At 38.3% G+C, this 72,089-nt stretch overlaps 1 protein-coding gene across 1 annotated transcript; it reads right to left on the minus strand.

Annotated features, from left to right (window-relative positions):
• Positions 1–24,944: 24,944 nt before the first annotated feature.
• Positions 24,945–44,101, minus strand: ANXA1 (annexin A1). Its single transcript, XM_047831013.1, has 13 exons — positions 43,894–44,101; positions 36,797–36,876; positions 36,595–36,703; positions 35,973–36,067; positions 34,777–34,890; positions 34,260–34,350; positions 32,300–32,379; positions 31,788–31,844; positions 30,111–30,204; positions 29,148–29,243; positions 28,004–28,062; positions 26,437–26,559; positions 24,945–25,289 (listed from the first exon to the last, which is right to left on the minus strand). Exons 2-13 carry the CDS (start codon positions 36,860–36,862, stop codon positions 25,236–25,238), a joined length of 1,038 nt encoding a protein of 345 aa, XP_047686969.1. The 5' UTR covers positions 36,863–36,876; positions 43,894–44,101; the 3' UTR covers positions 24,945–25,235.
• Between the last annotated feature and the right edge of the window lie 27,988 nt (positions 44,102–72,089).

The following is a 72,089-nucleotide window of genomic DNA, read 5'->3' on the forward strand; positions in this document are numbered from 1 at the left end:
CTTTTAGCTGTTTAATGAGACATCAGATCATCGGCAGTAGCCTCAGTTTCACCTACCGCATCTTGCCTTCTGGTCACAGTGAGCCAGCCCTGTACAAATGACCCACTGACAGAAATCCTGGACTATCCAATTTTTCTCTTTAGTTAAAAACAAACATCCAGGGGGTAGGGAGAAGGTAGACTAAAAAGAAGGAAAGTGGAGAAGACATTGAGTTTTAAAACAGAGCTCTTATCGTGCTGGGTAATTGCTTTTCATAGTTTTTTTTTTTAAAGCAGAAATTATAGATCCATAATATGCTAATGAACATTCACACTCACAGCATGCGCTGTAATGACTCTGGTGGAGAAGCGGGAAGCTTCCATTCGGCTCTGAACAGGCTGCCAAATGAGATCATACCTAGTTTCCAGCAATCATAGATTAAACAATATCTGTAGCTTACTCTAAAATACACACACGCACGCACACACACGTGTGTGCACACACCACGACCACCACTACAAAATAATGATAAAATAGAAATATAATCAGAGAGGGAAAGGAATCTTCAGAGAAAATAGTGAAGGCAAGCCAAAAAATTAAACATTTTTAAAGGTTAAACAAAACACAGTAAATTAGGGATCTGATGGAAACTTCGTTCTCATATGAACTTACTGCCAATCACAATTCTTAGAAATGCCAGAATGTAAGAGACGTAACATCTACGAAGAAAAGCTGTAGTGTCATTAAACCCAGGGCAATCACCTTAACGGTTTGGCTAGATGTATACAGCTTCTCTCTTCAATATGGATGGGCTGGAATGTGGGAATGTTTTACATACGTGTGAGTAGACCACTCAGTACAGCCCCTGCCACCCATGCCTCCATCATAACATCGTTGCCAACATTTGAGATCTGAGCACATCAGACTTCAATGATTTACTAATTGTCTCCCCACATCATTTTGCCAACTGATGGGAGAAAACCCAGTGCCAGGAAGTAGCCAGTTATTTTTACCATGCCTCTGTCTCTGGTGAGTGACTGCATATGACATAGCCATGATCTTTGAAAAGCTGTCACCTTCCTTCCTCCGTTTTCTCTAAGAACTAAAGTAGATTTAGCTCCTTGTCATAATTTGAGTCTATATTGTTAGTGCTTCCTCAAGAAGAAGTCTGTTCTATTCTCCGCTTCCTTCTGAGGACCTCCATGCAATGTTGAGACAATACTGTCTCAGTCCCAAATATATACATCTTGTTTGTTCCCCCGATTTAAGGCAATTTTATGTCTAAGTATGTATGGCTATACAAGTGAATGTGCAGATGTGTCTTCATTTGGGTTCTTCCGGAAGCCAACCTGAAATAAGTATTTGAGAGTAATTAGGCTATTTGGAACATCATCCTAAGAAACAGTAGTGGGGGGGGGGGCAGTGATAAGTTGTGTTAATTCTCCTGTACTTTCATACTGCTCTACAAGAAGGTAGACCTAGCTCCAGGTATCATTAAAGCCATTGGGCAAAGACAAGCAGAATGTGGCATTTAGAAGTCAGAGCTCCATGCATCACATGGTAAAACCCTAGGGAATATAATGGGACACCAGCATCATTTGCAAGAGGATTGATACAACCCAAATGCGGTAATAGTAGAATCCACATTATCAGGATGCTGGTAGAATGAAATGTATATGTATACGTAAACCACGTAGGGTCTATGCATGATAAGTATTCAATAGGCATTATTGTGTTATACCCATAATCAATAAGATGATTGTGATATGTATTTTTTTGTCGTATATACATTTTTGTTCCCTTAGTAATCACTCACCTATGAGATTTTTTTATGTATTCCTTGTCTGTTCCAGAAGTTATTTTAAATTCTTACAATAATACATAAAATGGAAAAAGTTAAAATTTAGAAAACGGACATTCGGAATTATAGAAGGGATCAATGAAGACTTAAAACAACTATCACAATTACCTGCACATTTTTGTGACTGGCTAGACATTTGTTTATATGCTGTTTAAAAGACAACATAAAAACAGCAACACTGAAAGCCAAAACCGGCTTCTTATTCAATCTGAGTGAAAATGCCAAGGGAATAGCTGGGAACTTTTTCTCGTCAAGGGGCCTGGGTATTTGAAGGTCCAAGGACAACACAAGGAAAATCTGGGTTGCATTTTCCATAAAACTTCTTTTCTGTTACCAGGAATATAGAACCCTTAAACATATTATATGTTTGCCATTTATACAGACATGTAGTATATACATATGGGAGATTACTCCTGCTTCCAAAATCCTAAATAACTTCAGTCTGCAGAAGGTAGACCTGTTCTTGCAGACTCCTACAGCCCATATTCTCAGACTTTCTGGGTTCATGACACCCTCACTATTTAGTAATACTTCTGTGGGCACCAAGGCCAGAATTAATACTTCACAATTCCATTTATTACGTGGTTAGATCCAAGAATTTGGAAAAGTAGTTATGCTCTAGCAATATAGTAACCATTGAAAATACAGTTGACCCTTCAACAACACAGGAGTTGGGGGCACTGACCCCCTCACAATCGAAACGCTGTGTATAACTTTTGACTCCCCCAAAACCTAACTACTAGTAGCCTGCTATTGACCATAAGCCTTACCAATAACATAAACAGTCTATTAACATGTATTTTGCATTGTATATGTATAATATGCTGTATTTTTACAATACAGTAAGCTAGATAAAAGAAAATGTTACCAAGAAAATCATAAGGAAGGAAAAGTACATTTTTAGTAGTGGGCTGTCTTTATGGGAAAAAAATCTAGGCATAAGTGGGCCTGCACAGTTAAAACTGTGTTGTTTGAGTTAAGGGTCAACTGTAATAATAATAATAATAATAATACAAATTTAAAGAAGAAATCATAGTTCATTTATTTCTTAAGCAATACTGATAATGGGGTATGTTTTCTGTTGGGCTCTGCCTGCTAACCCTTCTTCCGACTTCCAACACTTGCGTTCCTTCAACTGAAAATAATCTCTGGCCTCAGAGTACATGTTTCTCACGTGCAATGACAGGTGAGACATGTGAGGGAATGAACAGCTCCCAAGAGCACTCCCAACCAAGCAGCAAGAGTCACTACAAAAATATTCCCGATTGCCTTGGCCATTAGGGGCACAACTCTGAGGCGTCTGTGTTAGCTTATCTCCCAAAGCTCCTCACTGGGATTAAGCTCCAGTTACCCACAGTGGGAGTTTGCTTGATGATGTTCCCTTTGATTGGCTGCCTTCCCTTCTCTAACTTTCCTACTTCCTCCTTCTAATGTTGCCTGGAATAGCCTCCTGAGCAATACGCTAGTGTACTTGAACCCTTATCTCTAGGTCTTCTCCTTGAGAAAAATCAAGCTAAGACAAGTGAATTGATGATCCATCAGCCTTACACCATGTACTAGCTATTCTTTCCTTGTAAAGTTTCTTGCTTCTGTCCTTTGTTCTTTATCCCAGATGCTAACTTGGAGTGATATTTATGATAGGCACAGAGCTAATTGGTATATTCTTATGGTGCCTAATCACACTACAATTCATTCAGTGGAAATGCATCAAGCCTCTAGGTTTTACACACCGTGTTTAGTGCTGGAAATACCAATATAAATCAATATAAATAAGACATACAATTTTTGCTTTCAAAAGTTCAGAGTCTCAAGAGTAGAAAGACTTATGAACTGGGACTATTAACATATGGTAAATGCTTGAAAGCCCTCAATAAATAGTTCCCATATACCTGAACGTAAAGGCACCTTTCTTGCCTCCATAACCTTCTTTATTTTTTTCATTGTGTTCTTTATCTCTTTATACAATATTGTCAGAAAAGAGCAAGAACAGTGGGTGTAGGTCATAAGTCACATGTTAGGACAACTCCCCTTTGTCGTCTCTGCAGTAAAAGTAGGAACTATTTGGTCCATTTGTTTAGAATAATGCATTGTAAGACCAAGATTGTGAGTCAGACCTTGAGCAGACATATGGGAAAGCATGAAAGAATTAACACAAATCCATCACCATTGCTAAGGAAACAGTTTAAAATTATTACTTATGGCAGGATAATAGCATCATGTTTATTAGTAAAAGAGACTGATGAAAAGAATCATGTGGAAATCTTCCCCTTTACCCAACTCATCAATAACAAAGGTCCCTTGGGAAAGTCCTCTTCAGCAATCAAGGATCAGGAAAATGCTACCTAGGTCCATATGTATTAAACTGAGTAGTCCCTTCCCAGATTAGCCATGACCTTTCATATGGAACTAAGTGAAATAACTAGATAGATAGATAAATGGGTAGACACACATAGAGGTATATATTGAAGGATATAATGAGTTCATAATTCCTTGCCTACCATCAACAACAGTAACAAAACATGAATAAAATTACTTGAAAATAATTAGGCATTGTTTCCAATTTAACTATATTTTCATCAAAGGTTTCGAGTCAGTATCATTAGGAGAGTAGAAAGAAAATAATTCTACTGTCACACATGATGTCATAAAGTGATGTATAATGCGACCATTGATCACTGCTAGCAGTCACAATTTGAACACCTCAACTCTCAGGAGCTAGGTGAAAGCCAGCAGTCACAGTGGCTGCGCCAGTATGATGGCTTGAAGAGAATGCTGTATTTCCCTTGAACAATTTAATACTCTGTTGGTCAGATATAGCCCGCAATTTGTGCCCCTGGAATTAAGCGTCGAAGGAAAGGAGACTTAAAATTCAACTGACAGCTTCCTCAAATGAACCACTGATAAAGAGATATTGTGTTTATATGGTTATGATTGCCATGTTGCTATGAGAGACCTCTCTCAATGAGTGACATGAAAAACAGAAACTTCTTCATTGCCCTCCCATTTCATTCACCTTTACACAGCAAGAAAGTTGAGTTACATACACACACGTGTGTGCATATCATGCACGTGCGCACGCGTGCACGCACACACACACACACACACACACACACACACAAACAGGCAAGAATATTATAAACCCCTGTACAAATTCAGCCACAGTAACTACCTCCCTGAAAATGTTCAAAGTCAGCCACTGGTTAAACACAGGGAATTAATAAGTTACAATGAAATTTGTAGTACAATATATTCAACTCCTATGCGTCATTGCCACGGACAAAAGAGCAGGAATCATTTCAGAAAAGTACACTTTACTTTTGTTCATTATTATTTCTAATGACCTTTTGGAAAACAGTGACAAAGTAACTGTCCCTGTCACCCCTTTGTTAGACTCAATGTACAGAACTCAAACACTACATGTTTTCCGTTTTGTGGTATTTTCTGGTTGTATTTCTAAACGGAAAGAAACTTAGTGTTTTGTATGTTTGTATAATTTAAGGGATTTTAAATGTGCTTGGGAAGCAGAGGGAAATAAATAATCGGTTTAGCAAAACTCCCCTATTTTGAACTAACTAAAAGGGAAGCTGCCTGAATTAATGACTATGTTGAAGTCAATGCCATCTTTTTCCCTCCTGAGTATGTTCAGTACCTCACGCTAGGCTAATAAAATGTTGCCTAGAAGCAGTCATTAGAGAAACCACTTTACTAAATAAGAATGTAAATAAGAATGAGTCACAATTTGTAGTGTATCAATTGTTTTAAGGGAATATTCCAAAGAACGATTTACATAAACCAATTAAAGCCAGCCCCAACAAACTTGTTTACATGATAAAATCAAGCCAAGGGCCCCTAGAACTAGAGAGCTAATAGTCCAAAAGGTTGCAGTCATTTACATAGCAAGCCTGATACAAATGTTTCGTGACACTGCACATCCACAATTCTGATACGTGCCCATTTTAGTTATTTGGACAAAGAAGAGAAGTGCTGGTAATTCTCCATCCACAGATACACACACACCCATCTTTTGTTGATGGTTAGCACAGAAGAAATAAGAACCTCATGCACATTTTGCTCATGCTATCTGGGGCCTGCAAAAATACCATAAAGGGTGAAAAGTAGAACGTCTTAAAAAAAAAGAAAGAAAGGAAAAGAAAAGAAAAGAAAAGAAAAGAAAAGAAAAGAAAAGAAAAGAAGAAAAAAACGAAATCAACATACTGATGACAAATAAATGGCCCCTCTAGAACAAAACAAAGCAAAATGTAAACAACAAAAATAGTCTTTTTATCTCTCAGGGAATCATTTCAAATACATATTTGTTTTTAAGATGCAAAACTCATGCTATCAGAGACCAAACAAACAAAACACTGTTGCAGTGATGGTTATGGTCAAACGCTGATAAATCGATTCAAGGTAGAGTAGAAATGAGAAGAGAATTAAGACAGCACCTTTAAAAACATGATTCTCTTAATCAAACTAGGAGACCAGACAGCAGGCAAATGCCAAGGAATAAGGGTCTGATGTCTGCCCTTTCCAGGACATTTGCGTTAAAGAGCAATGTAATTTTTAACATGTGGGAGATAACAGTGCCTCGCCAAAGAAAACAGTGCATTTAAAGTAGGTAATGAAGAATTTTCCTTGACAGGCAGAGAGGGCAAACACTGTTACTGGACTGACTCAGGATAATTTGCCACCAATTGTCTAAAAGATAATTTTTAAAAAATCATACAAAAAATAATCGTTTTTCGTTTCAGTTTCAGTCAGCCTCTAATCACAGTTATCAATAAGGAAAAGACATGACTTATCTTTGTTATCGAAAGAAACACTTAAATTTCCTCCGCTGGCCTCTTCATCATTTTAATTTGAATTTCAGAGGATCTTATACAGCATCCAAGCCAACATTAAAGATGCAAGAGGTGAAATGATTTGCTCAGCCTTCTAAATATTTGGAGACCAGACTTCAACTAGAACGGGCCCTCCTGATTGTATCTCTAAGAGATCTGAGCGGAGTGAGTGTTTCTTGGTGCAGAGACAGAGTAACAGCCAACAAAGACATAGCAGCTCACATTTCCATTTTTTTTTTCTCTCATCAGTGTCACAGAATCATCAACGATTAAGTGTCCTGGTACAAACTGCATTATGATAATCAGCCACCCAACACAATGGGTCTTTTACTAAGATGGGCAGAGTCTCAAGAAAGTGGATTCAAAAACTTTCAGTATAGTTAGTCCTCGGCTTCTCTGCTGGGATAGTAAAGGGAAGTCAGGCTTTATTAATGTCAACTCTGATAAAATTGCTGGGGACATGGGGACTTCAGTTGTGGAGAGGTGGACTGAGTCTACCAATTCTTTTTAAACCAACGTTTAACAAAGCTTTCTGAAAATATTACATATGGCGTGTATCAACTTATGACATGTGGCCAATAACAACAGATGTAAATTTAGCTTGGGAAATTCGATATGAAAGGCATACTAACTCATTAATAATTTGTATTACTGAACTCTAGAGACAGTACACACTAATTAGGCATGACATAGTCAGTGGACAGTTTTGACCACCAGTGCTGTCACGATCAGGGGTACATTGTAGGAATTTACAGGAGCAGGGGAGATGAAACTTGGTATTGAAAAGAGCCTTCTTGTATACACGTCAACATTACATAGGAATAAAGACAATGGCAGCCAGGAAGAGCTGCAATACGGGTGGGATTGCAATACGGGGAGTTGCAATTCACTGGAAAGGCATGTCAACAGTGGATAAATAACATTGTTTAAGGAGTGAAAATGTCACCTATTAGAATTGGTTATCGTAAGTGGGCAACAGCCCAGCAGTGGATAACACGAAGGAGGTGATAGAAGTAACAATTATAGTCCTTTCATCAAGAAACTTACATACGGGGCGCCTGGGTGGCGCAGTCGGTTAAGCGTCCGACTTCAGCCAGGTCACGATCTCGCGGTCCGTGAGTTCGAGCCCCGCGTCAGGCTCTGGGCTGATGGCTCAGAGCCTGGAGCCTGTTTCCGATTCTGTGTCTCCCTCTCTCTCTCTCTGCCCCTCCCCCGTTCATGCTCTGTCTCTCTCTGTCCCAAAAATAAATAAAAAACGTTGAAAAAAAATTAAAAAAAAAAAAAAAGAAACTTACATTCGACCTGAGACATCTCCAAACAGGAGTCCATAAGAATATACACAGATATAGTTAACAAAAATAATGTCCTGAAGATCATTGTCATTATCGTTTTAAAAAGAAATTGATCAGTAATAAGAGAGGAGTCAAGAAAGGCTATAAGAGGAATTACAATAAGAGCTTGGTCGATTGAATTTCACAGTGCAAAAGGACAGGAGTGCATCTAAGTCGCGAGGTAAAAGGAATAGGTAGGAATGATCACTCTTTCAGAGGCATTTTGAATAATTAGATTGGACCGAAGCACTGGGTGCTGGACTGTGAACTTCTTGATGGCCACACTGAAAATGACATTATACATTAGAACAGGGTTGCCCAACAGATCTTTCTGTGATGAGGGAACTGCCTTATATTTGTGCTGTCCAGTATTGTAGGCACGTGTGGCTATGGGGCATTTGAAATGTGGCTAGTGCAACTGAGAAACTGAATTTTAATTGTATTTGATTCTAATTAATTAAAATGTAAATTTAAGTAGCCACACGAGGCTAGTGGTGTCAGTGTTGAACAGCACAGCTCTAGGGAGTAGGGAATCACTGTAGGTTTTAAGCAGGGAATGACAAGATAAAAACCATATTTTAGGCAAGTTAATTTGGCAGCAGTTTTTAGGAGAGTTAGGTGCAAAATGAGTAGTTCTCTTGAGATTGTACTGAATTTGTAAATCGATCTAGAAGAATTGACATCTTTAAAAATATGAGTCTTCTAATCATGAACATGCTGTATTGCTACCTTCACTTAGCTTTTCCCATTTTTAACACATCTGAACAGGTTTTATAAGCTTATAGGAACATAGTTCATAAAAACAAAATTATGGAAACAACATTAGGGGGCTAATGTTCATCAACAATATAATGTGTAAGTAACGTCAATGGCGTATTCTATTACAAGGAAAAGGAAAGAGCTATTGCTAATGAGACATAATGAATATATTAGGTAAATGAAGTAAGACACAAATGATACACTTAGTATGACTCCATTCAGAAAAGGTGCTATAATAGGCAAAACACAATTGTATTATTTCTGTGAAGAGTAAATCATACAGAAAAACAAAGAAAAGATTCATTATGAAAGGCAGGATAATGATTTCTTCTACATGGACGAGATGTAGAAGCCACATGGGCTGTTACTAGGACTATTATTAACCGGGTTACTACTCAGTCTTGGGTGGTTTGTGTTGAAAGACAGTTTCATTGCATATATTCAGAGATGACTAAAAGCGTAGTAGCCGTACAGGTAAAATTATGATTTAAAACAAAAACAAGCATTGCTCAAAAGTCTTGCTGGTACTGTCCACAAAACCTCTACGCTATAGACGCCCATCAGTTTTCTTTAACATTATTTCCTGCAGTGGTGTCAAAGGTCATGCATGTTCTGTTTACACACTGAAAATCATAGGGTTGAAGAAAACTTGCTACTTACTGGTTGTAATTTGTCCTGCTTGACAGTCTTTCATTATCTTATTTCACACTTGTGTAATTTCATATTGATGACAAATCTACTCTTATTGGCTAGTACTAAAATTTCCAATATTGATAAGAGTCTGAAATTAGGTGAGCTTGCTAAGGCAAACATAATGATCATCGCAGAACACCAGGCTACTGATTAATAAAAGGGACTTCTCACCTCTCTGTTCCAAAAATAATAACAATGACAATAAGACTTCAAAATAAGCATACATATTTAACAAAAATAAAAAAAAAACAGAAGAATGGGAATGCGAGTCAGTGTCCAGTATTTTACAAATTTATAAAGAATGTCATCCATGTGAAACTAACATTGGCATATGCCAGCTGGATGGTTTAGGAAATAGTATAGCAAATAAAAGAAGAAGATTTTTAAAGTTATAAAATTTGATACAGTAATCCCAGGGGCAGATAGCAGATTTAAAAGAGAAATCTTGCCTCCATTCTCTGAAGTTTTCCTACATTTCTTACTTAGTTACTCCCTGATTCCTTGAAGTGCTTTTCAGTGTAAGAGGGGTGTGGAGAATTTGGAGGGCGGGGGGGGGGGAAGTGACAGGATAGGGAGGGGACAGGTGGAGCATCTTGGGAGAGAGGAGAGGATCCTGAAGAGATGGAAAGAGAGTTATTAGACCCAACTATGGAAAGAAAATTAAAATATTTTGAAATTCAGAGACCTCAGCAAAGGAAACCATGGGGGGCCTCTCAGGACCTGAAAAGGGAATGTCGCTCGTACCAAAACTGCAGTGAGAGCCCACGAAATAATTCCTCCTAAATGCTGACAGATAGGCACGCGGGTAGTACGTGGCATTGCTTTGTTCTAGATTCTGAATCTGAGTTCATGGTCAACAGAAGTGTCTTTCTCTTCTGTCAGTAACAGCACACATCTACAACATTTAACTCCCTTCTGTTGATATGGCTATGAATGTGTTACACACATCTTTGTACAGTCAAACATAAACCCCAAAACCAAAAAAAACCTTACCTTTATTTCAAATGATGTTTTCACAAGAATCCACATTGTCTCATGATTAACTTCTCTACCACCATTAAGAAAGTGAAGGTATACCTATAAGGACTTCATTGTGTAAAGTTTAGGCACTAGCGTGGTATGGATACAACCCTTTTGAAAGCTTCTCCTTTTCTCCCCCTCCTCTGCTAATGGATTTAACATCCTTAAATTGCAAAAGACGGGACAGAAAGGTGATGTTTTGACAAAATGAGCTTTGTTATTTGGAAGCAGCCCCCAAGGCAGAAGCTCTGAATTGGGGGCCTGATGTGGGTTTCTCCATAATGCAGATAAAACTTCATGATATATTTAAATCCTTTTCCGCAAACATTTCCCTGATTTGTTGCCAAGCTGTCACTGAATTTAGTAATCCAGACAGATTACCATAGGGGTTCTATTTTTAGGGTCCTTCTGTTACTGTGGAGTTGCAGCTGATCGGATTACAGCTATATCCTACCCATGTAAAATGCATTGATGCTTCAGGAGGAACCTGCACTTCACTCCCATAATTACAATGTCAGACTCATCACTGGGTATTTCTCTCTGAGTTTATTTCGTAGCTCCGTTGTGGCCAATCCATTATTAACTCATGAGATGGCATGTTGTCTCTTAGTTTTGCTCTGTGTCTTTCAATAGTAGCCCAGGTGCGTGTGTGTGTGTGTGTGTGTGTGTGTGTGTGTGTGTCTGTTTTGGGGGGGAAGGTGGGTGATGGAAAATGCATGCTGTGGGTCACAGAAGACATATATAATTTCTGATTCTGAAGGCAGAAAAATAGCAACCCACACATTACTCTCCTATAAATGACAATATCTCCATCTAGTGGTGAAAATGAGCATAAAAATCATATTATCTTCACTGCCAGATGAGGGAAGAGGCATTTGCAAATTTGTCTCAAAACATAATTTGCATTTTACCTACAGAATATAAACATTTTCCTAAGAAGAATACATGTTCACATAACCAAATTGGACCCTTTTCCTGCAGCCTCTGCAAGGGAAAAATAATCCCTCTACTTCAGAGAAAGTTTGGACTTCCGAAAAGACTGTCCCTCAAAGTTCAGTTGTGCAAGATTTGTCAATAAGCTCTTTCATGTTTTTTTTTTATGAGGCGTTGGAAGGGTGACAGCTATAAAGTGTGGTGAAATAACAAGTTGAATTAATTTCATTTGGATTTTTGTATTTGGTCTAAGAAGTAAATTTCCCAACACATTTCTCATCTCCCACAAAATTACCTTTCATTAATTTCATAGTAGTTACACCCCAGTGAACTAGTATATATTATACCCACATAAGCAGGTAAATTGCATGTTTTACTTGAAGGAATGAAACCTAAAGAAGAATATTAAGGTTTTCCTATTTCATAAATTATTGCAATCTTGATCAAAGAGTTCTTGCAATATAAAGCCAATTAATGAAGGCCACCTTTTACAAATGCCACTGATTACATTATTGTTATTTGTTAATGAAAACTCGGGGTTGTTTTTAATTAATCGCCCAACTCATATCAAGTTATTTAACTTGTAGTAAATTTATGTACATAAATGTAAAATATAGACCATCAAGCAGAGAACCAAGATGGCCATGAAGACGGACACCGAACTTGCAGCAGAGCCCCACCAGGTGGCAGCACTCATGTGGGCATGTTCTAAATCCTGGCCCTAGGACTTAAGAGCACTCAAATTTCCACTTTTTTGGTGGGCTACAAGAATTTAGTCTCTTCAGAAGGACTGAGTCCGGTAACCCACTGCAAGAGAGTCGGACCTTCCAAGTCAGAATCCCAATTGACTAACGTAAAATTGATGAAGTTCCTTTCCTCAGACTGTAATGTCGGAATATACAGAGGGAGATCATAGAGAGATATGGAAATAAATACAGATGTGTGGGCATATACACATATCTATTTCCTAGTTCTGTATACTGAGCAGCCCTAACTTCAATCACACTACAGTAGCTATGCACACCTAGTGACCAGATCCTGGTTCCTAAAATTATTTTGCCTTAAAGGAGCTAGGGCTCTTTGGAGACATGAATGGTTCCAGGGATTATATAGGGAAGTAATATGACTAGAAAATGTGGAGGTTCTCAGAGAAAAGTGGGGACACGTCACGGTGACATAAAGGCCAGCCCAAAGAGGCTCCCACCATTTAACTTCAAATGATATGCACATGAAAATAAATTATGATATCAATGAATTATAAGATGTCAAAGTTGGAAATGCCAAAGATACACTGGGGAACTACTCCAGAATAAGGAAGATTAAAGAGACATGACAACTAAATACATGTGGTCCTGGATTAAGCCTTGGACCACATATTTTTGGGGGGTGGTCGTGGTGGCAGGTAGCCCTACAAGATATTATTGGGACAATTGCAAAACATAAAGTAGGGCTACAGATTAGATAGGAAAATTGTATTGATGTTCATTTGCTGATTTTGAGAATCACATTCCGATTTTGTAACAAACTATTTTTTTTTCCAAGAAACAACTGCTAATATGTTTAGTGGTAAAGGCTGAAAGTTACCTTCAAATCCATTAGAAAAAAAGTGTGTGTGTGTGTGTGTGTGTGTGTGTGTGTGTTAATGTTTAGAAAAAAAGACAGGACAGAAAAGAGGTACAGTGTTAAAACTGAGGAATCTGAGTGAAGGGAATATGAAAATTCTTTGTACTATTTTTACAAATTTTCTATAAGTCTGAACTTTTTCAAAATAAAAAAAATTAGAACTTTAGTGTCTAGAAAATAATATTATCGCCATTCCTGGCACACATAATTTTAATAAATGTCAAGCTTAGACTTCATAATTTTCACAGAACATTGTGAATTACTCACTGAGTGTGAAGTAATATGTCTACGTCATTCATCATTTAATAACTCACAAGATAAGAAATAAAATATCCGTATGTTATGTTTAGGTTAAAGAACACACTTAGAAATGACACTTGCAAAATTTTAGTTCAAAAATGCTGAAATGAGCACAGCATTTTTCCTTTCTTTCTTTTTTTTAAGTTTATTTACTTATTTTGAGGGGGGAGGGGCAGAGAGAGGGGGGGGGGGAGGGAGGGAGGGAGAAAAATCCTAACCTGGCTCCGAGCTGTCAGTGCAGAGCCTGGTGGGGCCTTGAATTCAGAAACTGTGAGATCATGACCTGAGGGGGAATCAACAGTCAGATGCTTAACTGACAGAGCCACCCAGGTGCCCCTTCCTTCATTTTTAGAATCTCCCTGAAATTACAGGAAATATACACGAGAAGAATAAATTACTTACAGTGCTAAAAGCAAGAAAGCATGCCATCAACCAGCCACATAAACCTACATTTTTGTAATATAGAAAGCTGGTAAAATCCTACTGATGGATAAATTAGAGAAAATGACTCAAAACGTGTGCAGAAGGCTGAAAAACAGACGGGGGCAATTTCTGTCTGTGGAATCACAGAGTGGCCAAGCTGAACGTTGACAAAGATGGTGACAGTGAGGGGTCCGAGGCTGTCCTCAGAGTAATTAGTAAAAGGCTGAATATAGAATGGCTGAGCTTTTGTGTTTACAGATGGCTGGGCTATCTACCCCCAAGTAATGCCACAAAAAGAGAAGGCAATCATGTGGATACACCCTTCTCCAGCTCCCTCTTGGGGTGCGAATGGGTGAGGGTGTCAGCTAGAGAGAAGACTAAGAGATTGCAGGGCTGTGGTCCCGCTGGCTTCTTGGCCAACCCCAGAGCCCTGCACCTCTAGACCTCCTGTTAGGAGCAGGAAATAAATCCTGATTTGTTTAAGCCATAATTCATCAGGTTTTCTTTTATCTGGAGCCAAAGTCACTCCAAAACCAATTCTAGATTTAAGTGCACAAATGGCAATCATCAGAAAAACTAGAAAATAATGATGAAATTAACGAATATTTGTAGGAGCAGGTGGGACTGGGGAGGGTAAGAAAGGTATCTTCATCTTTTGCAGGAGAAATGTTAATACTTTCCAAAGTTCACAAGTTAAGAAATAGATGTATGGGTTTATAATAAGAATATTTGAGTTAAAACATCAGAAGAAGTACAAATACATTTTCAAGTGGATTTATCCATTTTCTCAGACAATACAAGAACATATTAGGAAAAATGACCTCAATGCCATCATTTTAAATAAAAAAATATATATAAAACCACGTATGTTGGCAATCTGAAATATAATATATAGCATATCATTTTCTTAATAACATGTGAATACTTACTTGTAAAAATAAAAAACACATGAAGAAGTACATACAAAGATTCGAGGTATTTCCAAAGTCTCTGTTTTGCGGTTTGTTCTTAAGAAAGGACAAAAGAAAGCCAAAATATTTTTCTTTTTTTTCTTCTATTCAACCAAGAAAGAATAAAATGCTCACAGGATCAAGAAACTTTACTTAGTCCTTTGGAACAGAGTTTAAAGATCTGGAAAAAAGTAATTATATAATAATCTGATTTCATATGTTGACACTGGGTGCTTTTTTCCCTCCCTTGCATTTCCATTTTCACTACTCTCTTTTCATTTATTCTCAGTGTGTGTTGGGTACATACCCTCAGTTTGATACTCATGGTCTTAACCATTTGAAAATTCGCCTTTAGAGTGTGACCCAACTTTGAGCAATCTGCAGTAAGTTCAGGGGTCCATTGGCACAGCACCAAGGACAAGAAGCAAAGAGTATTCACAAGCAAGAATCCTTCATCCAAGGACAAGGATGCTTTCCACCAGACTTCTGTTTTCAAATCACAGAGTTCTAAATGGAGTTGTCCACTCTTGTGAATAGTTCGCAATCTTCATGATCGGCAAAGTGCTACTGTCTAGTTAACCTAACTGGGATTTGTTGTTCGTTTGTTTCTACCCCAGTGATAAGCATTGGCAGCGGTCAGTGCCCTCCCCACATTTCTGTTTGGTACCAGCACAGTGATGATGATTCTGTAAAAGGTTGCTGTGCCTTATCCTGTCGCTCTTCTTCAATAGGACTAAAGTTCACGTTCACAGGTTGAAAGTGCAGACACAGTGAGCTTCGGTTCCCGGGCAACATCCAAGTGTTCAGAAAGTCACTAGACGTGCCAGGCTAAAACGCTGGGGAAACAGTGCTTACACATTAGATTTGAAGGTTATCAGCATGTGGATGGAAGAGGGCGACGGGGTGGCTCAGTCAGTTGAGCGTCCGACTTGGGCTCAGGTTGTGATCTTGCGGTTCCTGAGTTTGAACCAGGAAGTGGGTTCTCACCAGACACTGAATCTCGACTTCCCTGCCTCAGAACTGCAAGAAACAAATTTCTGTTTTATAGGAGCCATCCAGTCTGTGGTATTTGGTTATAGTAGCGAGAACAGACCAAGACAACCAATAACATCCCAAGAGGAGGCCAAGGAAAAGGAACCCATAAAAGAGAAGGGATGGAGAAACCAAAGGATGGGAGTCACGGGAGGAGGGGAGAACAGAAAATAGCACATCAAACGCAGCAAAGGAGCCCAGGAAAATAACTAAAAATGGCTATTGCATTGATAAAGTCACTGCGGGTTGGGCAGGGTCATTTCAGCAGAGTAGCCAGGAATAAAGGGAGCGAGGAAGCAGAACATGTCACTGAGGTGAAGTCTCTTAGGAAGTGTGGGCTTAGAGGAGAGCAAGAATGCTTGGTGTGATTCCTAAAAATCCACATTCCATTAATCAAATGCAATGTACGACTAAACTAGAGGAAATGGATGAGTTGGCTTTTCTAATGCCTCATTTCAACTAGAAATAATAAATAGGAAACACAATAATAATAAATATAAAACATAAAACCATGCCTCTGTGTCCATAGGACACATACAGCTTTTCCCTGTGGGGATCATTTTTCTTCCTTTATAGTCTTTTAAAAATGTTTTTCCGTACCTCTCATGTCAACAGTTATGTCTCCTGGGCTGGACTGTAAATCATAGGAGGAAAGAGAACGTGCTTTCTAGCTCTTTTACATTCTCCGAAACCTGTCTTTCTTTATATACGCTTAGGAAGAAGTTTTTTAAGTTTATCACTAGGTGGCGGTAAAGGTCAAAAGTTGAATGAAACCAGGCCTGAACACTTCCACGAGTAATAATTTTGAAATACATCATGAATCTGCACATTTTGGAGGCGCCTGGGTATCTCAGTAGGTTGAGCGTCCAGTAGGTGGAGTAGGCTCAGGTCATGATCTCACAGTTCGTGGGTTCGAGCCCCACATCAGACTGTGTGCTGACAGCTCAGAGCCTGGAGGCTGCTTCAGGTTCTGTGTCTCCCTCTCTCTCTGCCGCTCCCCGCCCCTCTCAAAAATAAATAAACATTAAAAAATTTGAGTTTGCACGTTTGGAATCGATATAGAAGTTATATTGTCAAGTCCTATAGCTAATACTTACCTGAAAATAGTATTGATGCTCTGTTAGCACTTAAAAAGCAGATTCTCTTAGGAAAACCACGGAAATGTTGAAGCCAAGTTGTTAAAAACACAACCTAGTGATGTGCCTATTTGCATGACAACTACACCCTCCACAACTCCTAGAGACTCACTTACAAGCTTTTTAGACAATATGAGGATCAGGCCTAAAAGATTTAAGTCCAGTTCTGTGCCTTCTGTCAGAAAACATGCACCTCCCCAACAAGTAGACAATTTCTTCATTTAGTCTTTTAGCATTCTTCATTCTAGCATTCTCTTCATTTTTGAGGATAATTGGCTAATGCAAAAAAAAATACCTAAAGGAACATTAGGACAGTGCATAACAATTCTTACTATATTTAATGGCATTTGTTCTTCATTTAAAATAATTTTGCCGTTTCTACTGTTTTGCCAGCATTTTATTTTAGAAAAGTTGTGGGATTCTTTGCTATCTTTGAGCGTGTTTGTCATTGGCTTCCCCGCATAATGTGAGGAGTTATGACAAAACGGGTTAGTTATACAGCCTTTGCACTCCAAATAGCACTGGTTGTGACCTTTGATCGGAGATGAAGGGGACCTCTAACTCCTCCGTGGATAGACCTCTGAGAAAGAATCACAAAACCAGGATGGTTTGGGAAAGAGCCTGGTGAATCAGAAGTTCCTCCCCTCAGTCCGTCTTGATGTAATTTTTCACTAAACAGACCCTGTGAGGATTAGCCCATGAATTAATTAAAGTGTTTAGCTTCTGTTTACAATGACGCCAGACGCCAGGGGCATATCCTGAACCAGACACTATTTTTTGTGTTTATTTTGTTCTGTATTTGAAAGTGGAAAATTCTTGAATCATTTACATGAAGCTGGGAAAGAACCAGTAAAGGGAGAGATTTAAAATAACAAGCAATAATGAGTCTCATGAGGTATAAATGTTTCCCTATGAGATGCATTTATTTATCTGTTCCACAGAATTCATAAAAACACAGAGGAACAAGGAGACAAAATGGACCGACAGTGTCCATTGGAAAAAAAAAACAACAACACTTCATTCAATAAGTGATGTTACTGCGGTGCCCCTGTGAATAAGAAGTAAGATTTGTGATTTTATATGAAAGTGGAGATTTTTTGATATTTTGCTTTAAGGAAAAGATATAAAACTCACCCCAAACAAAATATCAATATTTACTTGTAAATTTTTTTTAATCTTAGAAAAACTATCATACATGGCTAGGTCCTAAATTCACGCGAATCATAGCTTAGATGTAGAGTAAATGTACAAGTACGTATTTTGGCTTTGGTTAACCTGTTCTTTCCCCCAGGTTCCCAAACCCTGGAAGAAACAATTATCTTTGAATTCCATCTTGTTTAAAATCTGATAAGGCCAGTGCCTCTGGGAACAAATGGCCAGTCTCTCATACCCCATGTTCACCTCCAATGTCAAGAGATGCTAGCCAGCAAACAGAAGGGCCAGGGGATGCTGAGCCAAACACCTCAGCCTTTCCCTCTGCAATGACACCCTTCCGCCAAGCACACTCCAAAACATCTTGGAGAGTAGCCAGTGGAATAAATGGAAGCAAAACAGAAAGTAAGCCTTTTTTTTTTTTTTCTGGACAAATAGGGGAGTATCTAAAAGATGATCAAATCAGACTAAAATTCACACCAGATGGTACTAAAAGTTCATGTATCCCCTCCTTCACCTGACTATGAGGGTTTATACCCTCACAGATTGTTTTTAGACAGCATAAAAGGGTTACATTCAGGTCAGCTTGACGGGCACACACCAGTGCCGTTGCCTCGGTTTAGAAGTTGCCCATTCAGAAGATCCCACGTTCGGTTTAAGGGTCTGCTTCCGCCATCTTGAAATTCTTAACTTTTGGACAAGGACCCTCACATTTTTATTTTGCCATGCCACCACACTTGGCTGTGTTTTCTCTGCATCTTCATATTATGCTGTGCCTTCGTTTTTGTTGTTTTTTTATCGCATTAGACATAAACTATTCAGGTATTTTCCTTCTTTTCCTTTTGAAAAGTATTACAGCAGTTGGTGTTTCTAGGCCTATCTGGAGAGGTTCTGTGTGTGCTTCTCTGATGTTTTATGTCTGTGGTAATAGATTCAGAAGGACTAAAGTAGAGGACTGAATGTGGAGGATTTAAAAAGCAAATGCACAGGCTAAGGCTAGGTAAAATACAAAAGTCGAGACGTTTGAAATGAATAATTGGTTTGCATTCTGACACACAAACTTGCCAGCGGCTGCAATCATGAAAATGGAATGACAATAACTGTTTCCAGTTAGAAGCAAGAGACCATTTCCATTCGACAGGCCAAAACAAAACAGCCTTCTTTCCAGATGGGTTGTGTGGTAGATGATTCAGCCTAAATTTGACTAAAATTGAATTTCTGTGGATTCCTGTGGTAGGACCCAACACACACACACACACACACACACACACACACACAGTGAAATTCTTGATGTGCAGATATACTCAAGTCACGTTCATTTCCTTTTCTTTCAGATCTATTTTTTGCATCTTACTCTGTTCCTTTTCACAGATAACTTCCTACTTTTGCCTTGGATCCATTTGTGCTTCCATATTCACAGAAAAAGATACTCAGTAAGTAAACCTTCCATACTTAAAAGGCTGACACCACTGAATGTCATAATCTACGCTGAGACAAGAATATAAAGAATATAATCCACAACTTAGTTTACTACATGCAAGAAATCTCATTCCATTTATCTTTGCAGCAGCTAGGAGTGGCCTGATATTTCTGATAGTATAGGGCATATTATAACACACAACCATAATAATGGAAGGTTTTATTGGCAACAATGAATTGCTAGCCCATCCTAGAAGCAGAAGGGAGTATATATTAATATTTCCTGAGGTTTTTTTTTATTGGTGCTAGAAGCTGATGATTTCATTTAATTTCCATCACAACCGTTAATACCCTCATTTTATAGATGAGTCAACTGAGGCACAGAGAAAGGAAGAAACTTGGCCAAGCCCCACAGTCAGTGAGTGGTAGGGCTGGGGTTTCTGTCAAGCAGCCTGATTAATTCTTAATTATGGTTGTAAAGACGCTGAGTTTTGAGTCAAAAAGTAAACAGAGGTGATAATTGCAAGAGAACACATCATTTACTCAACGCTAAAGAAAGGATTTGGAAGGTAGGTCACTTTGGTTGCTGAGTCAATATCCAAGTTTCTACTGGTAAAGGTAAGGAAAGTGTCATTTCCACATGACTGCATTTTAGGTTTCCAGACACGAGCAAGCTCTTTCTTTTCCTGTATTTCTGGCTCAGCCTGAAGGAGATACACAAACTCCAGTACAGGGATTTCTTTTCAGACCCTTCAATTTTTTTTAAAGTCGTTTCAGTTTGGAGCTAAGAATGACTTTCGTCCAATTTAATCACCACAAGATTCATATCCTAGCAAGAGAAGGATGGAAAATAAAAATCCATTCAATCATATTGACTATTTGGCCTATCGTTACTAATCCTCTTAGCGTTTGGAGGCACCGATTTTTTTTTTTTCACATTCTCTCGGGTGGTTTAATGTTATATCTTACTGATGAAAAACTATAACTTAGAAAAGGTAATTATCAGAGTGTCTGGGTGTCTCAGTCAGTGAAGTGCCCAACTCTTGACTTCAGCTCAGGTCACGATTTCACGGCTTTGTGGGTCTGAGCCCCACATCGGGCTCTGTGCTGTCAGAATTCCTGCTTGGGATTCTCTCTCCTCTCTCTGCCCCTCTCCCACTTGTGCTGTCTCTCTCTCTCTCTCTCTCTCTCTCTCTCTCAAAAATAAATAAATAAACTTAAAAATAAAGTAACTATTTTCCCCAGAGTCAATTAATGAGTGGTAGAGGTTTGGTGAGAACTCCAGTTGTCCTCGCTCCCAAGTCACTGCCCCTGCACCACTCTGCTCCCAGGTGATGATGAGTCCTTTGCAAATATCCACAGATGTCTTTTCGTCTCCATTTTTCTCTGCTAGCAACATTCTATGATTTTCACAAAGAAAAAAAAAAACATAATGTATCCCAACCCTCATTTACTATGTGTGGTCTTTTGAACTTTAAAGTAGTTATGCCAGTAAATTGAACATACCTTGTCGGCACCCCCACGAAAATGCTTCCCGAGATGGCAATCTAATTCCTGTATCACAGTAACCGGTATAGGAAACTCATGACTTTTTCAAAGCAATGCCAGCATGTGAACTTGCGTAGCCACTCCATGGAAGATATCGTAGGCAATGGTACACGGAATGTAATGACAGGCTATTGTCCTACACATGGCATATCATCGCTTTACAAAAATGGCTGTCACAGAATCTGCCCTTCTTCCTCAAATCATCTAGGACCCTGCTACTCTCCCTTTAAAAGATGAAATGTAACTGCCCTCCTCCCCTTGAATGTGAGCAGGCTTGTGACTTGCTCAACAAAAATGTGTGACTTCTGAGGCCAGGGTGTAGGAGGCGGATGTAGGAGCCCTGAATTGCTGTGTCAGCGGGCTGACTTCCCTGAGGCCACCATGCTGTAAGGAAGCTCAATCTAGTCTACTTGGAGAGATGCTAGGATTATCATCTAAAGAGAGGGATGCCTGGCCAGCCCTTGTTTGTCTAGCGCCAGTGAACTACCATTGTAGGAGGTTCCTCTAACCAGAACTTCCAAGTCGGGAAGAGAGAGGACTGGCAGTGATTCCCTGCAGAGGTCTTGGTGACAGCAAAACCAGGAGGGTGCAGAAGCAACCTTGTCTTACTTTCCTTCTCCTGTTTCTCATCCCTTCAAAGCTCCCAAGGTTCTTGCCTAATTCTAAAGCTGGACTCCCAATCTTCTACCCATTCTCAGTCCCTTACTCCAACACACTCTTGTCTGTTTGTAAATCCCTCTTTTGTGAGTTAGCCAGTCAGTTTCTCTTGCTTGCAACCAAAGACCTGACATTTAAACTTAGAGATGACATTTAAATTCTCATGACATTTAAACTTAGAGATGCCTATTGCTTCATATAAGCACAAACATAAATAATCATCCAGCTTCATTTTTTAAGGAAAAGGATTTTTAGGGAATGTGAGTAGTCCCCAACATGATGAACCCAGAGACGTTGTCTGGAGCTCTGGCAGCCACTTTGAAGCCATGAGATAATCAATATAAGGGAAAGGCCAAATGATCACATTTCTGAAATCATTTAGCGTCATTGCAAGCAGTGGTCTTCCCCGGGGTTTCTTGCAGAAAAAAAAATTCTATTTAGGGGCGCCTGGGTGGCACAGTCGGTTAAGCGTCCGACTTCAGCCAGGTCACGATCTCGCGGTCCGGGAGTTCGAGCCCCGTGTCAGGCTCTGGGCTGATGGCTCAGAGCCTGGAGCCTGTTTCCGATTCTGTGTCTCCCTCTCTCTCTGCCCCTCCCCCATTCATGCTCTGTCTCTCTCTGTCCCAAAAATAAATAAACGTTGAAAAAAAAATTCTATTTAGCCATTGTTACTCATCTTTTTCTGTTAATTACAGAGGACCACAAAATTAATTGATATATACGTAGAAACTATCCCTGTGCATTCCATGTGAGGCCTGTAGGAACAAGAACAAAAGAGGAAAAAAGAAAGTCAAAAAGGAGTCATGCTCAAATCACTTGACCTCAGCATTCTGGTGACAGAGGTGTCTGTTGAGGTGCCACACAGGGTACAGAGAGCAGAGGTGAGTCACTGCAATGGGTATTCTTATTTAATGATAAAGAAAAATGCAGGTAAATAAAACTAATATAGAAGCAGCTACCTTAGCAGACATTTAGCCACAGATGAAGTATGTAAAGCATATGTGTGTTGAGCCTCGATGGATTTGTTAAATATTCTCCCTTTTGTATTGTTCCTGTGTTTATGCATGTTGTTGAAACTATTATCACTATTTTGTTTGAGAAATTTATCATTGGTAATTTATAGTTTCTACTCCTCCATGCCCAAATCAATGAGAATTCTGTGTATGTCTGTGTGTGTTAACAAAATCACCATAAGCGTACAAGAATTCATGCATCAGCCAAAAGGAGTAATAGACAGTTTTTTGGCAAATGCAAAATGCTGGCTAAGTGTTTTATGTGTTTGTTGACTTATTTGCGTATTTAAAAATGTAAGTGTATTTTATCTTCTAGGGACCAGGTAGGGTACTAGAAACACAGAAGGGAATAAAACAAACATAGCCCGTATCCTTACAAAACCTAGAGAAGGGAAAACAACTGAACAGGCAATTGTGATATGGTATTCAGGGAACACTGAGGTGGGGGCCCTGACCAAGATTTTGAGTGTCCAGGAAGATGTTTTGGAAGAACTGTTGTCTTGACACAGAGCTAAAACCTTAGTGTGAGTTAGAAAGGCAAATGGAGGGAATGGGGATTTTTCCTAGAATTTAACCATTTTATGGATAATATTGTCCAAGGCTTACCCTATACCACAGTTTACCAAGAAGAATATCTCATCCACATGGAAAAAGTAATTTCTTCTTTAAAAAATTTTTTAAACATTTATTTATGTTTTATACAAAGAGAGATAGAGCATGGGCAGGGGAGGGGCAGAGAGAGAGAGGGAGACACAGAATCTGAAGCAGGCTGTAAGCTCTGACCTGTCAGCACAGAGCCTGACATGGGGCTTGAACTCACAGACTGTGAGATCATGACATGAGCCAAAGTCGGATGCTCAACCAACTGAGTCACCCAAGGGGCCCTGGAAAAACTAATGGAGCAGGAGACTATAGTCCTTTTCCACCTCTAATTTCCCACTCAGGTACTTGTCCTTCCCAAGGAAACACACCAGGGTGGTATCTTATGTAATAGCAAAAGAACTAAAAAATCCAGAGACTGTAATAGGCATTTCTGCCAGCCTCCTTTGGCTGATATATCAGGACTCAAGCCATCATGACTGTTCCATAGGATGCATGGGACCAGATATAAGTGGAAGAAAGTGAAGGGTAGAGGTCAAGGCAAATAAAGCTGCAATCAGGTGAATGCAGCTAGAATGGTCAGAAACTAAAATACCCAACTTGATTCTTTTGGTGGTGATAAATTAAATTAAATTAGATAGATTAGTTTAGATTAGATTAGATTGCCACCTATGTGGTATGAATACTTTCAGAGGAAAGTAACTGATTTCTTTTACAAAAGTGCAAAAACAATTCAATAGACGAAAGATGGCCTTTTCAACAAATGGGGTGGGGGAGCCATTGGATATCCACAAGCAAAAAAAAAAAAAAGGCAAACAAAAAAAGAGAGAAAGAGCTTTGACCTAAGTTTCACACTTTACACAAAAATTTGTTCAAAACAGATCACAAAATTTAAATGTTAAATGGAAAACTATAAAACTTCCTTTAGGAAAAAACAGAAGAGGAATTTTCAGGAACTCAGGTTAGTAAAAAGTCTGTAGATGTGATACCAAAAGCACAATCGATAAAAGAAAAAACTGAAACATGGAACCACATTAAAATTTAAAGTGTTTGTTCTGAGAGAGACCTGGTAAGAGGATAAAAATACAAGCTGCAGACTGAGAGGAAGTATTTGCAAACTGCATATTGGACAAAGGACTACTATCCAGAGCATATAAAGAATTCTCAAACTCAACAATAAAAAACAAACTGTCCAAATACAAAATAGTGACAGTAACAAATGCTGGCAAGGTTGTGGAGAAAGTAGACGGTCATACGTTCATTATGGAAAAGTAAAATGGTACGGCCACTCTGGAAACAGTTTGACAGTTACTTTGAAAACTCAACATGCAACGTGCATTTTAACAGAGAGACACATTTTACTTGCTGCTCCTGGTTCATCTTCACACTGGTTCGTGAAACACAGCAGAATGTTCAATTGTTACAATACCGATGCAATAAATCCATTATTATACAGACATGCTCTCCATTTTCTGTACCCAGATGATAAAATGCAAGGAGTCCATTTTCCAACTCTATTTTCTTAAGTTTGATATGCAAAATCTATTTCATTAAATGATTATAATTTAGGATTCAAGCTCCTTTCCCTTGGTACCAAATAAAACCACTGCATTACACACACACACACACACACACACACACAGAATCAGAATAGAAGAACCAATGACACACAACTGTCTTGCAGAATCATTTTATTTCCTGCTGCACAAACATCTTTCTAAGGTAATGTTACTAGAACAACCTGTTTATGAGGCTTTATAGTTTGGGATAAATAGAGTTTAAAAAAGCTACTCTCTATCATATGGAGTTGTGATATAAAAATGGTTTATAGGCTATATTTTTCAAAAAGCATTTAGCTAGACTATAATCCTGCTGAGAAAACTGCTATTTAAGTGCATGATATGGAATGAAAAGATATGATGAAAAAGTCTTCTGATCAAGAAGCTTGTGGTCATCAAAGGAATGTTAGTCTCCGCAGAGAGCCACCAGGATTTTTTCATAATCTCCCTTGGTTTCATCCTGTTGATGAAGAAATAGAGTATACTTAATGCTACCTGAAACCACAATCAATGTAAAATATTTTTAATCATAGAAGAATTACATATTTGTAGATTAACAGTTATAGAACGTATATCATAGTATGTGAGCTCTAGGATCTTTGATAAAAATGTCATTTACTTAAGTCATATAATTAATATAGCAGATAACTGATATTTGTTAATCAATTATTGTATAAAAAGCAATAGCTTTCAAGATTCAGATATGTTGACTATGTTATATATTAGAGCCATTATTTCCCAAGAATGAAATACCACACAGAACTGGGTAACTTAACACAATATAATTTCATATCACAGTAAAGAAGGACTATGTGACTCACTCACCAGAGAGAAAGTGATAAACCTGTGATTTTCTCACTTTTTCTTGGTAGATTTAGTCATCCAGTGTAAGTGACAACTTAACTTTAAACTGTCAACTATCTTTCAATCTTTCAAGACGTTTAAAACCTTTGACTTGTGGGGCGCCTGGGTGGCGCAGTCGGTTAGGCGTCCGACTTCAGCCGGGTCACGATCTCGCGGTCCGTGAGTTCGAGCCCCGCATCAGGCTCTGGGCTGATGGCTCGGAGCCTGGAGCCTGTTTCCGATTCTGTGTCTCCCTCTCTCTCTGCCCCTCCCCCGTTCATGCTCTGTCTCTCTCTGTCCCAAAAAATAAATAAACGTTGAAAAAAAAATTAAAAAAAAAAAAACAAAAAAAAAAAAAAAACCTTTGACTTGTGTTTCTTTTTTACTTTTAACATTATAATGAAAATTAAACTTGCATGTTATACATTTTATATTAACAAAATTAAGGAAAAACTTACAATAGTAAGTTTCTAATCTCTAATCAATAGTCATTGCAAAATACATCATTATATCTCTCTACTAAAATGTTTTGTTTGCTAAATTTATACATGGGAAACTAAATGTTTCCACGACTGCTGGAAATTGTGTGTGGTTTTTCAGTATAGAATTCACAAGTCCAGGGAAAGTTCAATAAATTACGTATCGGGTAAAATAACAAATTAATCTTACGCATACAATCTACAAATATGTAAGTCAGCTTTTCTCTTTGAAGAAGTTGCCATTTGCGGGGGTGGGCAGGGAGCATTATGAAAACCACAACATACCAGGATGGCTTGGCAGAGGGAGACACCATACAACTTCTGATAGCATGCTTTGATATCATTCATGTCGATTTCAGAACGGGAGACCATAATTCTGATCAGTGCCTTATGACGAGTCCCAGCACCCTGTTTAAAACAAGGTTTTAAACATTGTTAAATGTTAAAACATTACCAAATGATGGTAAATGTCATAGTCAGAGCATACTCTTAGTAAAGCAGGATATGGGTTTGAACGTGAAGCTCTTTTGTTCACTCATTAAAACACACATCCAAACACACACACACACACACACACACACACACATACCCATGCACTTGACACAGGTAAGAAATAAAATGACAGGGATCCAACTGTTGCATCAGCAGGTGTAAGCTTTTACCACCGCTTGATTGGTCCTCCATCTTCAGTCTTTCTTTTGTCCAAACGCTCCAAAAATTACAAATAACACGAACCTTCTAATTTGCGAATCTGATGGTCGAATTCATCTATTTAAAACCCTCAGTGGTCTTTGGGTTGCGTTTAGGATGAAAACCAAACATTTTGTCTGGGTTCACAATGTCTGCCTAGTCCCACAACCTCTTCTTCCACTATGTACTCTCACACTCATTGTATTTATCATCTTCAAAGTGTCATCCGGAGTCCTCCTCCTGGACCAACCTTGCTTCATCCCTCCATTCCTTCCACCACCACTGTCCTCTGGCTAATCCCTATTCAAATATCAGGTCTTAGTTTATCAGACGGCAAGTCTACACTGATTTCTCCTGCTCTTATTCAGTGCTAGGCGTTCATCCTCACCCAGCTAGATAACCATCCCCTTAGATGGCAGCAGGCACGAGGTCTGGGACTGTATTGCAAACAACATAGTGGACCATGTGTATCATTTCATAGGGACTCTTTCCTATGAATTGAATAGTTAGATCTCTCTCTCTCTCTCTCTCTCTCTCTCTGGGGACTTCTCTATTTTGGAGTTGCAAAGGAAAAAAGAAGGACGACTTTTCACAATATATGTATACAGGTGGCATCCTGTACAAGACAATGCATGCTAGAGAATGAAGTTCAAGTGAAGTGGCTGAAGTGGTATTTATTGCAAATGTATCTTAATAACACCTTCCACTTGTGTCATTTTAAAATGACGTTTTAAAATCTTAAAATGAAATATGAATCCAGGGCACGGATGCCAGAATAACAATAAAAACAAAAAGGAAAGTAAAACATAGAAAGGAGGAAACCGTAAAACCCACAACCTCAGCGGAAGTAGGTTACTAAAATCACATCTTAAAAGAAAAAGTAACCTTTCTCCGCTGACTCAGGTTTTGTACAAATCACGAGTAAGCCACCAATTACCGACAAGCTCACCTTACTACCTCACCCGTAAAAAAATACAACAAATCTGACCGAATTTTATGCTAATAAGGAAGGGTATTGCCTTTTGCACTAGATGGAACAATGATTCTTTTTAGGAGGGAGATATTAAAATAAGCATGGCTTGCAGACGATATGAAGTTTTCTGTTGCTCTCCCCACAAACAATAATTTTACCCCTAAGCAAAGCACATACACACAACGTTACCTTCATGGCATGATGAAGCTTCTCAGCAAAGAACATCGGTTTGCTTGTGGCACACTTCACTGCAAGACAGGCACACTTAAGTTGACATATTTACCACATGACAAGAAAGACACGTATGAAGGAAACATAAGGAATACAGTTTCACCAGCAAGATTCTATTCTACACTTCTGTTCCTCATCCCCCCACCTCATAACGGATATTTGGCCTATAAGAAACCGTTCCCTAGATGGCGTTCTGAGTAATCTTTCCCCCAACAGTGTCGCCTATCTCCTCCTGTATCTTAAATGCATCCAGTACCAACTCCGGTTCATGCTATCTGGAGTATACTCTTCTTGGAAATGGGGAAACCAGTAGGTGTTAAAGGCCATGTGGGCACACGGTCAATACTTTTCTCATGTCATAAAAAGAATTTTTTTCAAGTGAAATGGGGCTTGCTTTCAACATAAGGCAACTGCCTGATAAAACACTAACACATGCGTCCATGAGTGATATTCTCTACCTTGATACTCAACGTGTAATCTGTAGACCAAAGGTATTGGCATCACCTGGGAGCTTGTTAGAAATGCAGAATCCCAGGGCCCCACTACAGACCTACTGAATCAGAATCTGCACTCAACAAGATTTTCGGGGGGATTCATGAGTGCGTCAAGGTTTGAGAAGCACTGCTTGAGAACATACGTTCCCAGGTAATCAGGATAGCACAGGAGACCTTTAAAGGCTTTTTCTTCTGAAGGCCTTTTCAGAAGTCTCTGCAGACCTACTGAATTAATCCCTCTGGCTATGACTAAGATGAGTCAATCAGCAAGTGGCAGACCAGGATTTGAATCTGCATTTATCTAAACCCAATCTCATGCTCCTAATGACTGACCACTCTGACTTTCCTCAGAGGTATGCCCTGCCTGGTGCATCACTAAATGCTCAGAAAGTTATTTCCCACCTGCCCATCTTTTTGATAAAAGGAATAATATCTTTTATTATTAAGAAGGCCATTATATGCCTTTAGCTAAACATTCATTGCCATTATCTTACATGTTGCCTCTATATGAAATATAAGTTTATTATATCAGCTATTTTTTAAAAAAATTATGGGACAGCATTGACCATTTCAGGTTAGAAAACCCTCCCCACTGCAGGACCACATACCAATAGCTGTGAGGCATTTCTCGATGTCTCCTTTCATTTCCAGGTCCAGAACTTTGTTCATGTCGTGCTTACTGTACTTGGCGTACTTCTGAAACACTGAATATGAAGTTTAAACTAAGAGATGTACAAGGCATCCTATTTTGGGGAAACTAGCAAAAGCAGGGCGACTCAAAGCATTCCTTGACTGAATTTCAAAACACACATTTTAAAGCTAATTATTCAACTGAGCATATTTTGGATACTTCATCTTCTCCTAGGAATGTAACTCTCATGGCTATTTTGGTGCTCCTGTATATTTTTGGGAAAGCTTTGCAAGTGTTGACATTTATTAGAGCTGGTGTGTGATTGACAACCGTGATACTTACTACATCAGAGCCAAGTGCCATACCAAATGGATCTCCCCTTCTATAGAGATCTGTGTACTAAATGTCTCTTATTTTTATCATCAGAAATCAGTGTGCTATTATAAGATAATGAACTTTCGATCATCATTAGGACTTCCCCTTTGCGTTGGCTGCGAAAAGGTGCAGAGTCAAATCTTGTGCTCAAAGGCCAACTCTTGTTGCTTTGTAGTGGGGGGGGGGGGGGGAGGGGGGACCGCTGTGCCCTTTTCTCCACTTAGTCCTGAGTTTTTAATGTTTTTCTTCACTGTAATTTCACTTATCGTATGTGTGTATTTTGTCACACCCATTCCAAATACGTTGAGAGAGTAGAAATAGTTAAGATAATGAAATAATGTTCTACCTGCCAAAATCACAAAGTGTGTTTCAAGTACTATAAAATGGTGGCCGTTCAACTTTGGGCAAATGTACAAATGGCAATAAGGGGTCAGGAGCACCACATCCACTTGGGATGGGAAGGACACTAATTAAGGCTTCTATCTTTCCGTTCTTTTATTTGTCCTCAAAAAACCCTGAATCTTCCATAAGTAATTTTCAGGAACCTTTTTTTTCCCCCATTTACCTTGGCGAAGATGGGGATATGCTCTGGTGGTGAGAATGGTAATGAACACATTCACATCTGTCCCTTTTCTCCTTTCTCCTGCTTCATATAAAGCCTATCAAGAAACACAAACATAAACATTTGACTATCTGCCGACTTGATACCCGCACAAGAATGTTAGATCTCTTCAAAGATTTTCTAGGCAGCTGCTTTGTGTCCAATTCAATCACAGTAAGCAACGCTAAGAATGCAAGTTCCGTAAAGATAGGGACCGTATTTGGTCAAGTATCTTCCACGGTATGTTTGTGCCTTGCAAACAGTAGAGACTGAAGATGTGTTTGCAGAATAAGTATTTGCTGAATTAAATTGCTTTCAGATTATGCTCTATATCAAGACAACTCCAAGGGACTGTCTAAACACAGGGTGTTTTTTTTTTTTTTTACTCTTGATCGTTCAGAGTAACTACCAGCAAACGGTACTAATAAATCAATAATTCAAACATAACCTAGACTTGAATTTTGATATTAAGATTTCTGGATTCAAATTCTGACTCTGGAACTTAGTTGCCCTGTAATCTTAGATAAACAATTTAACCTTAGTGAAGTACAGATTTTCCTCTTTTGTAACTGGAAAAGATAATCTTTGTCGTATGGTCACAAGCACGCTCTGTTAACTTTCAAATGTTAATTGCCATCATCCTCCTGGGCCACTATTAATCCAGGTAGCTGCCATAAATATACATCCAAGAGCTCTGATAGTCTTAAAATGGAAAGCAAATTCAGAAATGTCACAAGCAAATAAGAATCATTTGTTATTATAGGCAGTTATTCAAATGCTAACTTTTGTTCTTTGATACGCTTGCGTGATTTCTATTAAAATGGTCGAACTTCTGGTGGATGTAAGTTATTTTGGACTTTTCAAACAAACATCTGGTATGTATGCATTTATTCAACCAAAAGTTAATGAGTGCCTTTTATGTGCAAGATTATGTACCAGTATTGTGAAGGGAGTGAGTATGGACAGATAAGTTTCTATCCTGTTAACTCACCATAATGAATTTACAGACATAATATTATCCCATAGGGAAAGCATATGCAAATAATAGTCTTTTTTTTTGTATTTAACAGAAATTCCAGGCCCTAAAATGGCACAGTTTCTCTAATGTTGCCAATGGATTGGTGTATAAATAACCAACAATCTCACTGAAATTATATGTCAATATACTTGAATGTATATAAATGTTATAATTTTTATAACTATAATCATTACTATAATGGTTTTACAACATAAACATACATCTATATGTATGAACTCATTGCACTGTTCACTGTTAAAAGACGGTTCAATGTGCTTACCCTTTCCACTTAAAAATTATTTTTCCCTTTCTTAGACATGATAAGAAAAAATTCAGGGTTTTCTCAACAAAAAAATTCTTAAGAATGACAAAACAATTTCTTTCAATCCCCTCCCACTTTGTGAGAAATGAAATCTATTAAGAACATAAAGATCACGTGTTTCACTCTGTTCAAGTGCAAATGGGTGTGCATCACTCAGGGAATGAACATTAGGGGTGACTGGCCTCTAGGAGGATCTAACGTTTGCTTTCACGTAGAGGCCTCAGGTGGTAACCCCACCTAACACAAGACCTATCTGACATAGGAAGGTCGACTCCAGAAGTATTTGTGAGCACTTGCTTACCCTGGCGTCCGTATCAGCCAAGTCATCATTCAAGCCAAAGTCCTCAGATCGGTCACCCTGAAAAAAATCCCCATTCTCTGGTAAGTTGTTTTATTTTACTTCTTTTTTTAAACTTTTTTAAGTGTTTATTATTTTTGAGAAAGAGAGAGAGAGAGAGAGAGAGAGAGCAAGCAGGGGAGGGGCAGAGAGTGAGGGAGACACAGAATGGGAAGCAAGCTCTAGGCTCCAAGCTGTCAACACAGAGCCCAATGTGGGGCTCGAACTCACACCGACCGCGAGACCATGACCTGAGCTGAAGCCAGCCACCCAACCGACTGAGCCACCCGGGTGCCCTCTGGTAAGTTGTTTTCTAGCATGTAATCTCATGATTTACTTAATTCTCTTAACATCAGGTACATAACACTTTTTGAGAAATAGAGAGTCAATTGCTTATTTCGAGAGAGAGAGAGAGGAAATCTAAGACTTGACTCCTCATAAAGGAGGAGGTATTTTCTGAACTAGTTGAAGTATACCTTAGCGAGAGAAAGCAAAGCATTCCGATAATCTCCAGATGTGTCTGAGGTGATATCTTTAGCCAGATCTCTCTTCAGTTCTGAGAAATAAGAAAAGTGTATTTTGCAGTAAACTAGTGACAAATAATGGTGGTAGTAATATCTGACGTCTCTGTGCTGGCTTACAATTTGCAGTGTCAAATGTCCAATGACTTATGGAACGTATCTCAAATATTATCATTTTTTAAATAAAAACAGAGTAATCAGAGCGAGTAAAATCTTAGATCATCAAAGCTATTTCCATAGGGCAATGAAAGCAATTTAGATAATACAGTGGATGAAACCCTACGGTCATAAAACTTTTGCTAGCAAGAATAAATTGCATAGGTATACATGATTAAAAATCAATTTTGAAACAAAATATGCCAAAATTTAAGCAATGGAATGAATTAGAATATGTATTTAAAACCATAAGCTAGAGGTACTTCCTTGAACACAGATTATGTATTTACTTTAAAATGTTATAAATATCTTATATGTGATATAGTTTTGCATACATGTGTAAATATATATACAGATAGATTGATTATATATATAGATACAGATTTAAAATGTTGTAGAAAATCCCTTAATTAACTAGGCAAAAATAATGCTCTAGTACACAAAAATTAACTGAATTTATAATTGAGTAGAGGACAGGGCAGTTAAATAAGCCATCATTACACTATATTTGGTATATAATAGAGAAATATGGACATATACCTTTGTAAACTATGTTTTATCAAGCAAAAACGAACTGATAATAATGCCTTTCTTGATTATCATTACTGATAAATGGATCTAAGAGAAATACTGATAATGAGATCGCAGAAAATGAGGTTAAAACCTTCCTTATTGTGATACCTTTATTAAATTGCCATGTGCAAGGGCTATTGTATTCCCTGTGCTTGGTATGAAAACCAAGCAGAAAGATCCTGTATGGTGCCGCATATTAGGATGGGAAAACAAACGTTGAAGGCTTGGGAAACTAGAAATAGAAATTAATAAAATTCCCAACACTGACCAGGACCCGGTGATAGTGACCCTGTTTACAGTGTTGAGTGTATCTTTTAAATGAGATGTGTCACTGAATAGATAAAATGATCCATGGCTGGTCGTTCATCCCCATGGTTATAAATAGAGATAAAGAGTAAGTTACAAAAATACATAAAGAGTAAGTGACTCATTTATGTTCATAATGACTAAAGTTCATAATGGTAAAGGTAAAGTTTCCATCAGAGGATTGTAAGTACTAGACTCTACATTTTCTTTTTTTTTTTAATTTTTTTAATGTTTATTTTATTTTTGAGAGAGACAGAGACAGAATGCGAGTGGGTTGGGGCAGAGAGAGAGGGAGGCACAGAATCTGAAACAGGCTCCAGGCTCCGAGCTGTCAGCACAGAGCCCCACGTGGGGCTCGAACCCACAAGCTGTGAGGTCATAACCTGAGCCGAAGTCGGACGCTCAACCGACTGAGCCACCCAGGCGTCCCTGGACTCTACATTTTCAAGGGCAAATGGAGAATATTTTGTTTGGAAATTTCTGTTCTTGTTATCTTTTCAAAATAAAAAACAATGGGACATTTTTTGGACATAAATCTCAGAAAAATAGAAAAGTTTTTAGGAAATTCTTTAAATTCAGCGCTAATGAATTGAGTTTTCCATTACAGTAACATGTGGCCATTTGTGCTAGAAGGACATTTTCTATTAAAGTGCAACGTTGATGAGGGGTGGGATGCTGTCTCCCTCATCAGCACCCTGGCAACTCGAGTGCTGTCTGGTAACAACGTGTGCATGCATTGACACATGCCGAACAATGGAGAAAAATTATAATATGTAGAATTTCCAAAGCCCCATTATTAATATCCACATTCAGCTTTGAGAAACACATACCACATTTAGTTTCCGAGAGGTGATTTGGACTGTTGGGCATTAAAACATACCTTCTCTATAGACTCTGTTAATCTCTCTGATTTCTTTGTTAGTTCTTGATACCAAAATCTCATCCAGAGTATCTTCATCAGTCCCAAGGCCCTGGATTAAAGAAGAAATGAAGGAAAATCTTATTCAAGAGCATCTGCTAGCTTTTGTGTCCCAAAATTCGTTTGAATCTGACAGTTAGTAACTTTCCCACGGTATGTAGTAAATATCCACAATATTTAACGATTACAACAAACGCTATTATATTGCTCTAAAAACAAAATGGATTTAAAGCCAGTGTTTTGCACAAAGATGTGAAAAGTGAGGCGTATGATTCATTGCAGTGACATCATGAAAAGACTGGACGTAATACAGCTGCTAAGTCCAACATTCATTCATTTATTTATTTACTCATTCATTCATTTTATTCTCACTGATGGGCATGCCCTGTACTGGATGCTGAGGATATAAGAAGACATGTAAGTGGACTTGGTCTATACAATCTCTTGAAAGGAGTTTTGGTTAAATAAGGCCATTTACCTTCATGGCAGCACGAAGCTCTTCAGCATCAAACTGGGCTGGAGTCTTTAACAGAGCCAAAACAACTTCCTCGAGGTGACCAGAAAGGGCTTTCTTCAGAGCTTCATCCAGGGGCTATAACCAAGAGATTAGAATCAGGGCCTCTAATAAGTAAATGCTGATGCTGGGTAGTACCACATTGTGGGGTTACCTGACTGTTAGGTAATCTTACTGCTGATTGCTAAATCCAGCCACCTTTTAGAGCTCCTTTCATTCAGGTACAAAATATGACATTTAGAATGTTACCTTCATTTTTTAGATCTAGAGTGATTACAATGAAATTCGCTGAATTCATTGATAACTTTCTTTTTCTTTTAGAGACAGTGCAATCAGGGGAGGGGCAGAGGGAGACAGAGAGAGAGAGAGAGAGAGAGAGAGAGAGAGAATTTCAAGCAGGCTACACACTCAGCATGGAGCCCCATGCAGGACTCAATCTCACGATAGTGAGATCATGACCTGAGCCAAAATCAAGAGTCAGATGCTCAACTGACTGAGCCACCCAGGTGCCCTACACTGAGAACTCATAAAGGACTTCTTTAAGTATTCTCTTGATGTTTTACACAGGAAGAAAATCACAAGGCTCAAACATAGGAGTTTGTATTTTAACAGAAACAGTAGTAAGAATACTTCAAAAATAATGTACTAATAATTTTCCAGCCTTTGAGGTTTTCACTGCTCAAATAAGCATTACAATCAAGCACTGGTATTATATCATTTTCTAACTGGACTCCTTAAAAATATTACCCATTATTGGTATAGAGAATACAAAGCTTACTTTTAAAGTAGAATTATATGTATAAACTTTACATTCAGACATTTAATCACTCAATTTAAAATTTAACATAACACACATATCAATCAGAACATATTCTTTACTGCCAAGAGTACTCTCGATATTTGTTATATTCAAATTAAAGACTGGTCTTCAATATAAAAGTCATCTGCAAAGCACCAAGACGACTCATGTCTGAAACCAGAAAATTTGCTAGAATTGATTACACTGCAACCAAGCAAGGAAATACTGTCATCCTCGTCTTAGTTGTAAGGGGAAAATAGTGTTGGAGACTGAAAAAAGAATAGGTGAATTGTGCTTCAAAATCCATGTTTATACATAAACGTAACTGAAATTAAATGTCTAAATGTACCACTCGACCTACCTTTCCTTTCTCCTGGAGATACGCTGCTTTGATCTGCTGACGTTGCGCATTGTTTCTCTTAGTCAGAATGTCAATGATGGTTGCTTCATCCACACCTGGAAATAAAAGACCACTAGGCTTTTAAAATCAATTTTCTTCATCATCAATAACTGACATAAAATAATTAATTACCAAGATGGCCCAAATGAAGTTCTAGAAAACTAAGAAATGGAAATTATACCAGCCTAAGATATAAAGGCAGCATTAAAGGGAAGCGTTTCAGATGTCACTTCCTCCATCTGAAGGAGAAAGAAAGAGAAACTGTTCCCGACCCTCATAGCTGCAGTGCTTGGTCCTGATTTAAACCCTAGATGTGAGGAGAGGTGTTGATTCCAGCATTGAGTTTCTGCTGGAAATGAGCTGGTAAAAATATCAGTCGTAGCAACAGAGATTCTACTGATTTGACCCAAATTTCCCAAGTGCTGAAAATTCCTAAGTTCTTTTGACGAAGAAATCTTTTTTTTTTTTTTTTATCTTCAAAATGAAACAGACCTTTCCCACTGCGCATGGCCGGTTTTCAATAGCCATTCTAGTGGCCATTCTGAAATGTCCAGGAGGGGCGGTTATGGGGAGACATGATTACCTTTGACTGTTATCGCTTTATGCAAGGCGGCAACATCCGAGGATGGGTTGAAGCTAGGATAGGGGCTCACTGCTGACCCAGGACCGCCTTTGGAGCTTTTCACAGTTTTCTGTGGATGAGACAGACATAGAATAACGTCCACTCCTTCATACTAGCTTCTCTTCTAATCTTAACTAAGTTATTTTATTGTCACTTGACTTACAACGTATTCCTGCTCTTCATTTTCAATAAACCAGGCCTGTTTGAGGAATTCTGATACCATTGCCATTTTCAAAGAAGTATCTGGAAAGAAAACAGGTAGATGCTTTTACCAAACAAAAACCTACAGCACATATATGCCATTCTACTCTCTTGCATACATAAGACATAGAGTAGTCTTGACCTTACTTAAGGATTACATTTAGGAGCATAATAAAATGCTAGATGTAAGCTCTTTAAAAGGAGAGTCTGACCCTTGAACAGAAACACCGAGCCTCACCCACCATTCAGAAACTTGGTTCTTTCTTGGCATATTCAGTCCTAACCTTTAGGGGCCAGATGATTCTACAAGTGGGGTTGGTGATTTACTTCATTGCTCTAAATTTATAGACCATCTACCATATGCCAAGCACTGAAGGTCCAGAAAATATTCAAACATCATGCTTTCCTCAGAGAGCTTCAAGCTAGTGCATGCTTCCTGTGGGAAAACACAAAAGCTAAATGTTGGCTGATCTGAGCCTCTCTTGGAATGCGTCAAGGTTAACCTGACAGAAAAGTTAAAGAGAACACAACAGAGAGAAGGCTGTCATATTTGGGACGCTACTAAAGCAAGAAATCTTGGCAGAAGCCCAATCCAAAGAGGTTTAAATTATCTCCAACGCTTTGGGAAAAGATGAATGGATTTCTAGAAAGAGCAGTACGATTCCATTTATATTTCAGAAAGATCACTCATCCTAGATCATAGAGAATGGCTAAGAGACGGGCAAGATGAAAGATTGGAGACCATTTAATAGGCCTTTAGAGAATCTGGGTAGGATTTGGTGAGGGCCTAAAGAAAAGTAATGGCTGGAGAAAAAGCATAATGTTCTATTTACATTTATAAGGTAAAACAGTCTGTGACAATCTGCCGGAGTGGATTCAGGCTCAAAACGCTAAAGGAGCTTGATAAAGAGATAGTCAGGTGGCATTTCCCCCTCAAATAATTGTTTCCTTTTCCATTCCTTGGTATAAAATTATTTCAGCATTTGAAGCAATTGCCACCCTCACATTTCTTCCTAGCTGAGCTGTCCTAAATATTAGTCCTTCATGGTTTTCCATCCAACACACAAAAAACCCAGATTTTATAAGAGGTTCTTTGTTCTCATAGGAAGCATCAGGGTGATACTGCAACATAGATGTCCCCTTTCCACAAACTCTGTCTTGAAATTTTGTTAATTGCTACCATGGTTCTGCCGTATTTTTACTTAATCAACCATGTATATCTTTAAAACCTGAAGCATGTTGAAAAACTCGTGTGTTCCCTGTTTTGTCCACAAAAGAAGCTCTCAGTGATCCTTTCGGGCTGGGGATGTGTTTTGAGGGGCTCGTTCGTGAGCAAGGTTGACATATCTCTCCATACCGCTTTGTTTATCCCTCTGGAGACTACGCCCATGAATACATCTGAAGGAGTTTGGAAGGGAAATCTCAGTAGTTTGAAATTCTTCATCAGAAGCTAAATGAATCGTGAGAAGTAAAACCCATAACCTGACTCCTTAACAGCATGTTCAGACGAAATCTTTCATCCATACCTGCTGAAAAATAACCTCAGTTTCAAGTAATGAGATTAAATACGTGAGAGAAACCATATCCAAAGCAGAAACTATCTCCACTTAATTATCATGGGGATTGTTCACATTACTGTTCTGTCATCAGTGAGAAGAACCAATATTTTGTGCATCCGTTTAAAATAACCTCTTCCCCCTCCAGCAACTGATAGATTTAAAGTTATTTCCTGAGGTAAAGTCATGATGTACAATTTTGCACAAGGTTTTACTTCCTGTTACAGTCATAATCTGAGGCCATTGCTGTTGGCACAAGCAGATTCATTTTCCAATGATGTCATTGGCACATCCAGAACTTCTAGTAATTTCTGGCAAGGTTTCAGGTATTTTTTTTTTTAATTTTTTTTTTCAACATTTTTAATTTTTATTTTTGGGACAGAGAGAGACAGAGCATGAACGGGGGAGGGGCAGAGAGAGAGGGAGACACAGAATCGGAAACAGGCTCCAGGCTCTGAGCCATCAGCCCAGAGCCCGACGCGGGGCTCGAACTCCCGGACCGCGAGATCGTGACCTGGCTGAAGTCGGACGCTTAACCGACTGCGCCACCCAGGCGCCCCGGTTTCAGGTATTTGAAATTTCCATTTTTATAATCTCAGCCATGCCCTTCGTAAAGTAGAATCCTCAAAATGAGTGATATGATTGGTCACTTAGCACAGTACTTTTCCATCAGTGAAATATGTATTCCAGTATTTCCACTCTTTTCAACTGGAAAAAAAAACCCTCAAAATAGACCAGAGACTGTGCATATTGTCAAACATAATTTTAAAAATGAACCTCAGAACTTCAACACAAATTTTATGAAAACTTCACTGTGCTTCATTTTTTTTCACTTCTCAAAAAATGCTCACATAATGCATTGATTTCTTCACATAACACCAAACAACACAAATAAGGGGGCTGAATAATTTATTTGACACAACAGAGTTTATAGAGGAGACACCTTTGTAACATATCTTCTGGGTTCCTAGATCTTATAATCTGAAATAATTTGGATGGTCTTGGGGCACCTGGGTGGCTCAGTTGTTTAAGCCTCTGACTTTGGCTCGGGTCATGATCTCATGGTTCGTGGGTTTGAGCCCCGTGTCGAGCTCTGCACTGACAGCTCAGAGCTTAGAGCCTGCTTCGGAGTCCATGTCTCCCTCTCTCTCTTTGCCCCTCCCCCACTCTCACTCTGTCTCTCTCTCTTAAAAATAAAAAATGTTTTTAAAAAATAATTTTAAAAAATGAAATAATTTGGATGGTCTAAAAGCACGGTCTGGAAAAGAAAAGTAGTCTGAATAGACTGTCTCAGAAAAGCAATTTGAGGAAAATGGAATCTCAATCCAGCCAAATAATATCTACTAGCTCTTAGCTTGAGGACACAGGGATACTGGCAGGATGTAAGAAATTGCCCTAAAGGAAAAATATTTTATCATGTACCAGTAGTTAAGTGCTCAATGTCGACTGCAAGTATTAGCAGAAATTTTTAACAGTTGCAACATACTTTACAAATACCACAGCAAAAACATTTTGGCCAAACTGAATTGCTAAACCATTCTGTCTCTTCTGTAACTACCCTCCGCATGAAAACGGCATTTTGTACCTTGATAAAATATATTCAATAATTTGAAGGTAACACTTGCTTTACTTTAGATAAATAATGCATACAAGGATCTTTTATAGACTGTTACTTGTTATATAGATATCAGATATTATTACTATGCAGAGAAAAAATTTGGTCTAGAAAATAGAATTGTAGAGTTAAAAAAAATAAATTACCCTATGAATCTGCAAAAGATTTTCTTTTTTATTTTTTTTTTTAGTTGCAACGTTTGTAGGGTATGTATTATTTTATTAACATACCTTGGTGCTCTCTCTCTCTCTCTCTCTCTCTCTCTCTCTATATATATATATATATAAAATCTGGGTACTAATGAACTCTGAAACCAGCATTATCCAAGATTATCCAAGATTCACATTATCCAAGATTATCTCAGTCTTTAACATGATCTAATTTGAAGACGAAATTGGCGATTTATACATAGGTTGACCTATATGGAAATTAACAGTATTTCAGAGTTCTTTTAGTGAATGATCTGTTTGTGAACATGCACTGCCTACCAATCTCATTTATCTGTGCATAAATGTGTAACTTTCTAGAGATGAGCATTTTTGTGTATATTTATGTGTCATAAGAGAGCTTTCTTCATCTCATTCAGCAAGGAATTACAGAGGGTAAACACACATAAAAAGTATGCCCAAGATGTTAGGCAGAATACAGGATCCATGCTTACAGCACTATAAGATAAAGGTATTCCAGAAATGGTACATTAGTAATTGGGCCAGCTCAAAATCTGAAAACACTAAGGCTTGTATCAAAGTTAATTTCCTGATTTCTCAAAAACTGCACGACAGTTATGTCCTTGTTTTTTTAATATAGAGAGACAGAAGTAATTTAGAGGCATAGGGCCATTGTATCTGTAGTGTTGTCTCAAATGTTACAGAAAAAAACACAGAGAGGGTGGAGTGAGGAAGAGGATAACGCGAATGTGACATACTAACAATTGTGGGATCTGCGTACAATGGTAATTCTGTGTGATATTCTTGAAACTTTTCTGAAGGTTTGAAATTATTACAAAAGTTTGTTTGTTTGTGTTTCTTTCTTGTTTTAAATCGCAAGTTCTATCTCGGTCGGCCTCATGAAAGGCTACTTCCAAGATCTGTAAACAGAAGAAGCCGATTTTTATGGTCTCTCATGCATCCTGGTGACAATCTAGAATGATCAGAGTTATCCAGAGATACCAGCAGCAACTAATTCTTGCATAGGACAGCATCTTCATTCCTATTTTCTACCTGGGAAAAACAGTGTAATTTTCTGGCAGTTTTCTAGACAGAAGCTGTCAAACATCAAGTCATACATAAATCTATGCCTTCTGATTCCAAAGTATTGCAAATTGTTTTACACTTACAACTAAAAAGACAGTGAGTGACAGGAATGTTATTTTTAAGAGCTCACACTCGAGAATCAGCTTCATTACCAGTGAACTCATGGAGACTGTGGCAAAGTTTACCCTAGCACTTGGGGGTTTATTCTTCAATGCTTTCGCTTGTGCTCAGTTTTTCCCTTGAATATATATATTCACAGGACCTTCCCTTACCTGCCGGTGTAAGGGAACCAATTAGACTATACAAAGGCATGACTCATTCATGAAGAACCATTTTATGAAAGGTACTCTCATGAATGTTTTGCCTCTAGGCCTTTGGATAGGGTGTTTCCTTTGCTTGGAATGCTGTTTCTTCCTCCGTATTTGCTTCCCTTGCCAGACTGTTGCTTCTAAAAAGACTCAGCATAGACCTCTTCACATCCTCCAGAAGATTTTCAAGCGTTCAACACTCAACCGGGTGAAGTTCTGTGCCTCTTCCAAGATGTCCTCCTGTCCCCTTACACTCGCCCCTACCATTCTGTATTATCACTTTCTATGTACCCGTCTATATGCCCCAGCAGCATTCCATGAGGGCAGTGCTAATCTACTATTCATCATGCACCTCCAATCTCTGGTATTTAGTATATTAATAAGTATTATTGAATGAATAAAATAGTGGATTAGTGCTAATTATTTAGGAAACATACCTATACATTTCACAAACGTTTCTTCATAGCTATAGGATATAAAATAAGAACTGAAGAGTTCTGAGCCCTATTTGGATTCCCTTTAACTGACTATATGGCCTCAAGAAAACATTTAGCTTCTCCAGGGGTCTTCATTTATAAAAATACGAGTGTTGGAATAAATAGTGTCTACAATGCATAATAGCTCTGAGGTGCCTATCTTAAATTTCATCTCAAGTGGATGGAGGTGGGGAAAATTAGCATAATTAAGGAAGGTATTATATAAATTATATCTGTTCTGATCTTTCTGATAAAAATTTATCCTGTTTTAAAGAAAGATGAACTCATCTCCTCCAAAAACTGTTTTGGGTTGATCGCTGAAAAATACAAGGTCCACTGTTTTAGCTGCTTAGCTCTGATTTTAAAAACAGCTCCAGGGTTTAGAGAAGATTAAGAACAACCGATTCAGCAAACTAACATCATAAACAAAACTCAACTTTTGCAGCTCTTTGGGTGGAGGAAGCATTTAATAAGCACGAAACGCTGCATAATGTTATTATTAACTATTTTGTCAACATCCATCAAAGGTTGGCTATCTGCCTTGTGTGGTTGAGCCTGGGGGCCAGGGTGTTGACAGAACTTCTGGGGAGGAGGCCATTTCTGAATTAGGGAACCAGTGCTTTACCGCATTTGAATCATTTTGCAATGCGCCTTCCCTTCTAGCTATCAAAATACATTTCTGTGGGCAGAGGGGAATATTATTTTTTCAAAGTCCATGCAGAATTTTAAATATAAACAGGGCAAGAAAGAGCACTTCCTTCTTAATCAAGCTAGCATTAAAAGTTAGATGCCAGGGCATTTAATTTAACATTCAAAATGGACTAAGAAAAATTCTCAAAGGAGCACTTGTAATAAACGATAGCTGGATATATGATGATTCGAATTCTCTCACTTTTGCAAATATATCCAACACCAGTAAAAAGTCTACCTTGGATTTGTTTGGTGCTTTTGCTACTAAGGAAAATAATTTTTAGAGGACCCAGCTAGCATTTACAGGAATAACTTATCTGACACCACCCAGAAAATACTTTCCTTCCCCTTAGGTTTTCACATCCACACTTGAAAAACCTGTGTATGACACAGAGACTCCAGGAATAAGAATGTGGCCACACCCTCTTTAAATGAAATGATTAATCAGTGGATCCTCTTATTTACACTGCATAAATAAACATAACGTAATTTCAATGTAAATTACAAAGGGCATAATTATCACTATGAGGTCTGAATCTATTTAATTCTTAGAAAGAAAGAAAGAAAGAAAGAAAGAAAAGGAAGAAAAGAAAGAGAAAGAAAGAGAGAGAAAGAAGAAAGAAAGAAAGAAAGAAAGAGAAAGAGGAGAGGAGAGAAGAGGAGAGGAGAGGAGAGGAGAGGAGAGGAGAGGAGAGGAAAGGAGAGGAGAGGAGAGGAAATAGTCCTGCCATTTTGAAACAGTTTCCTGAAACTCCCCTCCAGCACTTCTGTTCTGTACTGGTTGCCTACAAGTATCCACCCTCCATCATGATTTCCATGTAACACACACACACACACACACACACACAGCTCTTGGAAATGTGTAACTCATAGGAGGAAAACACATTCTTCCCTTTTTCTTCTATGGTAATTCACCAACAGTGCAATAAGCCAGTATTAAGCAAACTGCCCATATTTGTAAAACTCTTAACTATATAAAAGAAAACATTACAATTTGTGATTTCCGACATATAAATACCCAATGTGATTTTACAGAAAGATTTATCAAAACATACTAAATGCAGCTAGCCATAAATCCTGGAGAAGCAGTAACAATTAACATCACGATGGGACAAGTTTTCAGAACAATCAAAGCTAACTAAAAAGAAAACTAAGACTTACCCTTTTTCTTCACCTTCTTCCAAAGCACTGGAGAGAGATTCTCCTCTGAAGGTTTCACACTAGAAGTGAAGTCTAGTGCTTCTGATTTTATAGAATTTGAAAGGAGACCACACCTAGCAACCAGAAGTTAGTAATTGGTTGCCCTTTGTTTGAAGTACGTGGCTCAGCCTCGCCGAGAAACAAAGTGAAACAAGTCTTGCAAAACTACTAGCTGAACCAACTCCTAGCTGACTGCATAGAGGGGGGGAAAAAAAACACGGAAAGACAGACTTTTTTTTTCCTCTTTAGCTTGCACTGCTTTTTCCAGAGAAAGTAGACTGCAGTCGATTTCCAAGGATGCAGTACTGTCTACCCCAATCCTGATACTAATAATTGGCATCCTTTTTTTAAACAGGCTGTGAAAGGAAAGTGTATACACTTCAAAACAAAATAAACCTAAGAAAACCCTTTTAGTTTGAATCTTAGCTCCATCACTAGTTACTATGTGACCTTGGGGATATATTTAATTTCCCTGAACTTGTCTACTTTATTTTTTTAAGTTTATTTATTTACTTACTGTGTGTGCAAGCACACACACACATGCACGAGGGGGGGGGGGGGGGGGCGCAGAGAGGGAGGGAGGGAGACAGAGAATCCCAAGCAGCCTCTGCACTGTCAGTATAGAGTCCGACACGGGGCTCTATCCTGCAAACTGTGAGATCATGACCTGAACCGAAATCAAGTGTCAGATGCTCAATTGACTGAGCCACCCAGGTGCCCCTGAACTTGTCTACTTTTGTAAATTAGGGATAATATTATCTAAGCTGCCTACCCACTAGAATTCTTGTGACAATTGAGAAATTATATATATATGTGTGTATATATATATATGTATATATATGTGTATATGTATATATATATATACACACATACATATATTGTAAATTTTAACACCATGCAGTGCTGAATAATTTTTATTTTTATATTTTACCAGCAATTTTCTTTCCTTAAAATAAAAGACTTCTTGTGTTTATATATGGCTGGTGGATATAAGTAAGAAATAGAAAAGAAATAAAGCTCCAGATTGTCCCAAAATTACAAACGAAGTTAATGCTAGAAATATGATCATTATGACATTCAAAAAAAGGTATTGGCATTCAAGGAAGGCCTATTTACAGCGTTTCTTTTATAGAGAATCAGTTGTACAGATAGATATGCATAGATCCCTGACATTCTAGAGTAGTTGAACACTAAAGGAAGGCACTCAAGCTATACAGTGAAAGGGTTACTAGAGTAGCATCTAGTACAAAACAGGTGCCCCAAGACATTTCCTGCTTGCCACAAGGAACAGAAACTGGTTCTGGTAGCCTCAATGGTGGTTCAGTTTTATTCTTCACAAAACTTTACAAGATTCTATGTGATGTTTCCATTAAACTATGCAGAGCTGTAAACTTTGTCATGGTGTATGGTACAGTTTATGGGGCATTTTAGGGTTTGTTTTTTTGCCTGTTTTCCTCAGAAATATTTCAGGTAATTATACATATCATTATATAAATATATATATATATATTCATATATATATATACACACACACACATATATATGTATATTATATGTATATGTGTATATGTATATATGTGTATCATTATATATAATATATAATCTAATATATATTATACATGTCATAATAATATATTATTATATATAATAATATATTATATATAATAATATATTATATAATGACATATAATATATAATGACATATATATGCCAGCTTTACAAAAATCAATGAAAATACTTTCTTAAGATTGTCAGATTTTATAACACATTCTGAATTCTCAATGCTAATTTCAGTGAAGTCAACATATTCTGATGTAGGATGATCGGCTAATCTAAATATTTGAGAAAATGCCAATCTATATATTTGGCACTTACTGTAAGTACGTGTTGAGCAAACTAATTAGCTGCTAATTAATTGTTTACTATTACTGCATTACATTTTGACAGATACAGACCAGCTTTCTAATATTACATTTATTTTGTCAGGTGTGAAGAGAAAAGATAATTAACAAAATTTGGTTTTATATTTGTGTTTGTATTACTAACTTTGGTAATGGAAATGATGGAACATTTCTGCACAGTGACACCCTTGTGAAATGAACAAAAAAGCCCGTGTGCCTTTTATAACATATAACCACATAAAAGAAACATATAGGTTTATTTTCTTTTGTTTTTTGTGGTTACCAGTAGCATAAATCCAGAGGAATTACTTTATATACTTGGATTTGTAAGGCACTGGCAAATCTATAATAGCAACAATATTCTTTCCAAATTCTTGTTGAAGAATTAAGAAAAAAAAGTTACAAGAACATTTTTTTTTCAAAATTCACTTTTAGCCGGAACTCTAAAAGCAAGTGAAACTCCCAAATATGAAAAGTAAAGAAAGTCACTAGTCATATAAGAACACTGATGCGAATGATGGGTTGGAAACGTTTCCCCCCACACGCAAATCAAGCGGATTTGTGGAAATAAAATAAAGCATAACATATGTTACCATTTAACAGCTAAGGGATAATCAGGGGTTAAGTGTTTCCTGTTCTTGAAACCCCAGGACTGCAGCCCCTGAGACATGACTCACCCCTCTTGGTGCTTCAGGAAGATGATGAGTCATCAGCTCTAGTTACTTTACAGAGAGAGAACAGAAAATAAAGGAAGAGGAAAAAAAGAGAGAGAGAGAGAGAGAGAGAGAGACGATAGTTAAAAGCAACCGCTGTGTGTTACATTTTCGCAGCATCATTATTTCTGCTCCTTTAGTGTGGACCTGATAGCCAAAAGGAAGCAAAGCAGTGAGACAACGTAACAGAGCTGAAGTATGCACCTAAGACTCCAGCAAAAGATCTGATTTAGTAAGGGGTTTCCTGCCACCCCTTTCTGTTAGGCTCTGTCTTCAGCATTTTGTTTCGTGTAGAGAAAGAGATATATTCAGAATCATCAAGAACAGCATTTCAGGGGCGCCTGGGTGGCTCAGCTGGCTAAACTTCCAACTTCAGCTCAGCTCATGAACTCAGCTTGTGGGTTCAAGCCCCATATCAGGCTCTGTGCTGACAGCCCAGAGCATGGAGCCTGCTTCAGATTCTGTGTCTCCCTCTCTCTCTGCCCCTTCCATGCTCACGTTCTCTCTCTCTCTGTCTCTCTCTCTCAAAAGTAAATATTTAAAAAAATTTTAAAAAAGGAACAGCATTTCCCTAAGATCCTCCAATTTCCACTCACCTTCCTCACATCCACTATCCACAACCCATGGGAAACATTGCTTTAGTCAGTATTTAAAATGTGTTCACAGGTTAAAGCATTTTGAGAAATAGTGATCCAAATGGTTTTCCCTTTACCTCCAGATATGTCAATAGTCAAATAATTATCATGTGCATGCATGCACACACACACACACGCACACTAACTTACTGGGATGATGATTTTGAGAGACAGAGAGAGACAGAGCATGAGCAGGGGGGCAAAGAGAGAGGGAGGCATAGAATCCAAAGCAGGCTGCAGGCTCTGAGCTGTCCGTGCAGGGCTCAATGTGGGGCTCGAACTCATGAATTGTCAGATCATGACCTGAGCTGAAGTTGGACACTTAACCCACTGAGCCACCCAGGAGCCCCGACAGTGTCTCCTGTATTTTTAAATCAGAAATAGTCCTCTGTGATAACGCAGGCAAAATAATAACCAAATAATTTCTTATTACACTTTCAGTTCTACTTTTTGTACAGGGCCTATTTTTGTAAAGCTAGAGTATAAAATCAGTCAACTCTTCTATGTAGCCTGTATTTTCATCACCTCTAACATCTTAGAGTGAGGAGACAGAGTCTTGTAAGATGTTGGACTTCTTTCCAAAAATGCATCAGTTGCATTTTTGTGACATGTCTACTAAGAAAATATTGACTTCACCTGATACCTAATGATTTTGTGGTTTGTTTCTTGAACTTTCTTCCTCTACACTACGCAAGTTTAATATTTTCACTATTGATGGGTTAACATTTTGACAAGTTATCTTGCTTTCTTGATATGGATTCAATAAGAAAAAAAAATGCAAAGAATCACCCTGTCCCCCCTAAAAAGTAAACCAGGTTTGGAATTCCTGAGATTGGAATTTCCTTATCCCCATGGACTTTGGAAAGAAAATGGAAGTTTCTCATGAAGTCAGGTCCCAGAAAGATAACATTGTGGGTTTTGAAAATCCAGACACATATGTAGCACTGTGTTTCAATCTTTAGTAGAGTATGAAGTCAATGTACTATGTACTGACCAACATTTTTAAAAATTAGAAAAGAGAATAGAATGAAAAGGAAGATCATGGAAACTCTCCCAAGTGTTTCACATATTATGAAGTAAATATTTTATGAAATATTGGCTTATGTTGCTATATGTATATATATTTATGAGTACATGGTATAAATATATAAATTTATTCCAACTAAGTGTTGCGTTTTAAAAAGTTTGAAAATAGGGGTGCCTGGGTAGCTCAGTTGGTTGGCATTGGAATTTGTCTCAGTTCATGATCTTGGGGTTCATGAGTTCAAGCCCCATGTTGGGCTCTGTGTTGACAGCTCAGAGCCTGGAGCCTGCTTCAGATTCTGTATCTCCCTCACTCTCTGCCTCTCCCCCCACCCACACACACACTCTGTCTGTCTCTCTCTCTCAATAATAAATAAACATTAAAAAATTAATTTAAAAAGTTTGAAAATAAAAAAAGGGGGTGCCTGGGTGGCTCAGTCGGTTCATCATCAGACTTCTGCTCAGGTCATGATCTTAGGGTTTGTGAGCTCGAGCCCCTTATGGGGCTCTCTGCTGTCAGTGCAGAGCCCATTTCAGATCCTGTGTCTCCCTCCCTCTCTGCCCTTCCCCTGCTCATGTGTGTGCATGGGCTCTCTCTTCCTCTCTCTCTGTCTCTCAAAAATAAATTTTAAGAGAAGTTTGAAAAATACTGAAGATGAGTGGTAAAGTAAATCCACCCAAGAAAAGTAGGAAATATTGTGGCTTTCCAGTTACATAATCTAGAGAATGCAATTATATCCTAAGGAGTCATGTGTATATATGGAGACTGAACTATTGCTTATATTATCCAAAAAAAAAAAAAAGAGATGATCTATCAATGGAAGCATGGATAAAAAAAGTGATATAGCATGAAGGAACTAGACACATAAACTTGAATACATGCTGAGAACATGTTAATCAGAAAGAGCAGTGTGAAAGGGTAAGTATGATACCTCTTAAGAAAAAAATGTAAACATCAAAACAGTAGTATATATTTTAGAAATGCTTGTATATGAACTATTACAACATCATGATTGTGAAGAATGCTTATAGACTCTGGATAAGGGTTAACCCTGAGGAGAAAGAAAGGTGAATGGCATCGAGTATGGACTTTTCACCACACCTCCATCTTTCAAGCATCCTAACATAAGTAACATTTGTTAAACTTAGATGTTGGATACAAAGATGGTTATTATGACCTTCGTTGTTACTTTATATTCGTTTAAAATTTTTTTACATTGTATGTTTAAAGGAATCAGCTACTGTGTCTGAGTTTTTCATCCAATATCAGATTTATGAGATTCATCCATTATGTTGCGTATATGACTATCCTTTCTTTCTTCCCATTGCCCTATGGTATTACATTGTATAACATGTCACATTTTTTTTATCCAGTTTTCTCTAGTCAAATATTGGAATGTTTCTGATTTGGGGCTGTTCCAAACCATGTGGCTGTAAGTACTTTATATGTATCTTCTGATACCTCTTCTAGTTTCATGGGCTGTACATACATTCAAACTAAGTCAGTCCTGCCACATAATTTTCCAGAGTTGTGCCAAGTTACGCTCCGAGGCAGCAAAGGAGAAATTGGTCATTCTTTAGCCTTGTCAATATTCAGTATTGCCTTTTTTCATTTTAGCAATTCTGATGTTGTGAAGTGGCGTTACCTTAGAGTTTTAATTTACCTTTCTCCAGTGACTGATGAAATTGAGCACCTTTTTTACATATATGTTGCTTATTGGCTATTCTCTTCTTCAGACTGCCAGGTCAGGTTTTTGACTCATTTTGTCCCATCTCGCCAGGAAAAGGGAAAGGTAAGTTGGAATGGTTTATTTACATTTTCTTCATTCTTTATCTGATGTTCATAAACAGACAAAACTTATCAATTTCAATTTTTTAATATTTTTTAAGTTTATGTATTTATTTTGAGAGAAAGAAAGAGACAGAGAGAGAGAGAGAGAGAGCAGGGTAAGGGCAGAGAGAGAGAGAATCCCAAGCAGGCTCCACATTGTCAGCACAGAGCCCGATGCAGGCCTTGAACTCAGGAACCCTGAGATCATGACCTGAATCAAAACCAAGAGTCAGGTGCTTAACCGACTGAGCCACCCAGGTACCCCAAACTTTTTAATACTGAATTTTAAATAAATTTACTTACACACACACACACACACACACACATCATATGCACAAGATAATTGGTCTGATCTAAAGGAGTAATTGCAAAATTCTTAGTCATGAGAGAAACAAGGGCTTTGACTCTCTAAAGCATATAGTCAACTTGAATCTTCTCGAGTAGCCTTGTGTTTGAATGGCCACAGAAGAGGTTGACTTCATAAGACACGGAAGAAGTCAGCACCAGTTGCCGTGGTCTTGGGGCCTTAAGACAGGTCCCCACTACTGAGTTGGTCATCAGCAGTCGAGATCATTAGGAAAAAGAACAAGATGGTACCATTTCCCATTTCAGTAGATTTTCTGAAACTCTGGTATGACTTAAGGATTAAAAAAAAAAAAAAAAGCACTGTGAACTCATTTATATTGGACTCATCGCTATTCTTCCGGGATGAGTTTAGAGATAAAGATTAATTTTATTCATAACTTAAACGAATGGTATATTTTTTTCCATTTTAGTGTTACAATTCCAAGGTCCACCAAACAAAACCAGCTAACATTCTTGAGCTAAGGTCCTATCTCTGTGCCTCTGTACATTTTCTTTTGCAGTTGAGAAATCTTAGAAAAGACAGAAACTCACATTTAGTGGTAGCTTAGTATCTATTACTGTGTGACTTGGGAAAAGTCAGTGAATGATTTGGTGAGTCAGTTCTGACAGTTCCACCAGCAGGATCATGCTAAAATCCGTGACTTAATGTTTCACAATTCTGTTTTACCTTTGAATATGGTATCCCCATTCCTCTCTATGCTATCCTAAAGGAGAGAGAGAGAGAGAGAGAGAATAACGTTGTCACATTGGTTATTGTAACTAATTTTATTCCAGGAAAGGTTCAAGAACATTGGGGGAGGAAATTAAGATGTGTGTCAAGATTGAGAGGTCAATCTCTGTTTTCTAGGCTCAAGGAGAGCTATTTAAATCCAAAGTTGTGAAATTTCAAGTTTCCTAATGCCAGCTTAAGTGCCACATTCTGTACACAAATTCTTCTACAACTGTCTGTAATTCGTGCCATCACAGTGGTTTCTCCTTCTCTGTCAGCACACGCGGAGTAAAAGCTTTTGGCGGGACAATATACATAAATATATATGAACTCATTGCATAACAATATTTGTATGAGCGATAGATACTATTTATTCAAAAGCCAACCGACAAGAACACTCATTCATTGCTGGTTGGAATACAAAATGGAATAGCCCTTTAGGAGATAGCCTGTCAGTTTCTTACAAAATTGAATAAAATCTTACGATATAACCCAGAAGTTGCACTCCTAGATATTTAGTCAAATGAGTTGGGAAACTTATGTCCAGACAGAAACCTGCATAACAAGAACAATGATTATAGCAGTTTTACTCACAACTGCCAAAAACTGGAAGCAACCTTCAAGAGGTGAATGGATAAACAAACTGTTGTATGTCCACACAATGGAATTCTATTCAATGAGAAAAATAAATGAGTTCTTAAACCTGGAGAAGACATGGAGAAATCTTAAATACCTATTGCTAAATGAAATAAGGGGTATGAGAAGGCTATCTACTGTATGATTCTGACTATATGACATTCTGGGAAAGCAAACTCTGGAGACTGAAGGGAGATTAATGACTGCCAGGGGTAAGGAGGAGGGGTGAGGGAATGAGTAGGCGGAGCACAGGGTATTTTTAGGGCAGGGAAGTTCTGTGTGACGCACAGGGTATTTTTAAGGCAGGGGAGTTGTTCTGTGTGATACTATGATGTTATACACATGACATTATGCACTTGGCAAAATCTACAGAACTTTACAGCATGAAGAATGAACCCTGATGGCAAACTCTGGTATTGATACATTAATAATAACACATCCATATTGGCTCACCAGTTATAACAAACGTACCGTACCAATGATGCAAGATATTAATAATAGAGGAAACTGAGGCCCGTGGAAGAGGGAATCCATGGGGGATCTGTGTTCTTTCCTACTCAATTACCCTCTTAATCTTGAATTTCTCTAAAAACTACATTCTGTGGATAAGAGTTTTGGAAGCATAGTGGAGAGAAAGCGGTTTGAGGAGAGCATAGGAGTTGAGAATGGGGTAAAGCGTAGGCAACTGTTAGATAGACACATATACTTACATAACCTAGAGGGAAAATGGAGAGCAATAAGAGATTAATTGTGATGTAGGATTAGAAAATCTAATATATTTTCAATTGAAAAATATATAAAATCATTAAAGGAAGAGAGTTGAGGAGAGTTAATGGAACAAGCTTCCAGGAGATTTGGGAGAACAGAGATCTGGTATGGAACAAGAGTTACTGCCCTTTGGGTTGTGGGATATCCCTTCCACTGAGGAACTCCACATATCCTCCTTTTGTAGGTGGCAGTTTGATGGGAGAAAAAAGAGGAACACCTCATCCTTGGGTAGAACAAATGTAGTCCCGAGGGGCAGAGACAGAAAAGCAGTAGAAAGAAACCTCACCTACATTCATAGGGAAAACCAAGTGAAGACGCATGGAGAAGGCAGCCATCTACAAAAAGGAATATCTTGGAGCATCCCTCATGGCCCCCAGAAAGAACCAGCCCTACTAATACTTTGATCTCCAACTGCTAGGCTCCCGGAACTGTGATCAATTAAATTTCTGTTGGTTGGGCCTCCAATGTGTGATGGCAGCCCGAGCGAACTATTACAGGTTTCTTATTTAACTGAGGAAATGCTTGGTTAGATGCCTCTATATAGACTTGAAGCCCCCACGGACATACGATTAGTAACTTTTTCCTCGTAGAAAATTCAGTGAGGGGCGCCTGGGTGGCTCAGTCAGTTAAGCGTCCCACTTCAGCTCAGGTCATGATCTCACAGTTTGTGAGTTCAAGCCCTATATCGGCACAGAGCCTGGAGCCTGCTTTGGATTCTGTGTCTCCCTCTCTCTCTGCCCCTCCTCTGCTCTCTCTCTCTCTCAAAAATAATACACATTAAAAAAAATGTTGCTGATGTGCAAGTATTAAAAAAAAAAGAAAAAAAATTCAGTGAATTAGCAAACTGTGAAAACTCACTATTATTTTTTGTAATTCCTGCTAAATAAAGGAGCCCAGTTTCCAGGGATAAAGTATACATTTATTAGAATGGAGATAAGGTGTAATGTGTGATGTATTTGTGTGAGAAATTTCCCTTTGTTCAAAAGATATTGTTACTTTCCTTTTATTCCTTTCCGATAACCTTCCCTCCGTGATATAACAGAGTTGGGACTAGAGATTCCAAAGGGTCTTAGGGGAGGCAATGGATGGGTCAGAATGCCTCCCTCATGAAGTCACTGCCCTGTCATGCCTACAGAATTGTAAAGATCAACAAGTCCCTTAGTGCACATCCCCAGAAATGTGATGTCCAGAACTTCTGGCAGCCGAAAAGAAATTTATCTCGCTGACAAAGACTAAAGATAAATTTTGTTTGCATTATTTTAGATAAGGAATAGCTGAACAGCGAGATAAATGTTTGGCTGATCTTTGTCTCTTGATGTCTTAAAGTATTAATATCATGAAAATATTAAAAATATTTTGGCTACAGTATCTGTTATCTGGTTATCTCGGATTTTGACAGGGCTCTAAAGCAACCTATTTCACTTCCCTATTGCAAGACAGATGTAACTATAATGATAACAGTTGATGCTCGATTTTTGCAACAACACATCACATTTTTTCTCCACACACCGTGATGGCGTGGAATTTAAGACCAATTTTAATAACTGAATGATTTGAAATGTCTTGCAATGCCATAAGTGTAAAAAAAAAAATATTGGAAGTGACTTCTGTGTAGCTAGCTAGTGTGTAAAAACCATTCTTTTAATTTTTTAGGTATTTTATAGTTTTATACATCCATACAAATATGGAAGATCATGAAACTGTCCTAAAATAAGCATCAAAATATAAGATTAAAAAAGGTGGGGGTGGGAACCATTGCACACATTTTATAACCAACCAAGATCATCTTTAAGCTCAAAGCCAAACATGCAAATTCTAACATTTTCCCTAAATCTGCTACATAACCAGGAGTCTTTTGGAAAGACTAAAAATAAGCAAAATGTGAAAAAGAAATAATTCTAAATTCCTCAGGTGATAGCTGGGTTCAGAAGAACCCCAAGAAATTTAAATTCAGCTAATGGGGTTACAGTGAACCATCCAGAGAATTAAAATCCTTATGCTTCATCAATAGCTTTTCTTCCTATTTGAAACTATATCCCTGTTGCCTGGTTAAGGTTCTTGCATTTTTTAAGAGGCTCTGGCAGGTGCTTACATTATGCACGTTGCAGTTTAATTTCCATCTGGGTGAACAAGAAGTCAGCTGCCTGGAGCTGAGGCATATTTGCTGTGAACACAGGTAAATTTGTTTAAAGTACTCCCAGTGTAAAGAGAATAGGGGCTTAGATGGGTGACGAGGGGGCACAAAAAAACTCACCAGGATTAGAATTGATGGGTTAGGCAAACATTCTTTATAGCATTTGATATTTGCAATATGGAAATGAAATGAAGATCGGAAGAAGAGCCTCATGGACTGCTGAAAACTCAGTATCTCCTAAACTTCCTTTAAACCAAAACATCTAAGTTACATTTCTACGTAGTTAGAGTGCAATAGGTTCCATATCACTATGAGATATTTTTAAACACTCTATAGATAGGGTTTTGTGACAAGTACTGCTTTGACAAGAACTGTTGTATAATGAAGGTCACTCCCATAAGAGACTTGCTGAGGAAATAAGTCAAGAATCCAGGGGCACCTGGGTGGTTCAGTTGGTTGGGAGTCCGACTTAGGCTCGGGTCACCATCTCACAGTTAGTAAGTTCGAGCCCCATTTTGGGCCCTGTGCTGACAGCTCAGAGCCTTGAGCCTGCTTCAGATTTTTTACCTCCCTGTCCCTCTGCTCCTCCCCTATTCACGCTCTGTCTCTCTTTCTCTCTCAAAAATAAATAAACCTTAAAAAAAATCCATTTTGTAAACAAACTTGCTTTGCCGAAGGAGTTACTAAAGTTCAGGATGTGTAACTGTGGTTTGATGAGTCATAACTTTAAAATTTGCCCCCAAGGGGGGGAGGAGGGGAGGGAGATTGGCAGGGCATAGTCCTGTCAGCAGCTAAGTAATGGGAAAATAATATCATTCCTTTGCTCAAAATACCTGTATTTTTCTTTAATCGTCAGCTCAGTGTTAACATGGCAGATGCTTAAAATGGAAACATGAAATCTACAAAAAAAAAAAAGAAACTTTTTTTCAAGTGACGCATTTCACTTTAAGGAGAAATAGTAGAAGCAGCACATTTTTCCCCTTGGAAGGGCACTCAGAACTGCTTAAAGTGCTTGCGTCTTAAAGAGACTGTAGTGCTTAATGAATTATAGTAAAGGTAGTTCAAGTATCTGAACATACTATGTTTTATTTCTGCTGGTTTTGTGGAGACTTAGAAAAGGCTTTAAGACTGATGTGAAGGGTGAGGCATTCTCTGACTTTGAGCTTCTCTCTGTTGAAATCCTATTGACGTGTTAAGACCCAGCTCAACAGCCAGTCCTCTACAACATAAGTTCAAATCTCTATAGAAAGGAGTGCTGGCTTCTCTGGAAAGCAAACTGCATATTGGTTAGATCTTGAATGCAGAACCAGTTCATTTGAATTGTCAGTATACCTGTTTCTAATATTGTCTCCTTCCTCTATTAGACTAAGTTTCTTCAAGATGAATTCGTATTCACACCCAAATCATCCACAGGGCTTTTGCGCACTGTAGGAGCACACACCCAAGAATTAAAACAGTTTTTCTGTCATCTGGCAAAATGATTCGGCCTCCAACCAGTCATGTGTTAGCTCTCCAAAAAAAATGTTAGTGGTCCCAAATTCTAGATGCTCTTTCGGGCGTGGGAACTTGGTTAATAACAATGTGAAAATATACCACCCTCCCAGAACTTACAAGCTAAACACACAAGTTGTTGCACTATGTTGGACAATCTATTCTGGAAAGGAAACTTACTGTTCTTCTCCCTATGGAATTTACAAAGAGCCCACTCTTAAATAGTCCAGATTTTGAAATTGTACTTTTGCCTCATGAGATGATTGCAGTCAGTAGATCATAAATAGAAGATTGCCTGATGGCTTAGGTCATACTCTTGCAAGCATAGACAGTATCTTCCATAAAAAAAAGAGAGAGAGAGAAGATTGATAATATAAGGCAATAATAGTTAAACCTTTGAAGGCATCAAAATTCAATTCTCTGCCCCTTATGGACATGCTGTGAAGAAATCATATCTACCCTTCCATAATGTCAGTAGCAAAAACTTTGTGAGAAAAGGAGACCTTGCAAAAGCCATTCATTTTTGTAAATGTTTATTTATTTTTGAGAGAGAAAGAGAGAGACAGAGCATGAACAGGGGAGGGTCAGAGAGAGAGGGAGACACAGAATCTGAAGCAGGCTCCAGGCTCTGAGCTGTCAGCACAGAGCCCAATGCAGGGCTCAAACCCATGAACTGGGACATAGTGACCTGGGCCAAAGTCGGAAGTCAGATGATGCTTAACCGACTGAGCCACCCAGGTGCCCCACTGAAAAAGCCCTTAGTAGCTTTATGCCCAAGGGTGAAAGTCACATTCAGGAGGAATAGCTTGTCCTACATGGGCCAATAAAAGCAGGAGCAGTACAAGAGGAAGATTGGAAGACAAACCAACTAAAGCCAACTGAGGTAGCTCTCAATGGTAAAGGGGAAAAAGGCCAGACTGTTCAAATTCTGTGTAAAGGGCCAGATAGATACTAATAAGGAATTCCTAATACTTACTGAGCTCTTCTAGTGAGCCACATAGGCTTTACTAGGGAGGGTTCTCAGAACTCACCAGGGGGAATACATAGCATTAGGAGCAAGGGAAACTTTTCAACTAGCTTGTATCATTTTACTATTTAATTAACTTCTCTTCAATATTAAAACAACCTCTCAATATATACTAACCTCTTATTAATATAAATAATATTGTTGATTTTTGTTTGGGGATTATTTAGGATTGCTAGTGCAGAAGCTGAAGTCTCACAAATTTAGTCAGAAAGAGAGAAGCGTACAAGACACTAGAGTATCTTTGCAACTCAACCATAGATCTGGCCCTCAGACTCCTAGAACTAGGAATTAGAGAGGTATCTGGGTAGCTCAGGTCATGATTTCCCAGTTCATGAGTTCGAGCCCCACATCGGGCTCTGTGCTGACAACTCAGAGCCTGGGAGCCTGCTTCAGATTCTGTCTCCCTCTCTCTCTGCCCCTCCCCTGCTCTCTCTCTTTCTCTCTCTCTCTCAAAAATAAATAAACATTAAAAAAAAAAAGAACTAAGAAGTTGAATGATATTAGAGGTTTCTTTCTCTTTCTCTTATCTCTGCACTGATTAGAGTAGTTTCTCTTCTAAGAGAAGGAAACTTGACAGCCAGCATTCCTGTCGTTCACACTACCTGATGCTTCTCTGCCAGAGAAACATTGTTTCTTCTGTTTAGGAAGAAAAATCCTGGAAAAGTGTTCTGATTGGCCTAGCTTGGATAAGAGGCCTTTACGTAAAATAGTCCACTGTGCACAGAGAGTTGATGTACTGTGACTGGAAGACCTTACTAGAGCGTGTTGGTTGGATTGACCCAAATGAAGATACAATTGGCCTTAGCATCAGGTGGAATACCTCTTAGACAAAATAACAAATGTCCACGGCCTTCCTCAGTACCTCCTTTTATTGTCTGGAAAGGTTTAAAATCCTTAAGCTTCAGTCTAAAATTGGCTGCAGGAATGTAGCTGAAAAAAGTCTTCTGTAATCTACACAATGACTTGTGGGTAATAGGGAATTTTAAAATATGTAAACTTTTTATACATTGCTCCCATCACATAACAATAGGCTCAGAATAAATTCTTCCTTTGGTGCTGACTTAACCTGAAAAATATCAAATCCCACTTACAGTATAAATACCATCTCATTGGCATTCAAGCATCAAGGTTAATTGGTTTAATGTTTATGCATTCGATGTTTTTGCGAAAGTGGTTCTTGTCACAAACAGCTATAACATGACAAAATTTGAAAACTTACATAACTAGGGCCTTTTTTCTTTTTACCATTGTCATAGAATTTCATTTCCTTTATTATATAGCTTAGTGAAATATCGTGAAGATGGGACAAATATGGCCCACGACCACCAAAATGATCTTTTTGTTGTTCTTTCATTTTTGTTACTCTGATCACATTCCTTTTCATTTCATACTACATCACTGTTTGCAGGGTCTCATTACATAATTCTCTCATTTTACCATGCTTGACTGCCATGGACATTTTTAGCTCAGCTCAATCCAACATAACATAACCTTTGGGTTAGAGATTGATTAAATAAAATATGCTTTATTGTAGAGGAATAGACAGAGATAAAAAGAAGGTTAGAACAGAATTTTCATGACCTTCCAAAAGATAGACATTCAGATTGCATGTCCTCAAAGGTACCAAATTTGAGACAATTTCACGGCTGGTTTGCAATGCCCTCAGTCTCTGCCAGTTTACTGCTTAGCTTGGTGGCCCATTTGTAGTCAGAAGGGATGAGAAATTTCAACTAAGGTTTATAATCTACCCCAAATTCTGGAAAAATCCATCCTGATAATACAGACACAGAATGCTTAGGGATATCCATCATTTTATACTTAGTAAAAGCACCATTTTTCATATGGAATCTGGGATTTATGCTCAGATGAGTTCTTAGACGTCACACTTAAGTCAATAGTGCATTTTCCAGGGATGCTTGACTGGCTCAGTCAGTAGAGCATGCAACCCTTGATCTCATGGTTGTAAGGTTGAGCCCCATGTTAGTGTAGAGATAACATAAAAATAAAATCTTAAAAAAATAGTGTATTTACCAAAGGTACAGATTCAAATCATTTTGTAGTTATAAATCTATGTAATATATATGTCACCAATAGCTCCAGAAGAAGGTTTGATCCAGGTTCTGGAAACTAGAAAACACTTGCCCAAAGCCTTGGAAGCTTCATGGGCAAAATTGCATTTAGATTTCCTTTAATAGAAAAACAAAATCTAATGAAATAATTGTTTCGTTTTCACAAAACAGAAAAATATTGTTCCATTAAAAAGAAAGCAATAGGGGCATCTTCATGGCTCAGTTCATTGAGCGTCTGACTTCGGCTCAGGTCATGATCTCCCAGTTAATGAGTTCGAGCCCCACATCAGGCTATGTGCTGACAGCTCAGAGCCTGGAGCCTGCTTCAGATTCTGTGTCACCCTCTCTCTCTGACCCTCCCCACTCATGCTTTGTCTCTCTCTCTCTTTCTCCCTCTCTCTCATAAATAAACATTAAAAAAAAAAAGAAAGAAGGAAAGAAAGCAATATTGGGACATCTGGATGGTTCAGTTGGCTAAGCATCTGACTCGATTTCAGCTCATGTCATGATCTCACAATTTGTGGTTCAAGACCCATGTTGGGCTCTATGCTGACAGTGTGTAGCCTCCTTGGGATTCTTTCTCTCCCTCTTTCTCTGCTCGTCCCCTGTTCGTGCTCTCTCTTTCTCTCTCTCAAAATGATTAAACTTAAAAAAAAAAGACAGTAATCTTTTTGTGAAGATCGGCACCATGAGATTTCTAAACAACATCCCTTATTTTAAAATTTTCTTTTTCTTCCAATGGTCGATTTTTTTCATGTTGTTTTTTTGATTCCCAAAATAGTGATCCTCTTTCACATACATTCATAGATGGTAATTTCACTTATTATAAAGGAAAATGATGATTTCAGGTAGAAGTCTGTAGAAGAAAATAGGTGTGGGTATGTGTATATATATTATACATATTCTATCAAGGCCAAGAATATATTATATTATAATAATTATTATATAATTATAAACTTTATTATAATTATTAAATAATTATATAATTATTATATCATATATTATATTATAGCATATAAAACATAATACATAATATATATTATATTATATATATAATGAAATTATTCCTATTTTTTAAGTTTATTTAGTTATTTTGAGAGAGAGAGAGAGAGAGAGAGAGCAAGTGGGGGAGGGGCAGAGAGAGAGGGAGACAGAGTATCTCAAGCAGGCTCCACACTGTCAGCACAGAACCTGATGCAGGGCTCAATCTCATCCACCGTGAGATCAGAACCTGAGCTGAAATCAAGAGTTGGAGGCTGAAACAACTGAGCTACCCAGGCACCCTGAAATCATTCCTACTTCTAATTGACCGCTTAAGCAACCTCCCTATTTCATTAAGAGCCGATTGTCTTAGTTCTGTTCCTATTCTTCCAACGAAAGCTTATTTTACAGTTTCAGGAAGAAATTCTTTTCCTCACTATCATTTTCGAAGAAAAACACATTCTCATTTAGAATTAGAAAAAAAAATAGAAAACCTTAATTATGACTTAAGAAGATTGTGCTGAACTTTTTCATGAATTTGGTGTGAATATATAGTTACTTGGGTGATTATGTAATTACATGTTTGGTATCTATTTCCCCCAACAGACTGCAAGTTTCCTCCTTTATTTCTTTGTTTCATTTCCTAGCACAGTGTCTAGCGCATAGTAGGCTCTCAATAAGTTTCTTAAATGAGTAATGAACAATGAGCTACCTCTATATTAGAATGAGCTAATTTGCCCAAAGAATTAATAATAAGTAATCTGACCGGACAAGCTGGCTTACTCGTCATGATTGGGAAGTCAATAGTATTCTCTTACACTGGCCCAGAGGAAATCTACTGGGAAGGCTTGTAGAGGATAAAGGTGAGCCAATACTGACCATGACATATACAATGCAGGTTCTGTGACTGAACAACAGATATGGAAAACTGATCTCTTAAAATCAATTCTAGCTTCAGCTCTGTATTCTCACATTTGTCCCTTTCTTCATCTTCAGATGAAATCCTTCCCTATTAATTAATGATCTGATGACAATAATGAAGAATGGCTTCCTTGTCTAACAACCCATTGTAGACCTGTTGTTAATTAATATAGTTTGTAGTGATCTGAATGGGATTTAGAATGATCTCACCGTGAGGAAAAATAAATATTTAGGTATAAATAAAAACCAAAACAGGACTGGGAGGTAGGGGAAGGTGGAGAGGAACACACTAAGGGTGAAGCTAACAAAGAAAATAAAAGATAAAAGAAGCATTGTTAATACCTGCCTGACTTGGATAAGTTCATGAGTAAATAAACTTTACATGGGTCTAGTGCACAGCGATTTGAAATTGAATGAGTAAGGAGGAAATTTAATCTTCCGTGGTAAACCTGAATTAACCCCCTTTGTTTCTTTAATGCTCTGGGCTACTGGTGATATAAAGGACATCTAAAATCAATCGGCGGTTTTTCACTACCCATGACCCTGAAATTCTGAAACATAAAACTTTGCTGAGCATTTGCCGAGGTGGGCGGGTGGCAAGGTACTGACGTGATTGTGTTTATTTATACAGTTGACAAGCTGACATCTTGTGGTTTAAGACTGAAACTCAATAGATTCCAGTCTCTAGTGTACAGATGGCATGTACTAAGATCTCTGAGGCATGCTTGAACTTTCCCCAAAAGGGCAAATTAAAACCAAGAACGGTAGAGAGGGTTATTAGCAGCCCTGTGTCTGTCTCTGGTAAGTTTCAGAAAATAATCAGCTCTCATTCTCCAAGGTCCATACATTGCGTGATCCACGCTGCGTAGTAGAGATGTTTTACGTTCTATAACAAGGTTTGATCATTTAAGTTGTAAAGCTCTATTGGTTCTGTTCTGCTGCAGTAGAGGTGTGTGTGTGTGTGTGTGTGTGTGTGTGTGTGTAACATTTTACTCAATGTCAAAGTTCCTAGATAGCAGTAACTTACATTTTCCTATTATTTTTGACCAAATGATGATTGAAAGCATTGCATTTGAGAAACCCTAAACACATTGAGGTAGTGGACTCAGCTACTGGATCTGGATCAAAAGGGACCGTAGTTATCACATTGGGTTCATTTTATTCTCACGTCTGCATAGAAGCTTCATTGGCATTTGGTTGAACAATACCATGTAGATTTTTCCAAGAATAATAAGGCAAAATGGCAATTCAGAAAGGTAGATCTAATCATGGTTACTATTCAATTTAAGGCCATTTTATTTAGAAAATACATTACAACTATACTTACCAAAACCAGGAATGGGTGTTTATGAGTAATTTGCCACATTTATAAGACATCTCAAACAGTACTTCAAACTACTTTGTTGAATGGAACATATATGTGTATGTGTATTTATACATAAATCTATCTGTCCACTTATTTTTGAGTGTAGATGTAAAGTTGTCTTCATGTCACTATGCCAGTTAAGTGTATCACTGATTTTATGGAACTTTATCATTTGTTGACGGCCTGATTCTTGAACTGAGACAAAACTACCGTAAGAGTAAGGATATTAAAAAGTGCCTGGGAATATTATTCAGCCATCAAAAAAGAATGAAACCTTGCCATTTGCAATGATGTGGATGGGGCTAGCATATATTATGCTAAGCAAAATAAGTCAGTCATAAAAAACACAAATATGATTTCATGCATATGTGCAGTTTAAGAAACAAAACAGATGAACATGGGGGAAGGGGAAAAAAAGAGAGGGAAACAGACCATCAGAGTGTCCTAACTACAGAGAACAGAGGGTTGATGGGGGGCGGGGAATGGGTTAAATGGGTGATAGGTACCAAGGAGGGCATTTGTGATGAGCACTGGGTATTACACGTAAGTGATGAATCACTAAATTCAACTCCTGAAACCAATATTACACTGTATGTTTGCTAACTAGAATTTAAATAAAAATTTGGGGAAAAAAGGAGAAAGTGCCTAACATTTTCCTCTCAGACATAAAAATATTTTCTAAATCAAAGACATAGAAGCAAAATCCTTCCTACTACATACATCTGTCAGTGGTAAAAGTCCCTATTGGTTTAATAACTTCAGCAGTTACAAAACTTTTTTACATCTATTTATTCCATTCTCACAATGATGCTGCGGGAAAAGCAAGAGAGATGACATTATCATCGTACATATTTCAAAACTGAAGCCCAATGAAGTTGAGATTTATCTAGTTAAAGTCAGTGGTTAGTAAATAGGGGAGTCAGGACTTGAATTTAGATCTTTTATTTTCTTTGAGTGCAGACCCTGGCGCTTACCTTAGCTTAGACATTTGGAGCCATAAAATTATCTAAAATTCTAGTTTATAGACTGATAAACCATTATAAGAAGCAAGATTACAGATTGACAATAAAATCCAAAAATGAGATGGGAATATGAGGACTTGAGTGACGATGGACCTGTATACAGTTACCATTTAATGCTGAAAAGTCATTAGTAAACCCTCGTATCTATTAGTCCCCATTCTCAAAGTACATAGAACCACAGGCATCCACTTTGTTTCCTCTCTTTTGGGAGGGTGTGGGAAACTCAACAGGACAGACACTTAGGTTCTAACTGCTACATCATTGTTTAATTTCTGGTGTGATGCCTGAAAAACCAGCTCTCCTGGAGTTTGCACTCATGGTGTGTTCATAGTATTCAGTTTTCTTTCTTTTTGGAATTGTGTCCTTCTCAGTAATTTGTCATAACTGACAGTTGAAACAAAGCAAGGTGATGAAATGTTGAGACAGTTTGATTTATTCATTGTCATCATAATGAAGGGAATGCAGTGCATTCAAAAAAACCTCCCAGCAGAATACTAAAACATGAGCTAAGACAAATAGATAAATGTCATGGTTTACTCAGATCTCCAGTTCAGTGAACTTCTAAATAGTCTGCCACTCTGTATCTGAGATGTATTTAAATTACTGATGATACTATTAATTGGAATTCATGTTTTATTCATCTTTCTAGAAATTTAGAAAACGTTATGATGTAAAATACTTTGCTTGCCTTGATGACACAAATGACATAATTTGGTAGAAATATTAAAAATTCAATCTTAAAGACCTTACTGTTAAAGAGTGAAAAATAAATTAATTTTCATCATTCTCAAGCTACCGATCTTAGATTTAAAAAAAAATCGCCAAGGTGATGATGCCAAAAAAAACCCAAAAAACTTAGAATTTCTATAGATTCTGCGATTAAAATATAGGAATGATTTTGAAGAAACAAACTTTAGAAAACCATGTATTTCTTCTTTAAGGAAATGAACTTAGGGAGGATAAAACAAAATCCAGTTTACCATACATTTATCACTTTCAAATGAGAGATTTAGAAACTTCTGATGGGTTCTTGGTAGATTTTTTTTTTTTTTTTTTTTTTGCCCTAAGCGTGTGGTCACTCCATAGCACAGTTTCAGAAAGAGAATGCAATTGGGAAATGTTCCAGGAAACATCCTGTCCCCTTTCACATGACACATGATTGGTGTTCGGGTGGCATAACTCCTCTCTGAGCATATGGCAGGACATTTGCAGAAATATAGGGAGTAGGAGTCTACAAGTCCTTTTCGAAAGTATCTGGATTGTGGATGGTTTCCTCAGGTGTCACGGACACAGAAACCTGCTTTAGTGAGTGAAGACAAATGTTGGGGCTTGCTGCCACTGGCCTGTTGGAGGGCCGTAACAGTCAGCCAAGGCAAAAATTCCATCACACGCAAAATGCAACCATCATGCCAGAGTCCTGAATAGAGTCATTAATAAGATTATTAAGAAAGAAGTATCTTCATTCGCTGTGGGTACGGTGTTAATTACAAGTGCCCATCAGCGTGGCTAACTTTTTTTTAGGTTTTTATTTTTTTAAGGTTTTTCGTGTTTATTTATTTTTGAGAGAGAGGAAAAGAGACAAAGTGCAAGTGGGGGAGGGGCAGAGAGAGAGGGAGGCACAGAATCTGAAGCAGGCTCCGGGCTCTGAGCTGTCGGAGCCTGACGTGGGGCTTGAACTCACAAACTGCGAGATCGTGACTTGAGCCGAGGTAGGCCGCTTAAGTGACTGAGAGGGTGGCTAATTCAATGGGCATTATGTGAGTCTTACTTATTACCAACAGAGTTGTAAAGGTAAAGCCTGTTCTGTTCCCTTATTATTTTGATGATGGGCCTGGACCCAAAGAAAAACTCGTATTTTAGTAACTGATTTACCTGAACGCTACCAATATGTAATGAAACATCGAATTATGAAGTGTTTTTATTAAATCATTTTTTACTGAGACTGTAACTTACAGTGTTAGATAAAAAACTACAAGTAGCAAGGAAAACACAAAGAATCAAACAAAAATAGAGATCATGCATGATCCAATTTTACAGAATCAGTCGTTACAAAGTACATCTCTAAGCAATGGGGTTAGGTGAAGATTTAAAGCTAAAATTAATTAGGGAGTGCCTGGCTGGCTCAGTTGGTACAACATGGGACTCTGGATCCTGGGGTTGTGAGTTCCAGCCCCGCGCTGGGGGCAGAGTTTAGTCAAAAATAAATAAATAAATAAATAAATAAATAAAATTTAAAGCTAAAATGAATTAAACTGCTTCCACTCGTACCTACGTCTCTTATTTCCCAGACTTCTTTTTTTTTTTTTTAAGTTTATTTATTTGTTTTAAGGGAGCTAGTAGGGGGGCGGCAGAGAGAGAGAGGGAGAGAGACAGTCCCAAGCAGGCTCCGCTCCGTGGATGCGGGGCTTGATCCCAGGAACCACACAAGATCATGACCTGAGCCCAGATCAAGAGTCAGACCCTCAACCGACTGAGCCACCGGGGCTCTTCTGAATGTCACGCATCTTATGTAACACCTTAACATTTTCCACAGAGAAATCCTGTCTTCCATTCAAAACCAGCTTTCATATTTTCTGTCTTTCAATTTTGCTTCCTGTCCATCTTAAATATTAATGGGAAAAGATAACATTTATTGCTCACATAAGCACTAGCATTATGCAAAACATTAGTAACATGTATTATCGGAGGTGATTCTCCTAACAGTCTGCAAAGGGGATACCACTGTTCTCCTTACCTTGCAGGAGGCCTCAGGCCTCGAGTTGGTTAAATAACTTGCTGAAAGTCTCACAGTCCCTAAGAGGAAGAATTGGAACTTAAACTCTGGGCAATTGTTCCCTAAAGACTGTGCTTTGAAAAACTGTGCCGTTAGCCATCCAGGAGCAAGGTCCTTTCTTACAGAATTTGAATTTGAATCTGAATACAATTTAGTGTTAAGTGGGCTTCAAAATTTATGAGAAAAGCAACTATACCAGGGGAGTAAAACTATCTATGTTTCCTGCCACCCCCCCCCCACAGTTTTTGTTTTTCTTTTTGTGTAGCTATGTTTTTTGGAGGTCCTTAGGCAAGTGACTCTACATAATTTACTTCATCTCTGAAACAGAGATGGTGTCACTTACTTTTTTGTAGCCATCCAAGATGTGCGAAAGTGACGATACACATTTTAAGAATGATGAGGAGCAAATTACCGTAAGAGCTAACAGCAGAGATTCTGGAATCCAATTGTTGGACAACAAATCTGATTTGTTACTTACTAGCTATGTAACTTTCAGCAAGTTTTTAAATCTCTCTGTGCCTCAATAACCCATCTGTCAAATATCCATAGCAGTTAGTATTCCATGTAGTTTTTAGTGGATTATAGGAGAAAATCTGTGTAGAAAGTTTAGCGTAGAGTCTGGTACATAGGCATCTCTTGATGAAGATCAATTTTTATCTCCTCACATCAGATGAACTAAAGACTAGCTTGTAAGAATAAGAACAAAACTGGTCCCTAGTTAGACTGCATTAAGGAAAATAGTTTATGTAGTTTTAAAACAGGACAAGTTTAGGTTTTCATTTGAAAATGGTTCTTTGACCATTTTTGCATTTTCTCATAATGAAAATGAAATTATTTGGCGGAGTGGATTCGCTTTTTTATGCTTCTTCGATGTTCTCTGAACTTCTTTCTGTTTTTAAAGACACAGATTCAATTTCCCCAGAAGTTTGACCTTTAAGGAAAACAGAGTAGACGAGATGTGAAGAAGCCGAAAGAAAATAAATGAATTATCATTCCTTCTCCCAGTCGTGATTATGAGTGGTCATTCAGAACAAGCAAAATGTTTATAATACTATCAGAAGACCGTATGTCATCGAACAAGAATGAGGGGAGTGTCGAAAGTGATTCTATGAAAAATACTGAAGAGGAGGGAGCAGCCTGGTAGAGAGAATCGCCAATGATGCTGCAGTCATATTGGTCGTCCTGGAAGCCAGGGAGGAGGGAAGGACCACAGTCAGGGCTTCGGCAGGTGTGGTGTTTAACACTGGACACTGGAGGGAATACGAGGTCTGTAGCTGAGCTCTAAGCCTGTCACAGCATGTTTTCCATTTGAGTCTGTGTGCCATGAGGGCACTTCCTGTGCCGGTTGCTACAGGAATAATTACCCTATAGAACTTCGAGAATCCAAAGCAGATGATTGGCAAAGTAGACTTGCTGTCGTCTTTGTGCGGTTGCTCTAACATCCTTAGGACTCAGAAAGAGGTAAAAATAAAAAGCATCATAACTTAAACTGAAAATTTAGGACTGTGGGCTTCGTAGTTTAACCAAGTATCTCATTTCAACACAACAGAACAGTTAAGTGAGGGCCATTCACAGAAGCCCTCACAGTGACCAGCAAATGCTAAAGAGAACAGGAAGTAGGGCCCCTGACAAGTGGAGAGATGTGTGATTTGAATCAAGAAGCTGAGGATAAGTAGATCTTTGAAGAGATTATATCATCCTGTAAATTATCCCTTTTAGGTTTGTGGTATATGATGGGATAGCGCTACCTTGAAAAAAAGTACTCAAAACAATTAGGCTTTTTTCTTTTTGCTAACACCATAGGTACTCTGATTCTTTTTAAATTCTTTTCCTGTGCGATTTATCATATATAAAGAAGATTTTACAAGCTACAAACTTATGTGTCCATGTATGTGTATATGTAGATAGATATTCTATTCTGCTCCATCTATATTTTGATCTTTTTCTTAACCAGCACCAGAGACTCTTAAATTCTAAAGTTCTGTCCTGCATTTGGATATCAGAGAGGGTGATCCCAACATCGTCAAGTCTCTCTAGACCAAGACACTTTGATGATATTTAGCAGTTAAGAAACAGCTAGTCACATCTCCCAGTTTGGCATGATAATTTATGGAACAAGTCTATAATAGGTATTGGGGAGTTTTAGTCATTATGAAAAAATAGATGACAGAGTTACAAAAGGGCCTGAGTTGCAATATTGTGTATCTGTTCTATAGTGGCTATTAATTTTCCTTTGACTCATTTGATATTAAAAGCTTATAATTCCAGATTAAAAAAATAAACAGCCTTAAATTTAATCTACACGTATGTATCTGCAAGTTAATCAGTCCATGTTAAGTCTGCCTACTAGGTTTATTTCAAGGATTTCAAGTAATGCTGTCAATGAAGAATCTAAGATAAATATATGGGTGTAATGAATGTTTATAGGCAGTGATGGTCCATTCCTAGTTCAAAAAATGGAAGAAATTAAAATGCTAAATGGAAAATTCTAAATAATATTTTGTTACACATACAGCATTGTCCTAAGTTCTAGGGTGTAAGGTTAATCCTGTTGGCAAGAGTCTAAGAATCAGGTTGGAAAAATGGACTTTCCTTCATATACGAAAACTTCAACAACCAACTAAACCTGAATAGTAAATGTTTAATGAACAGGATTGTTCTTTAGAGGGAGAGGTGTTGACCAAGAGACGGGGGCCATCGGGAAGGACTTTATTGAAGCCCTAAAACAGAGTAACACTCGCATAGGAGATGCAAAATGGTATTCCAGACATGGGAAGTGTTGCTAGCCAATATAGAGAGACTAGAATGTTCATAGAGGACTTGCCGATTGTAACTTCAAATTATATGCAAAATATGTACACTTGTGTTACAGAAATATATGCGGTATATGCTTATGCCATTGTAGGAATCTTCTGTGGGTATATGGACTAGCTGAGCCTTGTAAACTCGATGAGGAAGTGATATCCCTTAGGCAGTAATGATATCAGGCTTCTGCTCATCCAATTTTAATAACTTTTTATAATGTTTATCAAACCATGCTTTTGTTAGTTGTCCATCTAGTGTTCCTTTAGAAACACCTTGGTATATTAGCCATCATCCTAGATCCCTGAAGGTTTAGTATTGCCCTTGCTGTCTGCTATTCTGGAATCCTATCGTGCCCACTGACCACAGTTCTCTAACGATATTATCTGTCATCAACCTTGCTGAGCTGCTCAAACATGCCAGTAACCCCATCACTAGCATATTCTTTATGAGCTTAGTGATGACAGCATTTCTCTGGCCCTTCCAAGAGCATTCTCTGGGTTCCAAAGAACCCAGCCAGTTGGTGGGCTCTAAGGGTTATACAATAGAACCATTCTAGCATATTCACTCCTCTGAGCCTTTTGATCATGTCCTCAAAACTCTGCCACGGCAGTTCTGTCATTTAAACTTAATTTAATATGAGTCTTTGTCCCCCCACAAGCTTCTTGTAACCATCCCAGCAGTATATTAGGACCATTCCAGGTGCTCTCATCAGTCATGGGAGAATGCTCTCTTATTGGCCAATTCTCCTTTATTAAGCTTATTTTTCACCACCCCCACCCCCTGCCCCAGTCCAATGCTATCAAGATCTACTTCCTGGCATGCTCTCCCAACCCATAATTTCTTTTGCTACGGTTAATCACGTACTGAAATTCCTTTGGTGAATAATTCCTTTTTTCCTCCAGCAAGAAAGCATTTCCCCAGCTGGCCCCTGCTGAGATGTGATCCTAGTTGCAGAACTAGAAGACAGGAGAGGAAGTGGGTCAGATTTTGAAGAGAACAATTATTATCTTCCAAGGCATCTGTCTCAGTTGATGTTTTGGCATGGTCTTCAGGCAAGAGGAGCCTGCTTCAGCAAAACAAAGTAGTCCCTACCTACAGCCCCAGAGGGACCCTCTGGGGGTCCCCGTTCTTGAGTACACCCATCCATATGTCTCCATTCAATGCCTTAAGCCATGCTTCTTTCCTATCAGGGTTTTGATTTTAGCATTGAAGACTTGCCAAGGTTGTGAATTCAGTGTGCATTATACTCCTATTTTTACAATAAAGTGCATGTTAAATAATAGAAATAATAGAAAATAGAAAATAAAAAATGGATTTTATGTATTTATATACGAATAATTTTATATGTTAATATGTGTATATATTTCATTATTATTTACATATTACTATATTAAATATATAACTATATTACATATAGTTATAATATATAATATAAATATGTAAGTATATATTTACACAGAAATGTAAATATATAAATAAAAAAATATATTTTTATGTATTTATATATAAAATAATTTTAATGTTATTTAATGAATTATAATTTAATAATATTATATATACATAAATTGGTTTCTGCCCTGGGGTCCTGACACAGAGCTCCTAAAACTTTGATTTCCTAAGTGATAAGAGCACTAGGAGCATCGTTTGTTCTAACCTTTGTTCTTTGAAACCGGTTCCTGACAGGGGGCTCCTAAATCCCTTGGAATTTACTAGGTGACAGCAGTATCTTCCTTCTGATGAGGTGACTCCTGGTGAGCTGCTAGATAGGGTTGGTCACCAGAAAGACCCAGCCATGATGAGAAGCTTGGAGTTTTCAGCCTCATTCCCCATTCTCCAGAGAGGGCAGAGGGGCTGGAATTGGAGTTAATGATAGATCATTCTGATGTGATAAAGCCTCCATAGAAATCCCACCAGGATGGAGTTCAGAGAGCTTGCCTGTCCATGAACACACGGAGGTGCGGGGAGAGTGGTATACCAGAGAAGGTACCTCCCCACATACCTAGCCCACACGTCTCTTCCATCTGAACATTCGTCTGCGTCCTTTACTAAATCTTTTATTGTCTAATAAACTATTAAACGTGACCATGTATTTCTCTGAACTCTGTGGACTAATCTAACAAATAAAACCCAAGGGAGAGGAGGCTCTGGGAACCTCTGATTTGTAGCCAAAGTGGACAGAAGTTGTGGGCAACCTGGGGACCTACTACGTGCAATTAATTGGCACCTGAAGGAGGGGGAGAAAGTGTTGGGGGGCTAAGCATTTAGTGTATGGGATCTGGTGCTATCTTCAGGTAGATGGCATCAGAATTGAGTTAAATTGCACTTCAGTTAGCGTCAAAGGGAATTCGTTTGTGTGGAAAAACCCCACACGTCTCACACATCTGGTGTCAGAGCATTGTGGGTACAGGGGTCATGTGAGAAGGAAAGAGAGACACCCGGGAAGAAGAGTGGGTTTTCCCTGTCCTGTGCATCATCCAAGCACCAGCTCCATCTGCCCTCTGGTGACAGAAATTGCGGATTTCTTGAAATGCTTTCCTGGAGGCTAACTTGCACCCAGTGCCCCTGGTTTGCAGTCAACCCATCTGAGCATACCAGTTTTCTTCAAAATAACAGTGGCACTTAGCAACAGCCAGCACAGTCCTTTTCATTGCTGACCACCCCCCCCCCCCATACCTCTGAAATGCTCAGTATCAAGGTGGCTCTTGCCTATCCCACCTCGGCACTGGTGAATGTTCTACCAATTGTAACGTCAGGGTGAGCGGGAGGTTCTTTAAGTTATTCATCTACAACAGTGGGATCCCTGGTACCATCCAGCTGGCAAGTAATCCAGTTCCAGAATCACATCCTAAGGGTATGTTTCTGAGAGGGGACAGGAAACGGGACCCCAAAACATGCCACTTCAGGGTGTGGATTATCTTGAGCTGAAGGCAATCAAGGCCTAAGAGACTTAAGGTTGTTTCTTTGCTTTTACCTCTTCCTTAACTGC

Source organism: Prionailurus viverrinus, chromosome D4 (assembly GCF_022837055.1).
Source record: "Prionailurus viverrinus isolate Anna chromosome D4, UM_Priviv_1.0, whole genome shotgun sequence".
In the NCBI taxonomy this organism is placed as follows: domain Eukaryota; kingdom Metazoa; phylum Chordata; class Mammalia; order Carnivora; family Felidae; genus Prionailurus; species Prionailurus viverrinus.

Excerpts from the sequence above, each read along its gene's own strand:
- ANXA1 (XM_047831013.1), bottom strand. The coding sequence starts at position 36,862 with ATGGCAATGGTATCAGAATTCCTCAAACAGGCCTGGTTTATTGAAAAT. Across the intron at positions 31,845-32,299 it reads CTTTGCTTTCTCTCGCTAAG|GGTGACCGATCTGAGGACTT; the intron begins GTATACTTCAAC and ends GATTTTTTTCAG. Across the intron at positions 28,063-29,147 it reads GAAATGCCTCACAGCTATTG|TGAAGTGTGCCACAAGCAAA; the intron begins GTATGTGGTCCT and ends CCTGTCTTGCAG.